This window comes from Cyanistes caeruleus, chromosome 1, assembly GCF_971803275.1.
Source record: "Cyanistes caeruleus chromosome 1, bCyaCae1.hap1.1, whole genome shotgun sequence".
NCBI classification, from domain to species: Eukaryota; Metazoa; Chordata; class Aves; order Passeriformes; family Paridae; genus Cyanistes; species Cyanistes caeruleus.
In genome coordinates, this window is record NC_141701.1 from 22,873,185 (window position 1) to 22,945,273 (window position 72,089).

The 72,089-nt window shown below is 38.1% G+C and overlaps 1 protein-coding gene and 2 long non-coding RNA genes across 4 annotated transcripts; 2 read left to right on the top strand and 1 right to left on the bottom strand.

Moving 5' to 3' along the window:
* Positions 1-2,858: 2,858 nt before the first annotated feature.
* On the bottom strand, positions 2,859-35,380 carry MTDH (metadherin). 2 transcript variants are annotated; one of them, XM_086881962.1, is made up of 13 exons: positions 34,791-35,380; positions 28,869-28,973; positions 24,720-24,801; positions 24,133-24,312; positions 22,635-22,703; positions 19,927-20,178; positions 17,218-17,304; positions 15,316-15,414; positions 13,115-13,239; positions 12,443-12,562; positions 9,976-10,095; positions 7,183-7,339; positions 2,859-5,687 (listed from the first exon to the last, which is right to left on the bottom strand). In XM_086881962.1, exons 1-13 carry the CDS (start codon positions 35,193-35,195, stop codon positions 5,617-5,619), a joined length of 1,872 nt encoding a protein of 623 aa, XP_086738088.1. In that variant the 5' UTR covers positions 35,196-35,380; the 3' UTR covers positions 2,859-5,616. The 2 variants fall into 2 exon arrangements, with proteins under 2 accessions (XP_086738088.1, XP_086738095.1); XM_086881969.1 differs by lacking the exon at positions 9,976-10,095.
* Positions 35,381-35,737: 357 nt separating this feature from the next.
* On the top strand, positions 35,738-43,366 carry LOC111924521 (uncharacterized). The gene is made up of 3 exons (XR_002861685.2): positions 35,738-36,749; positions 37,352-37,486; positions 38,519-43,366. It is a non-coding gene; the product is annotated as an uncharacterized LOC111924521 (long non-coding RNA).
* Positions 43,367-56,064: 12,698 nt separating this feature from the next.
* Positions 56,065-57,700, top strand: LOC147655373 (uncharacterized). Its single transcript, XR_015284791.1, has 2 exons — positions 56,065-56,274; positions 56,400-57,700. It is a non-coding gene; the product is annotated as an uncharacterized LOC147655373 (long non-coding RNA).
* Positions 57,701-72,089: the final 14,389 nt, after the last annotated feature.

Sequence of the window (72,089 nt, forward strand, 5' to 3'; positions counted from 1 at the left end):
CATCAGATTCTTGTTAGCCACTCTCCAGCCTATCCAAGTCTTCCTGCAGGGTGGCTCTTGCTTCCAAAGTGTACTTGATCCCATCTTCCCGATCACTGTATGAGAATATTTAACAGTGCTGGGCCCAACATCAGTCCCTGGTGGGGGCCCACTTGTGCCATGCTGCCCATTTGAAAAGGAGCCATTTACCAGCACCCTCTGGGTGCTGCCTCTCAGCCTTTCCCACATGGAGCACTCATCCACACCGCAGCCCATCTGTTTCTCCAGAGGGAGGCTGTGGGAAAACCGACTGAAGGCCTTGGAGAAATCCAGGACTCAATGTCCACCACCCACCCCACATCAACCAAGCAGCTTACTTTGTCACACAGGGTGACCATGTTTGTCAAGCTCAATTTGTCCTTAATCAATCTATGTTGGCTTTTCCCAATCCTGTGCCTCATCTGACTTGTGATAGCTACCCAAAGGATTTCTTCCAAAATTTTCCCAGGGACTGAAGCAAGACTGATGGGCATAAAATTCCCTAAAATTCCTAAAATCCTCCTTTAAGCCTTTCTTGTGGGTGGGGGTATATTAGCCTTTTTCAGTCTTCTGCCATTCCCTGAAGTCCACAACTTCCCAAAGATGATGGAGAGCAGGCTTGCAATGTCAGCTCCTGTAATAGCTCACCCCCCACTCTTCCTTCACCGACACTGCTGGATCTGTGTTTCCAGCAGCCTGATTTTTGGTCCCAAGGCCAGGGGCCCACCAATGCTGGTGCAGAGAGAGGTGAAGGAAGTGTTGAGAGCCTCTGCCTTTTCAGCATTACCAGTGACTAATTCTCTTGTTTATCAACAGGACAGTATTTGCCTTCTGTTTCTGCTTGCGGCCGCTGTACCCAAAGAATCCTTTCTTGTATTTTTTGACATCTTGGCCAAATTCAAATGGAGTTGAGCTTTTTCTTTTCTAACTGCATCTTTGCACCCCCTGGCAATGTCCACATAGTTCTCAGGGGGTATTTATCCACATTTCCATCTCTGATATGCTTTGCTTTTGAGTAGGCTCAGAATCTCGCAGTTAAGCCAAAGGGGACTCTTGCTCCTCCTACATCCCTTATCTTTGAAGGGGATGAACTGTTTCTGTGCTTTCAGAAGAGCATTCTGGAAAAAGTCCCAGCACTCATTAGCTTCTTTACCCTCCAGGGAAGCTTTTCCTGGAATCTGTCCCTTCTTGAAAAAAATTAACAGTGCAGTGATTTCAGACATGGCTGCAGGTATTTTCCATTCACTAGCTGCTGCTGTGAACAGGTAGAAAAGTGACGTTACAGATCTTTCACAGCACCTTTGAAGACTTCTGAGAGCAGAAGCAAAGCTTGCACATGGCCTTAGATGCATGCCCAGCCACTCAGCCCCTCAGCAGCAGAGGGACAGCATTTGATACAGCTCCTACTCTTTTGGCTAACTGGCTACAGCTCAGAAAGGCACTGGTCTCCCAGGTCCCATGCCTCTTCAAAAGACACATTAAGGCCTGGCTGCATGAGAGAGCAAGTCGAGTTCCAGAATCACATCAGAGAGGAATTCTCTCCCATCCGGAGCTTTGTTTGCAGACATAGCTCAAGGCATGGCTTTATTTGTTAGCCGCATAGGTAAGGTTGGCCAAGGAAAAACATGATAAACAAACTGGCAGCCTTTGTCAGAACCTCAGTAACAACATATTTGATTTATACTTTATACACCAGGTATTTGAAATAAGGAATCACTTTAAAGTGGAAATACTTAGTACAGGACTTGCTATCTGTGAGGAAACAGGGAACACCTCATAACTAGTCAGTTTTCAGTTCATTGTAGCAATCTGTTTCTGAGTGATCCATGACTTACACTCTGCCATGGGCTGAATTAAAAACACTGAGCCAAGTTAAGGGATCACCTAATGCTACAAATAAGACAGAAAATGTGTTTGTTTATAGCTGCAGATGTTCTTAAGCACATTTTTTAGAGTATTGTATGAATTCCTGAAGCCCTGAGTTTCATGTTAGGAGTTTTAAATGCACTTTTCAGAATACACCAACATTAAAGACATCACAGTTTCAGTTGAAAAAACAATTTTCAGTGAACCAGAAACCTTCAGCTCGGTACAAACAGAAATTAAAAAAGCAGAAGTTCAATAATTTCCTCAACTGAAGGGCCCCACTACGGAAAACAGAATTTAGTAATTCAACCAAGTTTCAGCAGGAACAACCCATGAATCATTAATAACATGATACAAAACACAGGCAACAACAATTGCCAGCCCCCACCCATGAAGAAACAGAAATCATCCCATCTTGCTCCAAACATCCACCCAAACTAACAGCAGTTCTGTTAGTCCTGCAGCAAGCAAAATCCATCATCTTGCTGCATTACTTTCAAGTTCAGAATGATCAGTCACGCCGCCCTTCCTGCTCTTCCCCACCCCCCAGTTCATTTGGCTGATGCTCTTTGTTCTTAAATGAAGTAATTTACTCAGAATTTTAACAGTATTTTTAGCAGCGTATTTTAAGAAGCAATTAAAATTTTCAGGATTTTTTTCCTTCCAGTTACAGCAGAACAATGAAGAAATCTTTTAGTACTGGCCTGAAAAACCAGAACTGCTCATTTTTATTCACTGGTCACCAGCAGGAGACTCATGGGTACAAGTGTCTGAGACCTGAAATTTTTAACAGCTGAAATCTTGATTGGCAACCTAGTTGAGTTAAAGGCACAACAACCAATAGATGAAAGTCTGCTTAAACCATGTACTCTGATGGCTGCACTTTTCAAAAGCCTTATTCATGGCTAGGAACGATTAATAGGGCAGTTTCAAATGAGATACAATTCAGTTACAACACAACAGTACTAGCAATATTTCTATAAATTTTGAAATGCTTTTAATATGTACATTCTTTCTTAGTAAATATTAAAGTAGTGCTCTTCACTTGCACTTTTTTTTAGACTTCTAAAAGGGCATCAGAAATACAGTTTTCACCCCCCTCCAAACTAATGCACAGTTACCTTTGTAACAAGCACATATGAATTCTGTACACCTTTCCCTCCCCACAAAAGAAATAAAAATATGCCATGACTATCCAATTACACATCATCACAAGTTTAAATTACACATACAAATAATTCCAGAGTATTTAGAAAAAAACAACATATTGGATTTATGAAACCATTCCATGCATTCAACAACAGAAACAATAAACCCAAAGAAAAAAGAAAAAAAATGATTAAGCTTCTTTAAAATTATGTTTTTTGTTCTATCCAAGTACCAAAGTCTGGATTCAGTGTATCATTAAGACTAACCACTGCTTGAATCATAGAAACATGACAGTACATAGATAACCAAGTTTCTATTTATAGACAATACGATATAGTTACTACCTCTTAAATGAATGTCAAAATAAAGCAAGTTTTGCTTTCTAAGACATTGAAACTGCACATTAAGAAAACAGTAAGAGGTGCTGCTAAATAGGTAATGTCATTTTGAAAGGAAGGCTATGTATTTATATGACCCTGCTTAGCAGTAGCAGTTAGCAGGGTTCCTATGTTTTAGCTAGTATGAGTTTTTCCAGAATGACAAGCTATTCGACTAACTCAGAAATATCACCAATTTTATTTTCAAGAGGAAAAAAAATAATTTATGCAGTGAAAGTCCTTGGGGGCAGCCTCTTTCATGACATAAAATCTTTGTATTTTCTATAAAAGAGGCTCATAGCATAACACAGACTGGAAACAGATTTCAGACACACATTAAAAACCTGAATTCAAAGGGTATTTTTAAACCTTTACTATGAAGACAAGTAAAATTATAATATTGTTTACGTGCAAAGGACTCCGCATGACTTCGTAATATCCTATTTTTCATGTTTACCTTAAGATACTCTTTGAAAAGCTGTACTTCAGTTCTAAATTTATGTGAATCATGACAAATACCACTCTTAAACATTACTCCCTCCCAGTAAATAAATCAATACTGTCAATATGCTTAATTTAACAGGTCAATTTAGAGTGTGATGTTCCTGATATACAGGAATTAACACCTGTGCACGTTAGTATCCTTTTATTAGGAAAGCTCCCCATTAGCAGGTGCATTTTCAGTACAATTAAACCCAGCTTGCTGCATTATCTGCTCTTGCCTTGCAATACTGTCTAACTGCAGTTGAGTACAGTAAGAGCACACAACTGTTGATCAGTACCATGTGTTACAGCTGTTAACAATTCTGTTTGTGCCACAAAACCAGAAGTCAATCATTTGAAAAGAATCCTGACTCTTTAACTGAACTTACCCGGTGATGTTAAATACCATCCTTAGCAAACCAATTTTTGTAAAGGCTATTTACAGTGTACATGGCTGAGCCTGTACCTTACAGACACAAACACATCTCCAGTTCAATACCCCGTCATTACAGTGCCTGAAAATGACAACACATCTTCAATGCCATTTTAATTAACAGTTTCAAGTGGGAAATGGTCTTTATTTTACAACTGCTTTACTTGCATAATTTTTTATTTTTTTAATATAAAAACACTAACTCCTGTCCAGAAGTCTAGACACATTCTACATCCTACAGGTTAAGGCAGTAAAAAAATGTGTTCCTGATAACTGTTTTTGTCAATTAAAGCTGTCTGAAGCTACGCCAGTTCTCCAACAGATCTTTGAAATCCAAATAATTTGTGAGTGAAAAATTCACTTTGCTTTGTTCAGAGTTTTAGTAATATAAACAAGGGAATTGGGTACAGTAAGCCAACAAGTGTTAGAAGAAGGGAAAGTTTGATTTCAGTTCATTTCATGAGTTTAGAAGTTGAAAGAATACAGTTTTTAGATGGGATCCTGAATCAACCAAGAAGTGCAGGGAATGAGAAAGAAAACCAATTTTATGCACATTACTGCATTCTTAAAAATATACTGTTATCTTCAATAATTCAAGTAAGGTAATAGACATTATAAAAAATAATTTCATGAACCATACTCAAGTTTCAAATCACATTCTCAAACTTTTAACCCAAAGCAGTTTTATTGTGTTAACTTCATATAATAAACCATGAAGGTCTGACTGTACAAATGGTTAATGATTTGCACTTGTGATTCCTGCAATAGCTAGCAGATTTGCTAACCAACTTACTGTAAAGATATGGCAGATTATGTATTTAATCAAAGCACTTTGATTTAGGCATGAAACAAATTCATATGGTTGACATTCTGTGCTTCTAATGCACCACTCATAAGAGAGGCAAGAAACACCCACTATTGTACAGACAATAATTTTTACAGAAAACCCTTCCTTGAAATTAATCTTTTATCCGCAGCTGTAGATGAGAGTATAATCTGTTGTAAACAGGGCACTGTGTTGTAAAACCAGTTTTTTTTTAATTAAGATCTCTCTCCAAAAGTTGGAAAAACAGATTCTTCAGAATGTCTTTCAAATGTAGCATGTTCTGTTTGCTATATCATAAAGTTACTTTCATTTGATTCCTTTTTAAAGATGTTTGTGTTCACAGCAGTTCTGTTTTTAAAAATTGTTTGAAATCTATATAAAATTCTGTACATGTTCACAAATTATTGCATAAACAGCATAATCTTCATGACAATATTCAGCAACACATGTCCATCTCAGGAAATTCACGTTTCCCTTCTTGCTTTTTTCTTCTTTTTAACTTGTTTGGGAGATTCCCAGCTTTCTTCAGACTTTGCTAAAAAACAAAACATAATTATAGTGTTAGGACTGAGAACATTTACACAGATTTGGCTTCTAAAACCCTGGATAATACACACTGTGATATTGCAAAGTCATTGAAATCAATCAACTAGTTTTATTCATCCACTTCAAATGTAAAGAATTTAATTTGAAATATATCTAAACAATGCTTGCCAATTTCATCCTACATTTTTACCCCACAAATACTTAGAGTGATACACATCAAAGGTAATTCATTTTGCAAATACAGTATTTTACAGTAGAGTAATTGTTATTTTCTGGCCTACTAGAAATAATGTACATGTACACAACTGACATTAAATGCTAACTTTTACCAGATTACACTGCTCTTAACTACTACATATGTGACATGTCAGAAGAATATTTTTAAAAGTACTGCACTATGTAAAGATGTGTTTACATGGAATCCATAATTCAATACAGAAGCACTATGTTCTTAATAAAACAGATTGCCTTAAAACATGCTGGCTGCCAAAAGCAGTAAAAAATGTTAAGTGTTGTACACACCGAACCTAAGAGATGTTCTTTCAATTGCTGAGGAATGAATCTATCACAAAAGATTTCACATTTTAGAACCAGAACAAAAAGTTCTAAGTTGATACACTGACTTGAAATATTCCACTGTTTCATGTATTCAAAATGAAGAAGCCAATTAATGCAGCTGAATGAGATTTTGTAACTATAAAGTTACCATGCTTCCTCTGCAGTCATTAAAAACTCATTTAGTACTTCAACACTAAGCCAGTAACTAACTATGGATTGTCAGTGTTTATTTTTTATTAAAAAGTCTGAATAAAAACAACCTTTTTTTTTTTCAAGCAATACCTCTCACATCCTCACTTCCCTTCTAGATTTCCGGTTTTATTGTGTGAGAACTTTTGTCAAGTGCTCAAATGCTTGTGAGTACACTTTTGTCAAGTAAAACAGAGGGTACATTTGATGTTTCTGGGCACAGCATACTTTCAAAAAACAATATACCTGCAGCAGTTAAGCCTGATCTGTTTGCTGTTTGAGTATAAAAAAACCCAAAAACCATCCAATACCTTTCTAATCCCAAACAAGCAATTGTTTCCCTCTATGATTACATGGAAACATATGGAAAAAGATGCTAATGAGCTAAATTGACAAATCAAAATATCTCAGTAGGCTAAAAATTTAATTATTTGTATTTTTTCCCAAGTTTCTGGTAGCTAAAAATTCTGTCAACTGCAATGTCAGTAACCATCTTTTCTTCACTGAAGACTTGCATGCAGTCCTTTCAAACAGTGTTGGCAGAACTCCTCAGTCACAGCACAGAGCTCCAGTCCTGACATTCATGAGTATATCCAAATGTCTGTTAAGGACTGGACAAGCCCAACAGACATTTTCAGTCATCCAAGTGTATGAAGCCTATTTTTCCTCACAATGAAAATAAATATATCAAGGTGCTTTTAACTTCAGACAAATTAACTGCACTGAGAGATACTTACTCTGCGGAGGAGGCACACTGTTTTGCTTAATATTGGGACTAGAAGCATCTGTCTCTTGCAGCATCTGTGGCACTTGGGAAGCGATCTTGTCAGAATTGCTCTCTGATACAATTACAGATGGCTCAGTAGAAACAGCAAGTGAAGGAGCCTCCTCAGACTGTTTGAGACAAAAATACGTTTCCAAAAGTTTTTTAAGTAATACGAAAGTAAAAACTCTTATATAGTATTATTTTGGCAGTATACTTAGCAGCTGCTGAGAAGATGACATTGAAAAATTAAGGCAGTATTAAAATCCTTAATTTTAAATTGAGTTCTGTAATACTATGACTGCCATCTAGTGCCAAAAATTTTAATTGCATACAAGCAAAGATAAATGACATTAATTCTTAAAATACAGCACATGCAAAGAAAGGAAGACTAATCTCTTAAGTCACTAAGACCCTAAAAAGATTCTAGAATATTCAACAGAGATGTAAAACAGTGACACATATTCATTTGGTTGCAAGGTAAACAGGCAAGATAAATAGGACCAAACAGGTAACTGAAACCCCAAACAAATCAAACAAAAAGCATCTCCAGTCATTCCTATAAACTGCTCAAAACACTCTGTATGCTTATAGAATAACAAATATTGGCAAGAGTAGTCAGCAAGTATTTCAGTGGAACTTACTGCAGAAATAACTGCAGAGTAAAAGGTACTAGTAGCATTTTTATTATCTAGATTTTGAAGGCTTCCCGCTACAGAGACAAAATGTAACTGTTTCCCAGTGTGTAACACTTATTGTAGTTAAAATTGTCTCAGACAAGCAATAAACCCCAAACTATAAGATGGTATTAAGAAATCATAGGTGTAGTTGTGTGACAACAGCCAAGAACTATGAAAACCAGATAGTGAAGTCTACATCCCTGGACACAGATGTACAGATCCTACATCACAGTCACCAGTTTGTAGTGATTTCATCACTATAATGTAAGCATCTCAAAAATTAAGTCAGAACATTCATGAGAGCAAAGAAGATACAAAATTTCTTAATTGTATCATACTAAGCAAGAAATTAAACAGCTTTAACTGAACAAACACAACACATGAATTTAAAATAGCACTTCTGCAACCTTTCATGAGTAGTTTGATGTGCAAACACATCAACAGAAGCAAGTTTTTTTTAATATCCATTATTGCAGTATCTCTCTCAATCAACTGAAAAATTAGTAATCTCAAATATTTTTTATGCATCAACCATGCTGATAAAATGAAGTCCTATCCTACAGGAATTCCAAGCTTAGCCAATTGTTGTCTTATAGTTAGCACTCATCAGCTACATAAATAGATGAACTTAAACTGCAATTTCTAAAATAAAAGCAGGACATAAAGTTTCTAGTGCAAGGTAATCAATTCAGGTAACTACTGGTATTACAGTTTTGTTACAACAGTGACACTTGACCAGCAGGTAAAGCAACTCAACCAAGATTTTAATAGCTCAGCTTGTATTTTGGCAGTGTTGACAGCTTGTGAGAAAAAGAAAAGAACTGCAGATATTTTTCAAATCAATTTAGATTTCTGAACAGCAGAAGCTGTAGTCTTTCAGGACGCACTATTACGCCTTCTTCTAGAAGTCAGAAACCTGCCACCTTGATGTCACAATCCAAGTTTTCTGTCTACACATTTTCAGCTCAAGCCTCTTAAATAAAACAAACACACTTCCAGGAATAAAGCCACTTGCATACACAGGCAGATATCTTTTCAAGCACAGCTTAAAAAAGCCACCACAAAACCTAACAATACACTAGTCAGACAGAACAGGCAGCTGTTGCCAACCTTGATTAAAGGTTGAGCAGATCTAAAATAATCAGCTGTAGTAAATAACTATAGTAAGGCTCTACTTTGATGTATTTAGAGTGAGCCTTAAGTATGTCTGAATGTGCTTCTCAAGACATTCTCAACCAAAAAAATACTTCTGTACTTTTTATTTTGTGACTTGCGGCCTCTTCTGTAAGATTTCATTCTAATGGTTTCACTTAAGATCTCATTAGTTTTATGAAACTAATGCTTAGCAAAAATTAAAAACTCAGTATTCTGACATAAACTCTCTGGTACCAAACTGCTGTGTCACTAGTGTTGTTCACTCTTTATGGAAATAAAAACCAAAAAAATCAAAGCCACGAAAAATACTAAATATTTTACCTAGATAAATAGATTAAATATTTTTCCTAGAATGTGATGCTTCATAGGGTAGCAGTATCTAAGAAAGCTGCTATTTGGAGTAACACTGAAAGAGAATTTGTATTCTCTAGAGTATGTTTCAACTGTGAGCTGAAGAAAACAGTCTGTGAATTGGTTTGATTAAAACCTTTTCTTATTGTCATTAAGCTCAGTACAGCTATCAAAATCAATTTTAGACTGCATTTAAGTCAATATATTAACTTAGTAACACTTCATTCTGTTGCAACTTAACGGTAGAATATGCCACTAGTCTTGTGCTCAGACCTATTAATTCTTAGGTTTCTACATTTCTAAGTTTTAAACCATTGCTTGACTATTCAAACAAGAAAGTAACATGCCAGTAAAGAAAGTGACTACTGATTTGGAAGATACTCCTTTTCAGAGTAGACATAATTTTTAAAACTCATAACTGACCTTTACCTAAAATTCAACTGTTCAATTACCTTTATATTCATAAACATACAGCCTGAAACAGTATTCTTGCTGTAACCTTATCTATACAAATTAGTGTGTCAAATGACTTGAGCACTTCCAAATCAAATTGTAACATAAACCAAATTTTGCATCCCTACCTTAGCTGGTTCACTAGTACTTATGGTCTTCAAAGAAAAAGCTCTTTCCTGCTGTGCTTGAACTTTTGAGGTATCCGCCTGAAACTGCTCTCCAGCTTCTCTATCCAGTTCTTCAGCATCCTACAAAAAGGGGAGTGGGAGGGGAAAAAAGAAGAGTCTGTGTTTGCAGTCAAGTTCTGACTCTTCTCCCCTTTGAATGAGTTTTGTCACCATAATCAGCTTCTGTAACTCAGAAAACCTATCAAAAAGAATAACTGACGTAGTGGGCTCATACTAGCCTATGCTAACACTCAAAATGTATAAACACAAAAATATCCATAGAAGGCAATAAAGCCCAGAAAGGAGGACACTTCATGCAATTCACTAACAAAAATCTCAATCTCAGAATGAACTGCACTTCACACTCCCTTTAAATTATAAGAATGTGAAATTAAAATGAGTTTACTCAAAACACTTTGCAAAAGTATTGTAATGGCACTTGACTGCTCCCTGTTCTGTTCTTTGTTAGAAGTTTTAAAATGTAAGCTGTATTGTTTTTCTATCCTCATATACACTTTAATATTTTTGCAACCCAGTTTAGTTTGCCATAATGCCTGAAGTAAACCTCAGTACAGAAATCAAAAATATATGCAAAGGATCCAAGAATCTCAACCTTTACTCCTTAGACAATCTAAAGTGGAAAGTTCTCATTTTAAATGTGGAATTAGAGTAGTTACACTTGTTAGTGGCACTAGAAGAATCCTGTGGTTGTGAAGAGGTCTCCGAGTTTAAACTAGAAACACTGTTCCTTATTTCCTTATGAAAATGCAGTCAGATAGCCTAAGTCTGTTGATTGCTTACAGGAAGGAACACATACTGACTTACTCCAAGATCTTCAGTTAGCTTCTACTGCCTTTACAAACACTGAAGTCAACAAATGAGCGTGAACATTTAAGTATAATCAGTGAAAAAGATGAAAATGTATAAATGAACATGTTCAATTTTCAGAAGATAAATATACAAATTTTAAATGAGTTTGAAGTAGGACTAGCAAGTTAAATTACTTAACTGTTATAACAAGGGTAGCTTCTGTGATGTATTAGCAGTTCAGTCTGCTCCTATCAAGCAAAATTCCCAATTCCACATAAAAATTTAATACAGATAAGTTCTTATTTGTAAACTGAAGTAACAAAACTGGAATGGTTGGAGAACATTGAGTTGAGTAACAGATCTGATTATGTTAATATAGAAAGTAGAACTTGACATATATAATTTAAAAGACAGCTCACAAGCAATGGAAAAAAAATCAGAATGCCTTCGCTGATCTCGAGATTCATGTAGGACACTCACGAACGCCTGTTAACCATAACCTACTAATCTTAACTTATACTTAGAGCCATAGCAGAGACCAGATTTCAATAAAAAAAAACAACCCTGCAGGCCTAGCACTCCCAGACTGAATTTGCCTCAAAAGAAATGGAAAGGGGAATCAACACAAGCTCCACCTCCACATAGACAACTTGAAAATAAAATTTCATGTAACAGGAATTTAATGTTTCAGAACTTTTAGTAAACTGAATATGTGATAACCATAAAAGCAAATCCAAAGCAAGTATGACTGAAGTTTTTGCTTTCCCTCCCTAATTCATCTAGTCAGAGTCCTCTGAACATTGGTCATTTTGTAAAGAATGTAATCTATGAATGGCTGTCACAATAAACACAAGCAGGATGCAATCTGATCATGAGCTATTAAAAGCTTTCTCCCATTAGGAAAGTACTTGTTTCATCTAATCAAACATGATTCAATTGCCATGTGTAGTGCAATCTGCTTTTGCTAATTTTACACATCTGTTTCAATGCAATTCTTCAAAAGCTATTTAAGTAACACAGAAAACTCCAACCACCCTCAGTTTGAAAATATTCTTTCCCTCATTGAAATCTGACTCACAGAGTAGCTCCACCAACTGAGTTTGAAGCATTGACAATTATCTCACATAAATCAGATTAAAACAATACTTCAGAAAACAATTATATTCTCACACAATTGTACCTGAAGACAGCTTAACAGAAAATTTCAATTTCTTTTCATCCTCCTAACTAGCAATATTTACCAAAGCAGCTCCTTCAAAAGACATGAGGAAAAAGCTGCTCATGCACAGGACAATTTTACCTGGAAGCATCCCTACAGTATAAAATTCAGACTGGATAGAAAATAAGTAATTCAGGATAAATACTTTCCATATATTTTGTGGTTTTCTAAAATTCAGCAAAACCAAAAATTATCCCAAGTTCAACTTGTGAATACAACCACTTAAGGAAATATTAGTAAAATCAGGATTACTTTAACTCTTGAGAAACAATTTAAGACAACCCAATCCCATAAAGAAACTAATTTTCCAAAAGTATTTTTTATTCAAGATGCTAATATCCAAAGATAAGGCAATTTTGTGAATTCCATGTAATTGCCTTTAAACCATCCAGATTTTACCTGTGCAGGAGAGTTAGCTTCTTCACCCTGCTTCTTCTTTTTCTTCTTCTTTTTCTTGGATTTGCCACTTGCAGAACTCTGAAGAATTGGCTCCGCTTTTTCTCTTTCATTATCTGAGATCTTCATACGGGAACAGAAGGTATTTAGCATTTAAAATGACAATGAAACATACCTTCTATAGACTAAACATAAATTGATAGCTATAAGAAATTGTATATACTATTGGAAATGAACACAGTCTTATCTGTTCAATTCATTCTAAAAAGACCACATTCTTTACATACTATCTGGTAATACAGGTAGAAGAATTGGGAATGGAAAAGGCAAGAGAGCACCAGGCACTAGTGGCATGGAAGTGCTATTTTTCATACTGAGAATTAATTATTGGCAAGATTTATAAAAGCAGATCTAAACCTTCCCAGTATATGCTGATAATGTAGTCCTTATAATTATGACAAGACAGAAAGGTTTAACATGGAGCTAAGTGATTTCTCTCTTCTCAATAACATTCAGTGTTTTCCTTCTCTGTGTACAGAGCAAACACAGTTGTGCTACTCTTATCAGTGTAACCATGATGAGAGATTACCTTTATAATTACCCTTCAAGTTACTTTAAGAAATGGCAGTGGTAAGGACAAAGTCTTTGAGCTCAGGAGAAAATACCACCTTTTACCTTCTGAGTATCAGATCTCTCTTCACGCTGAGGAACAGAAGCAATTTTTTCTTCATCTACCCAGTTTCCCCACTCTTCTGCTGGTGCATTCCAATCGGAGCTTGGATCAGCTGAAGAAAGTCCATCTACAAAGATTAAAAGGTTTTTTCAGGAATATTGCCTTACTCCACAGGTGCTCATTTCCAGTTTAAAAATGAAAGAACTCCTAGACATATATATTATACACTTCTTGATATCAATATATGAATAGCAATTTCCTGTATTTCTGAAAAAAAGGTAGACTTTTATCAATGAGTGGAGCACTTTTTAAAGTAATGACAGTGATTTTACAGAGCCTAATCACAGCAGCAGCTAGCTAGATGCAGTTGCTTCAAGGTATTTTTCTAAACTATGTGAAGAGGAACAAATTTATGAGTTGTTCTCTATCTTAAGCTGCTCTCTGTATTTTCTTTCTAGCTTGTGAAAAAACTAGGATGAACTGTAACACTGATCAATCTTACCTTAGTAAGATTCCTTTACAACTGATATATCTGAAACTGTAAATCTTACTGAATCAAAAGTCTTAACATTGACGTTTTTAATAATGTTCTTTTCTAATACTCTTAAGTCCATACTTTATTTTGTTATTATTCATTTATGATGGAATGATAAGTTTAAAGGGTCAGTGACATAAAAATTAAAAATATCTGAAGGGAAGAACGAAGACTTAGACCGTCTACTTAGTAGAAAGTTGCAGTGAGCCAATTTTAAAACAGAACACGTAGAAGATTTCATTTTCATTTCTCATTTATATTAACATCAAAAATATCTCTCTCTACCAGTCTATTAAAGAACAGGCAAATTTGATATGTAAACTATAGTGGGAGTCAATTTAAACAACTGAAAATAAAATCAAAATAAAAAGCAGTAATAAATCCAATTAAATTTACTGGCAAACATTATGAAGCCAAAAATACACTAAGAGATCTTAAGATTAAATAGAATACTTAGAATAGTTAGAAACTTTACTAATAAAAATATTATCTTAATGACACCTACTTCAGATGCTAAAATTTATTGATTTGGAAAAAAAATATTACTCAACATCTTTCAGTTTATGTACTGCCCTCTCAGTAAAAAACTTTGCTTAAGAAAAGAAATCTGTTCTTAGAAATAATAAAAATTGGTAGTATTTGTACATACAGTTAATTTTCTTCAGTTTAATTTTCCTGATCCTGACAAAGCAGTAGGTTGTATCTGTGTATCAGTTGTATCTGTGTATCACTGGCCTAAACTTGCATTTGCCCACTTCTGTTTGTGTACTCTTAGTTGACAACTATGTTGAAATCCTATTAACCGAAGCTTCAGCAATAAACATTCTATGCTCAGATACGTGACTCAATTATGGTTTTGATAAAATATAAAACAGATGACTTTCAAATGATTAACTGAAATGTGCTCTCCTTATCCTGAAACTAGATAAAAGACAAAAGCTAAGTTTCAAAATTATCTCGCAACAGAGCAATCATGTCAACAGTGGTGGAGTCAAGGACTACATCAGTCTATTCCAGATAGATGAGAGAAGGTAACATGCAAAGCTGCTTTTGTCAACTTCTGGAACAATTGCTCAGGTCAATTTCTGATGAGGTGCAATATGCTTTTTCATAAATAGAGAGGAGAAAGTGGGGAGTAAACACCAAATTTACTACAGCTCCCAAGTAATTTCCGTTATTTCTAGCCCATAGAAATATATGCTTCCTATATATGTGTAAGAACTTCCTAATGTTTGCTAAATGAGAAAGCATGTAAGATTAAATATGAGACTCTGATGTCACCTTAACTTTCCAGTAAGGTACAAAGATGCAGAAACAAACTGACTCAAACTCTATCCTACTAATTACATATTTTGCAGACTTGCAGTAGATTTTTCTCATCACTTGCAGGAAGACTGTTTTATTACAAAGATTTTTCTACCTTAAAATGCATGAGCTCTTTCACTTCTGAGTTTGAATATCCAAATATTTTCCTAAAAATTACCCATTTTCTATCAGAATTTACCAAAATACTTCTAATTCCTTCTAACTATCCATTAGCTTACAAAAGTCAAACATTTCAGGTTTTTCCTCAGATACCCACCACAGTCCAATGCCAGTAGCTAATATAAATAACTACACTTTAAGAGTAATTGACATTTTGTTAATGAACATTTTAGAGGAACATACTTAACCCAGACCATTCGTCATCAACAGGGGGTTGAGCATGACTTAAATCCCACTGAAAATCAGAAGTACCAGCCTGAGAAACTGATTCACTGTTGGAACCTGAAAGGGAACAAATAAAGTTGTACTTGTAAGTTAGCAAGCTCCCTGAAGTTTTCGTGGGGAAAGAAGTCCAACCAAAGTAGGAAAGGAAGGCAAAAGGCTCAAAGAAAAACATCAGATTTAAGAAGACAGGAAAACTAGTAGGCCCTTGTGCATAAGGTATATTCAGAAAACAAGGAAGCTGAAGAAAGAAGATGAAATAAAGTCATGAGAAGAACACAAAAAGAGATAAGGGTGAATAAAAGAAGTCTCCTCAAACTGAAAAACACAATGATATTTTAAGGGTAATAAAATTGTTACCCTATATCAATAAGATCTCTTACAGGGAGAAGCTTAAAAGAAAAGATCATTAAGAAGAAACTTCATTAAATACATTGAACATCAAACAAATTATGTATTACTAATAATCCAATTCTCATTTAAAGAAAAGGTTTCAAGAACATAAACGCAGCAGGACAAACAACAGTAAGACAAATTCCAGTCATGATAACAGCTTTTACACATCTAACATAACTGTTTTCAGGAAAATAAACAACAAATGAAACCATTTCATAAAAAAAAGTAAAACAAACAAAAACTAATTTTAAGATTTATATAAATTAATATTTTACTGTATGATGAAACTTCTGAAATTCAGTTTAAATAGAACCTGGGTCTCTATTTTACATAGACCTCTACAGAAGATACCTCAGATGACAGAAACATGAACATCTCATTTCTGTTGTGGTCACTTTATATTACAACATGGCTGGCTAAGGTGCATCAAAGAAAACTAATATACTTCACTATTTCATAATTCTCTTGAAGTGGAAATGGTGGTATTGCAAATGAATCTCAGCTCAGTGTGCCATCCTACTTTATTTAATAAACTCTCGTAAGTTTTAGCTTAGAGACTGAACTTGGAGTAAGGTGGCTGCTTGGGATTTTTTTTTGTTTTTTTTAATTAAAACCCTCTGTACAATTAAGGTGCTGGACACTAAGTTCAACAGTTGAAAGCCTGTAAACTGCAATACAAGTAAATATAGCTGAAGTGCATAAGCACTTGGCCAGTTACTTCTGAAAGAAACTACCATGCCAACCTCATGGCAAGAGCAGAAAACCTGACATATGATCCCTTTATTGTATAATAAATCATTGTGGGACTTAAGTTAGTTGTTTAACACGCAAGATTTATTATGAAGACAGATTTGTACTCTATCGCACACAACCCCTCAAAAAAAAAAGAAAAAGAGCTTCAGCATTTCTATCTGTCATACAGAGAAAAGACTCAAGACTTCATATCCTGCCTCTGGAACATTTTTTCAAAGTAGTGATTCAGCTCCTTGATGGGGAAAAAACTCAATTATCAAATAACAAACCTCAGAAGACTGGGGTAAATGGGCTTTCCTAGAAAGAAGTCTTCAGATCTCTAAATTCAGACATCGCAACACTCAGCAATCTCATATGCCCATTATTTAGACTTAACACAGTCTAAATAGATTTATACAGATAAATAAGAAGTCACAGAATCAGAGAATGATTTGGGTTAGAATATACCTTAAAGTTCACCTCATTCCAACCCCTTCTAGTTCCAACCTTCTAACTAATATTCTGTGATTGATCTAGCTTTTGATTATGCACTTGAAACAGTTACTTTACTGCAAAATTTCAGCATAACAAAATAGCTTTTGAAGAGTCTTCCACCTCTTTGCAGTACTATTTTCAAAGAAAAATGAGAAAATGCATATTAGTAACACTTGGCAAACTCTATTCCACCTGGTGGAGTAGAAGACAGTGGAAAAATCTTTGGAAAGGCACACATACCAGAAACTCCAGGAGTTAATCCAAATGAAGAGAAAGAAGTAGTATTCTGTTCAGAGGTATTAATCCTTGTATCCACATTCCAAGCAGCTGTGGGGGAAGGGGAGAAAAAAAAAAAAAAGTGTCACACACTGTTGGCAATGTTGAAAATTCAGCTATTTAATTATGAAACAGATCAGAAAAGCACTGGCTAGTGCAGCCATAACATTTCATACAACTGAGGGCAGTACTAAGTGCTGATAGAGATGAGACTTTATGAACACACAGTTTGAAACAATTTTCAAACTTTGTAAGACCATCTTCCCTTTACAGCCTTTTCTATATAAAAGCTTCTCACAAGAGAAGTCAACTGTTTTTCGAGCCCCATACAATTATTCCTCCCATTACTACAATCATTAAGTTTTGAAAAGTACATGTAGATGGAACACAGCTAGGAGTATATTATATATATGTTAAAGAATGGAATAAAATTCAGAACAATTTTTGACAAATAGGAGATACTGCTTAAAAATGAAGACATACTAGACTGTTATATGTAAGGCAGAAAATAAGCAGAAATAGCCAATAGAAACTAGTGGATTTTACTTAGAATTACATTTACTTAACTGGGGAAAAAGGGGCTAAAAACTGAACAGGTATTCCAGGTGTTGTCCAAAAAGCAGACGATTGCTACCTCCCAATTCACTGACTCCTGTGTTAATGCATCCCAGCATACTGTTGGTGTCCTTTGCTGCTGGGGTCTACGGTTGGATCACATCCAACTTGGTGCCCACTAAGACCTTTTATCCACAAAGCTGCAATCCAGGCAGTCAATATCCAGCCAGGGCTGCTTCCAACCCAGATTCAGCACCTGACATTTATCCTCACTGAATTCCTCAGGTTCCTGTGGGCAAATTACTCCCATCAGGTTTAGGTTCTTCTGGATGGGATCCCTGACCTGGATTGTTTGAACTGATTCCTGCCCCCACATTTAAGCTTGACATAATCTGGAAACTGGATTTGAATGACACGGTTGCCTCCTCCAGATCACTTTAAAGATGATAAACAGTTCAGTTCTAAGTACAGCCCTGTGACATTCCCTTTGTCATCAGCCTCCAGGGAAAGTAGGACTTACTGACCATTACCTTGGGCCTGACCAGTTTTTCACCTGTTCTAGTTTGTATACAACACTGTGAGCAATAGTATTGAAAGCATTAATCATCATGAAAGACTTTCACTGCTCTCCATGAAATTATTCTTTTTACCAGAAGCAAATCAGCTTGGTAGACATGATGTATCCTCAGTAATAAAACCAACAAAAACAGCACTACAAACTGCCTATTAGAATACACAGCAGAACACATCTAGCAGAACATGAAAAAAGCCCTTTACTTCTACTTGGCAGTGGTAAAGCTTCCAAGGGTATATCAGATCTAGCCTCGGTAACTATTTCAAAATATGCCAGAGAAATAAAAGAAGGTCTAGACTTCTTCTAGCAGATTATGGCTGGGGTAAGGTTGTGTTTTGGATTTATGCTGAAAACAGGGTTTGTAATACAGGGATGTTGCTGAGCAGAGCTCACAGAAGAGTCAAGGTCTTTCCCACTTCTTGTATCAATGACAGTAAGGCAGCTGGGGTTTGTCTTCCCAACAAGACGTTGAAGAGACACAGCCCAGACAGGTGACCACAACTGGCCAAAGGAATATTCCCTACTATGTGTCATCATGCTCAGTATGTAAGTCAGAGGAAGCAGGAGGGAAGAGAGGGACATTTGGAGTTATGGTGTTTGTCTTCACAAGTCACCATTACACATGATGGAGCCCTGCTCTCCTGAAGATGACTGAACATTCACCAGCCTGTGGGAAGTAGAGAATTATTTTTTTGCTTTGATTGCATGCACTGGTTTTGCCTTCCCTATTAAACTGTCCTTATGTCAACCCACTGGTCTGCCAGCTTTTCTCCTTCCGATTGTCTCTCTCATTCTGCTGGTGGGAGAGTGAGTGAGCAGTTGGATGGAACTTGGCTGCTGGCTGGGGTTAAGACGCGACAAGACTGAAGTAACACTGCTGACTACAAGGGAACACTGCCTTCCAGAAGAGATGAGGATTAGTTAGACTGAACAGTGGGAAGGGCCAGGTTACAGCACTTACTAATAAGCTGATGATTGCTGCCCAGAGAGAAATCGAGAAATCTCTTCTCCGTTATTACTATGGACAGCACAAGTAAAAAAGGCAGAAAATTGTACTGAGCACTAAAAATCAGTTTCTAATGAGAAAAACAGTGCAACACTAAGTGTCACAGAGTTGAACAATGTTTATGCCTAGGGCCTAAAAAAACACCTGCCAAAACCACAGACAGTTGATTTGATTATGTTGGACCAACAGAATAGATTTACAGCCTGGGTTTTAAGACATTATTTAAAAGAAATTATGCTTTAAAATGGCTTAGTGATCATCTTCAGAACTTTATGAAAATGATATATAACACTGCATTCCTTCACAGAAATAATTTTATGTCAGATAAACTCAAAACAGCCCAGTTTAACTGTACACAGAGGCATAGATGCTAAGCCATCAGAACTTACAGTAAATGGAAATTGCTCAGTTTGCATTTCACTATACCATGTCAAGATTTTTTTAATATATAAACATAATAGGATTTCAGAGATCCACTACTAAAGAATACATTTATGTAAAAATGCTTATGTGAGGCAAGTTCTTGGAAATAGCTTACCAATAGGAGTGAACAAAGAACGCTCTTTCCAGGGCCTGCCCACCAGGCTTACACCCCAGTCCTTTCCATTTCCATTAGCATCTCCAGTGTCTTGGCCCCAAGCCAATGTCTCAGTCTTCCTCTTCCCAGCTGCAGTTGAAGGAACAGATGTCCATTTCTCCTCCCCTACACCAATCTGTGAGGAGATTTTTACAGACTTCTCATTCCAGCTTCCTCCATTTACTGTATGGCTTTCACTCAATCCTGAAGAAACTTAAATATAACAATAATAAAAGGATTATTTAAAATAAGAACTGGATGAAGAACTAAAATATCACTTATATGCACATTCACTTAATAAAAAACCCCTGAATGAACAGCAGCTTTGCTACACCAGCGTGATACAGAGAGGGCTGCTGCTCTGTCTCAGCTGATTTTCCAGTTCAGATGATACGCACCATCTGTCTACTAACTTGAAGAGGGAGGAAAAAACAGCACCAACTGCATTCTATTTCCTCATCCCTTTCTTCACAGGGTTGATGTATTGGTGAACTGGTGCCTCTAGATTAGCAGAAGGGTGGGGAGGGTACTTTCAACACTGGCAGCTAATTTCTCTTAGAGAGTATGGGGATGACTTGTGGAAAAGCCCATGCACTAAACTGAGAATATTTTCTGTTTCATAACTGCATGCAGCAGCTCTCCAAGCAGGATGTAGATGAAATTACCAAGTATTAGAAAATACTTCCCAAACACTACACAGGATTTACAAAGAGCACAGATATCAAACTGAACATATTGTCCCTCACAGTAAGAGATAAAAATCATAGTAACACTCAATTTGTAAGTAAGGTATTTCATGTTACACTAAAGTAAAAGACCACAACCCTGCAAGAGTCTCTGTTACATGTTACCCTGATGAGAAATTACTAGCTGCTGCAAGTTTAACATATACTTTGAGAAGTCAGACAATAGAAGTTTTTTAAATTTATGTCCCTCTAAAATATAAGGGCTAGTGTACCCAGCCTCACTGCCAATATATCACAAACCTTTCTCAAACTGCTTTGTATTTCAAATCCCCTTTCTCTTTTTAAATATGCAGTGGAAAAAAACAGAAAAACTTTTCTTCTACAAGCAGTTAAGAAATATTTGCATATTAGAAGTGTAACAATTAAAAGTAAGCCAAACCCTCACACACAAGTCAGTGTCATATGACAACAAAAAATACAGACCAAACATTTCATTTTTCAAATGAACTTGTAACTCAGGCAGCATGAACATGCCCAATTCAAGCTGGCCTCACTGACATATAATTAATTAGGTGAGATATGCCTAGATTTTCTCAGACAAATCAATTCCAAACACAGACAGCCCTAAGGTCACCACTGCTGTACAAAAAACATTGCCCTTTCTCTACAGCACAAGCATTGCTCCTGTCAGTCAATGTCCTCCTAGCCTAATATGAAGTCTTAGGGAAAGGCAACAAAAGGAGAGACAGAAACCAAACTGCAGCTGGTAGAAAAACCTTTTTGCAACTTTGAAAAAAGGCAGCTGAGGTCCTGAAGCAGGAGCTTGATTATTCTCTGTTTATTATACTACTGTCTTGTCAAAAACTTGAACTTCTAAATGACCAGCCAGTTTTCAATGAATCACAGAAAACTTAAGATTAAAAAGCATCTCTCAAAGTCACCTAGTCCCACCTTCTGTTCAATGCACATCTAACTTCAAAGTTATACTATGTTATTGAAGTTCTGGAAACCATAAAGGCTGATTGCCCAGAGATGCTTTGAACTATCTCATGAAGAGATTTGTTTGTCATGACCTGTCAATTTCCCCTTACTGAAACTAGATTATTGCCTCCTGTCTTCCCATTATTTCTGAAGAATACAGCTCCCTCCTTCTCTGCAACATTTGAGAGTGAAGCTCTCAAAAACAAGCAGAAAGGGATTTACTTTCTGGATGTGTATGCTTTTAATAACTCATTTCCTGACTTGCTTATTTACACTTCTACTTCTGATTAAAGCAACACACCTAATGTTGTAAGTAACAACCACCTTGATTTCATTATGTCAAACTAATTCACTTCAAGTATTATTCTAACAGTATCTGCTGTTAGAAAACTGCTAAGATTCACTAGTCAAATATTTTAAGCTATGTGTATGACATAGGTCAAGTATATTCTTTTTATAAACACGTATTTATATGTGAGGACTTTCAAAACTAATAAATTCATGCATCTCAAAGGAGAATGTAAAGCACTGAATAAATTGCATATTCAACCTGAAACAAGTGTAAATAATCAGGACTTGTAATTCTTTGCAGAGAGCCCTTGGAGCTCTTTGCAGTTATCTGTACCAGGGTTTTCTTACAGCAAATAATTAATTAACACAAATGAGTAAGTCTGAAGAGCTAGCATAAAGAATTTTAAGCTCTGCTGAAAATAATAATATATATAATAAATAATTATGCTCTGTACATAATTTTTTTTAGAATAGGTAATCTGTCTGAAAATTTGAAATACTGAATTGTATTTCTACAGGTAACACAGACTGTTTTCAACTTCTTCAGAAATAACTGGAATTTAGAACTATAACATTTGCATAGCCAAAAGAGCCAGGTGTACAGTAAAGTTCCATGTCAGTAACTCAAAATCCTGCACTGACAGTTGCTGTTTTCACTTCTTAAAATACTTCTCTAGTTACTTATGATGTCCAATAACGAAAACTTTTTACCTTGTGGAACTGATGACTCCCCCTTTGCAGGTTTAGAACTGTTAATCTGTGCATTCAAAAGTACATCACCTGATTAAGAAGTAAGAGGAAACAAAGTGAGATGAAACTTTTCTAACAGCAAGATGTACAAAGCTTCTAACAATCCACTACTAATGCTTTAAGAAAAGACTATATTAGTACCTCATAGTAAATTAAGACAACTCCACAACACTCAAGGATGAAATTAAAATGCTCTATTTTTTATTGTTTGTGTTTATGTTGCAGACAGAATGCACTCTAAGTGACTTAGAACCTATATATCAAGTAACTGCAGATTTCAAAGAACTTTAGCTACTTTTCCAATGAACGAAGAGCATAAATCTAAAAGATTCATTAAAGGTTGTCATTAACAAGCAAAGAGTGGATCTAAGTATTTCAGACCTGTAACTATTTCTAACTTCTACCTTACCATGAAAACACTAGATACAGCTGAATTCTTTTTGGATTAATTTTGTACAAGGTGACACACAAGATACAAAAAAAATTACGATACATAAAGGATTCTGACTGGAGAGGTTACAGTAGTTATAACTAGCACCAGGGCATAGAGAGAGCTGAACTACCATTTCTTGAAGCACTGTGTAAATGGACGGGAAAAAAAAGGGCAACAGGAAACAACTGATCTAGTCCTCAGGGCAACAATTATGCACTCAGTCAAGGTGAAAATGAGTGTCAATGAAACAGGAGGATGAGGAATAAAATTTCAATAAATGGTTCCAAGATACCAGACAGTTGTCAGACTCAGTCTTTTTGCCACTTTGCTAGACCATCAAGTTTCATTTAATTAAAGCACCTATTTCTCAGTTTTACCCAAATATGAATTCCTGTGCCTACACACACTTTAAACCAGCCCATGCAATCCTTCTGTTCTCCAACAGCAGCAGCAGCCATATCTACTGAATCTTCAGCTACAGCAATTACTACCAAATCTCAGCCACATATGCCTTACCATTATGAAGAGCTTTAGTACAGGATTTTAATAAATCTACATTGGAAAAAAATGCCTACATGTTAAGCAGTGAACGATATTTTAAGAGAATTTCAGGGGCATAACCTTCTCACAAGGAAGTACTCAAAAAGTTAAGGAGTTGGTGCTGTCTGCAGCAGTGCTGAGGATGCCTTTGAAGTTTCTAGAAACAAAGGGCAGAGTCACAGAGCACAAGTGAAAGAACAGGGAGAGGCCTATGTAGCTGTGCAGCAACTGACAATGCACCAGTGTGGATGGAGTCCAGTGTCTTACCACTTGGTCCAAAACACTCTCCTGAGCTTCCCCAAAATTATGGCTAGAAAAGGGGGAGTTTTGCAGAATGAGAAAGTACTTTTACACAGCTTGAAATAATTTCTTCAGGAGTTTCACCTCCAAATACACCTAACATACATGCAAAACAGAATCACTAGTTAAGCATTCAAGTAAATTTATCTTTCTAGGACACATTCACAGACCTACCAAGCATCATACCTTTATTTTTTCTGAGACCAACTGGAAGTGATGATGTAGGCATCAGCTGTTCAATGGATACAGTAACTGTGTTTTCTACACCCTGGAGATTTGATTCTCCTGAGCCACCATCATTCAGCACTTTGTCTCGCTTACGCTGCTGACGCTTCTCTCTGTTACTGATTTTTGTTTCCCAAGCTCCTAAATGAAAATATCACTAAGTCAGAGAGGAAGGAAAGATTTTAAGTTTGTATCACATCAAAGAGAAATCTGAGGGCAGTTTAACCAGTCAGCTTCAACCTTAGTTTGAAAACACTAACAAATGGCCAAAGGTAAGTTTTTCTGTGATAATACGTGGCTTCACAGAGCAAAACATGAGTAACATAAGCACCCTACTATCCATAATTTCTCAGTTTTTATAAGATTACTTTAAAAAAAAAACAGTTGAAGTTAGTAAATACTGTTGTTTCAAATATCAAACTTCCAGATATAATATGTGACTAGGGAGTTGTGAGTTTCTTATGTTTCTTCATGAACCAAACACAAGTAAATCTTAAGCAGCATTTAAACCATAATGTTTGCATTTTGTGTATATTTGTGTTCAGTACCTTCATCAACTTCCTTTCCATCCTGACGAGATGAATCCTGAACCGTTTTGGAATCTCCCTTTGATTTCTTTTTTTTCTTTGACTAGAATAAAAATAAAAATTATCTTAATGATTACCTACTGATCACCTGGCATAGTGATTCAGAATTCCCTCCCCTGCCCTCCCCACAAAATAAAGGAATAAATTTAAAACAGATTATCCACAACAACCCTCTGTAAAATACTTATGCAGCACAGAAATGGCAGGTGGGGGGAATGTTACTTATGCTGCAGAGTAGTCTACAAAGCCAGGTAGAAGAAGCTAGGTTGGCAGCATCACAGTCACAGAGGAGAAATGTGCTGTTTAGCAGGCAGATACTACTCTGTTAAAATTTGTTTTGTGAAGAAGTATAAACTTTAGTTTATAAAGTAGTTTTGGTGCAACAGGTAGCAATATAGAGTGTTGAAAAGATAGTATTGAGAAAAAAAACCCCAAATATTGGGGGAAAGTATATTGCAGAAAGCCTCGGAGCAAACTGACTTGACTACTTTCATAGAAAGAAAACACAGTACTGAAAAGCTTTTCAACCTAGTGAAGAAAGACCAGATAAACATGAATGAAAAACAACAAGACTTTTAAAAGAAATATGAATACCCACTCAAATGTTATAAGGGGAACTATTCACTTATTCACTGTCTCAGAAATATTCTAAGAATGCTGGATGCCTTTCTGGCATTACATCTGACAGAGTCAGACTAGTAATTGTTAGCTGCACACCCAAGTTCCTCACTGTTTAGTTTTCTAGTCCTAAATGTCAAAAAAGTGTCTAATAATCTCGCTAGGATTCAGAATTGGTAACACCTAAATTATTACCACAGTTGCTGCAGACATTCTATGGGCCCCCACAATGGCATGCAGTTCATATGCCTTAGACTTACCATGCCCCAAAAGTAATCTGTAGCTTCAATACAAGTGCTGAGAGCAGTATAGCTTATTAGTGCAGCAGAGATGATAAAAAATTCACTGCTTATATGCAATGCTGCATCACCACACCTTTAACATTTAGGTAACTGATCTGAACAGTTAACTCATGGTTTAATGTACAAGGGGACCCAAACTACAGATGCAGCCAAACTGAATTCTCATTTGCTCAGCAGACTACCCACACACCAGCTAACTAATTTCTGAAAAGCCTCCAAAAGAGAAGGGCTGGTTTCAAAAGCAACCTGAAAAGAATTGGCTCTAAAAACATGAACAAGTCAAATTATTTTCTAGGGCAACTTCTAAGGAAATAATTAAAAAGGAAAGTGAAAATTAGCATTAAAATTAGTTACAAATTGCCTCTTCAAGCTCAACCATAGAAAGATTAGTAAGTTTGTACCTTTGTCTTCCATTTGCAGTTACACTGAGACTAGAACTTGAGATCTTAAAGAGTTTCCATCTGCAAAGCCATAACTACCCAACTGTCCTCTGGCACTAAGAGAACACCTGAAATTACTTCAGAAGTCTCCCAGACAACAGTTCAAGATGATTTCCAAATTTTAACTTCAGTTTCCTTAAATAACTAGCTCCTATGAAGTACTGCCATCAAATTTTACACTTTTCAGGAAAACATCAAAGTTTAACAGCCAAAAAAGAAGTTTGTGATTAACAAATACTGTTTTTAAAAAGATCAAGAACGCAAATCCTGAAAATGTGTTTTACTTTCCTAAACTGTGTTACCCTATTCTGAAAAACCAGAACCATTATTTTTTTATCCAAATAACCCACCACCTGCTAAACTTTGTACTGTACCAGTTGCTATCTCAGTACCAAACTGACAAGAGATGCTAAAGCTGGAGCAAGCCAGCCGGTCATTTTGCAGAAGTCCATGCATTCAGAATGTCACCTTCTGCAACACACAAAGATGCCAGTGTTGGCTCTGCCAACAGCCAAAGAGCACATGAGGAACACTGCAAGCCTGCCAAAATTTTTTAAGTCTTTTAGATGCATTGTGCTCCATGCAAGAACAATAGAAAAATAAACCTTTCTTCTTGATCCCTAGTTGAGGAATTATTTCTAATATTCAAGACAATGCAGCTATGTGCTTGCAAACAGAATGGATGATGACACTTTAACTTCCCACAGTCTCATCCACACAGTCACTTCTTAAGTAACAGTCTCTTACACTAAACATTAAAAAAACCCCTATACTATGGCAAGTTACTAATTGCAGAATCATAAGCCCTGTGAACAGCCAGAGTCCAGACATTACCCAAAGCTTTCCCTCCCACAAAGCAGAAAAACATACAGGAAATTCACAACCCTGAAGCAGCCAAGAAATACAGAAACACAAAAAATGTGTGATTTTCACTGAAAGCATATAATGAAGCATAAAAAATAACCACATCCTTCAGGCCATAGATTATATGTATTCATATATGTACACACATACACATACAACTTCAATCACAGCCATTGTCTTATACCATTCATCCCAAAGATGGTGCCCAAAGACACACAGGACCCGTTACAACCTGAGTAGGTTTATAATGTTACAAATGTTACAGATGCACTGAGAAGCCTTACTAAATAATTAGAAGCCTGTACAGATACTGTAGTTCTTAAGGTTGTTCTTAAGTATACTTCTAATTGAAGAGTAACTATTTACCCCTGACCCAATCATTTTTTGCCCAGGGTCCCCCAAAATGATATGAAAACACAATTTGAATAATCATCCACATCCCTGCAGTGGTATTCGTTTCCTAGAGCTGCAGCTTCAGCTTCACATTTTAAAATTCAGACCATTCTGCTTGCAATTTTAAGGTGAAGTTGAGTTTAGGATTTAAACACATTATCTACTTGAAAACCTGCAGATAGAGTTATTCATTCAGGTTAAAACTGTGTTACGTTCTTGGGAGAAAAAAACCCAAGAAAGTCAATCTGACATGCAAAACATGGGGAAGAGAAAGAGCCACACAGCATGGAACTTTAAGGCAAACAATTTTACAGAGAAGTCACTCAATTTGCCAATGGCAAAAACACTTAAAGTCCTACAGCAAACTAAAAGGATACAAAATACTAACTGCAAAAGAAGTTACTGGAGGGTAGTCAAGTATATTTATTAAAGCTTGAATGAGCTAAAGAAATGACAACAATCATGGAATGGCTTGGGTTAGAAGGGACCTTAAGGATTATCTAGTTACAACCCCAGCCATGGACAGGGACAACTTTCAACAGACCAGGTTACTCAAAACCCCATCCAGCCTAAGCTTGAACACTTCCAGGGATGAGGCATCCCCAACCTCCCTGGGCAACCTGTTCCAGTTTCTCACCACCCTCACAGCAAAGTGTTTCTGACTACTTATATGTAATCTTTTATTTTTCCTCAGTATAGCTACAGCAAAAGCATTTTATTGAAGAAAGTAAGTCAGAAAACAAGGACAGTAGGAAAACTTCATGCACAGTGTTAGCTAAAGAGCCAAATGAAAAAATTATCGAAAGTCCCAAGCATATCCATGTTGCCCATAAATGACAGCATATATGATAAAACAAGATTAGTCCTCCTTAGTGTTATTCAAAAAATAACACTGCCAGTAATACAGTTACCTTTTAGATTAGACATTGCAGATTCATGTTTAAAAAGATATTTTTAATGTAGCTGTTTAATTTGCATAACAAAAAGTTCACACCAGACTTCAAAGCTGACACTTATCATCAAAAATCAAGAACTCTAATTACTAATAGATACATCTGGCAAAAGAAATAATCAGGCACATGGTCTTAATCCTTTGAATAGTGGTTGCCCAATTGGTAGACCATTTACAAGGCACTAAACAATACTATCATTATGCTGAATCCCCATAGAAGCCATCAAGATGAAACAAACTTTATTTCTGTAAGCTTAACACTGTGTCACATGATGAACAGAGATATCAGTGTTTAGTGGGGAGCTGGGAGTGGGGCTTCCTTGACAAACATTCTGTGATAAGACAAGTTCTGATGTCTCAGAAGTTAAGAAAATACTACTTTAGCTCTTTCCAACTTCAAATTAGATTAGTACTCTAAACAGTAAGAAATCTGCCTCTTCATTCATATAAGTAACAAGATTTCAACCCAAAAACAGAGTTATTAGATACTGAAATAATATACATCAAACTTCAACATTGTTGCTTTGTATCCATAACTAACCTTTTCATTCTTCTTTTCTGTGTCCACAGGCTGCTTTATGTTGTCCTTACGGACAGTTTGTATTACTTCATCTTCAGATACATCAAGGAAAGACCGTCCATTAGGCTGTGTAAACAGTGAGCATAAATAATAAAAAAATTAGAGAAAGCAGATGTAGTAAAGATCAAATTACATTACTACTGAAATGCAATTACTTGTTAACGGAAAAATGCTTGTAAGACTACTGAATAGAGCAGACCAAATTGTGGATTGGTGTTCAAAGTATCTACTGCAATACTGTATTTACCAAACACAGAAATGAAAAAGTAAAGAGGTCTTCTCATTTCATCTCACTCCTATACAATCCAGGAATTTTATAACAAAAGGTAAATTTCTGAAATTTACCAGCTTTTAAAAAATTACCTGTAGCTGTTCTGAAAACCGATTCAGAACAGCTACAGTTGTACATGCCATAAATTATCTAATTAAATTAAAACAATTACCACTTTGTAGCAGTTCAGCAAGAGGACTAATTTTTAAAAATAATTTTTACATTGACCAAACATCTGCAACTTCTATGCATATCCCTCCCAGCTCACTTCCTTCACAAGTTAAACTTCATAGTAGAGCAGAAATTAGAAATCAAACATGAAGCATGACTAAGCACGATACCCCATTGTTCTTTTCAGACAGACTTGATTACAGGCGTTACATTAGTCTATCATGTCCCCCTCACAGAATTAAGGAAAGAAAATGAGCATGTATTATTCAACATATAAAATTAAAACTCTGGACAATCATTACATGAGTAATGATACCTTTGACAGCAAAGGCATACACCTTAGCCTACATATTCCCCATACAGAAATGTAGTAATTTAAGAGTCATTTACTTCTAACAAAAAGCTGTGACTGAAGTAACTCTGCTTAATTGCAGAAAAGATGAAAATATGCATGTATTATACTACTGTGAGCCATTAATTTCACTGGGTGAAAAACAATTGTTAAGAATAGTAATTTACAGAGTCCACCCAAATGTCACTGGTTCACGTTCAGAATGACTCAGATAAATTAATGACTGAAAACTAAATAAGCATAAACAGCTACTTCAAAGTTGCTTTAATTCCTCCAATTCTTTCAAAATAAATTTCAAGCTCTGTTACCATTAGTTATTCCTTTGTTACTAAAAACCCAAAAGTTACTTTAACTCTGCATCACAAACCTAATTGCTTTCAAGTGAAACAAAAGCCATATCACAACTTAGTGTGGCCTATTCCTTCAAATATTTGATCTGATCCTCAATTTAACTGTTACAGGCACTTAAGCCTTGCCACATTGTATTATGCTTACAAACCACCCTCCGCATGATTTCACCAGTGCATAACATAGTACTGCTTACTGTAGTTAGCAAGCATGCCAAGTTCTTCAAAGTAACTATAAATAGAAATTGAAAGATCAGGTCACCTAACCCCTCTTCTCCTGCAACAACCAGCTTTGAACTGGACTTCTCATATCTAATATACAGTATATTTCCCTCAGCATTCTGAAAATGAAGTGTATTTTACGAGTCTGTGTCTAGGAACTCTTATCTAAAGGTTCTTCTCAACAAAGTCCAAATTATTGGTATATTCCACAGGGATAGCAAAGAACTGGTATTTAATCTTGAAAACAACTCAGTTCTTGTGCCTCTCTTTGGTTTCTCCAAAGCCTATCTAGCAGTAAAGTTAGAAAACATATTTGATGCATCTAGTATTGGATGTGTATCAAAAAAGTTCGCAGCCAACTAACTTTTTAAATTCTGTACCTTGCTTTGCTTCTTAGCTATTACATATATACCTTAAATTGAAAACTACATTCTTAACCCCTCCCAACTATTCAAGAAACAGAAGTTTTAATATTTAGTTTAAAAAAAACTTCAGCTGTTTCTCTGAACTAATAAACTAGTTCATGTCCATTAAAAAGCCTCTGGAAAAATTCATCCACATGACTGTTCAAAATGCTGTCTGATCATCTGATCATGTAAGCAATAACATTTAGAAATACATTTGAAAACTTGCAATTTGATACATTCCAGGAGAAATACATTCCTTAATTTTAATACCCTTCTTTTCAGTGTAAGCTTTCCATATTTATTTTCTGCCCATAGATGAATCATTGAATTTCATCCAAAATCCACGTGACCATTTTTGGATATATCAAAGAAAGCAACAGAAAGAAAAAAAAAAAATCTACAGTATTCAGAAATGTTTCATTTTAAAAAGACAACCACAGCCCAAAGTTTCTAACTTTATGGGTAATATATTAAACAACCACTGACAAAATGAATTAATTCAAAATTGTGCAATTTATTATTTGCCATCTTTTTTACCCTCATCTTAAAGCTGCCAGGCATGACGCAACAAGGCAGAAGTAATGCTGTCAGTAGCAGTACTGATTACTGAATGCTTTTCTTGCCTGAGGACCTTAAAATCCCAATACTTAAATAAATCTTTTTTCACACACATATGAGGGTGTTAAGATATACCAAACGTAGAAAATGTTTTGCTTAGACTGTCAAAACGAAAAGTACTCCTTAAACATGGTAGTGCAAAGGATAATTCAGTTTCATGCTTCAAACAGTACTAATGAAATTGTTATCACTCAATCTTACAACACTATATTAGCCAAAGTCCTCAGTTACATATTATAAAGATATCTCTGCTTAGAATATCTTTGGCCAATGAAAAACTCTGTTTCCCAATGTTTTCTGTAAGCTTCTCTTTAGAAAGAAACTAAACAATTTTCTCTATGAGGCCTGAAGAATCCTACAGCTATATTTTGCTATTTGACCACACACGTACACAAACCAACATGAGTACCAGCTAAAAGTATAAAGTCTTTACACAATCTAAGTGCAAATAAGCACTAAACAGTCATAGCCCAGAAAGTTCTTTCATTCAGACCAAATATGAAACCTCCTCAAATGAATGCACACATACTTTTACTAGAGTGTGTAGCATTTATTCTCCAGGTGCATGACAAACAATAGGAAGGACATAGTCAATTTGGTATTTTCCACATCTACAAATAGATGGAGTGAATGGCTTCCGAAAGTGGCAGCAGAGCACAGAAGATGGCTACTCTCAAGTTTCTGTGGTGTTTGGCAGATTGCACAGAAACCATATAAGAACAGCTTCACCTTTTCCTGCTGAAGTAGGAGAGAGAGGCACAGTCATTATTCATAAGGGGAAGGAATAAAAATTAAATATGAAGTTTTATGGACAGTAAAAAAATTTCTTAATGGAGCCAAAGAGCTCTGCCTCTTCCAGGAGTTAAAATAAAAACTAAAAAAAACCCCCAAAAAATGCAGCTTCCGGTTTACTGCACAGAATCTGATGTAAAGGCACCATGATACCTTCTTCCAAGCAGTCTGAGAAAGCCAGAACTGGCTCTATAAACTTTAATGATAATGAATGCTAAATATGTCTGCTTACAACAAGTAAATAAACAGAATTTCATAGGTACTACTGCATTCAGTCAATGCAGTGCCACTCCAAGAAACCTTTTTTACTAGGAACATGAGGTAAGTTGTACCCTTGCAATATAACACTCTTCCTCAGAAAAGCTACAGTTAAGAACATTTCTGATCCTGACAAGTGTTACACATCACCTGCCATACAGTGAGCTCAGTAATTCTGTATTAAAGTAACCCTACAGCTTTTAATTAGACATCTGTAGTGTGTTCTTAAAGCCACAGACCAGTTGCTCTAAGCTTTCTGAAATGCCCACAATGGAAATCTAGACCCTGGCATAGCAAGCTCTGTAGTAAATCTACTCGTAATAGGCTTACTCTTTTCCCCTTCCAGCCCTCTGTATTAGCATCACATCACACAAACCACGCAATGAAAATGACCAGGCAGCAATCAGTAAGAACTTTTGTTGCAGCTTTTAAGTTTCCAATGTTATTTTGAGAGTTTTTCACATTAAAGTCAGAAAACACTGGGACATGCTAATATTGGTCTCTCTAAACTTACCTTGGAAAATGAGCACAAGGTAGGTCTATTAAACTTTGTCACTGGTATAAACTTATTTGTACTACAGTTAAAGATTCAGTTTGTGCATTTCCTTTTGGATGAAGGTAGGATTTTTTTCACCTCATCATGGAAATAAAGAATACACAGCACTATAAAAATAATTTTTAAAATCTTAATGATACAGGATGACAGCTTAAAAACAATTTTGCTCTTTTGATTACAAAAATATTTGCTCTTACATTGCCTTAACTTTATTCTATGCCTATGTAAACCAAGCTCAATAGAGTACAATTATTTATATACACCAAAAGTGTGTGTTTTTATATAAAATTACTAAAGTTTGCTTTTATGAAGCCCTATACTACAAAGCATTGTCAAGTCAACAGTGATATCTACCTAGTCACTCTGTCTTCTGTAAGGAGACATTTTTTAATGTCTTAGGCGGTGACTTGCAAGAGTTTATGATTTGCTTTCTTACTGGAGTTTCAACTAAATAAATCAAGCAAAATCGATTTAATTTCTAGGATTAGTCTTTGTTGTCAAGAAAGCATAACATATTTATTTAACACTGAAGTATCTGCTTATCCAGATGGCAAAAAAATTACATCTTTAGCATGCTTTCTCCAAAATGGAGAACCTAACCACACTGGAAAGATTCTGAATCACGTTTCCTCTTCTTGGTTCTCAGCATTCAGTCTCTTGTAACTTCCAGAAACAACTTCAACAGTTCAATGTTCAAATACAGGTTGGTGGCACATGCAGACTTTTTTTGTTCTGTTTAAGATGTTCTAGCCTTACATTTTCATTAAAAAGTTTCCCAAACTTCTCAAATCTTAAAGCTGCCACAGACTCAAATGAAGAAACAAACCCATTGTCTCTCTCTTGTCATTAGGGAAACGATTCAGATTTTATAGAGCAAGATATTATTATATGACACAGTTGTAATAGGCAGGGGACATCTGTTACACTTTCATTCCTATAATCCATTTGGACATAAATAGGATTACAAACAACCTAACAATATAAAAGCTACAGAAGCAATCCCTTCAAGCCCCAAAACTGTGACAACTGTAAGCTTTGAAAGGACAGTTGACAATTTCTGCATTCCACTAATTTTCTCTTAAGTGGATGCATACTGTCAAAGATAGAAGGTTCCCACACCACATACTGAGGATTTAAAAAAAATATAAATTACAGGAATGATCTCTTTTTAAGGGTCTGCTAAGACACAGATTTCCTTATTAAAGGAGATGATCCTTACTGTAACAACAAAATCAGACAGATTCCTATTGAGGCACGCTCACATTAACATTGACACTAACATGTTCTATTGAAAATACAAAGCAAAAAGCTTACTCAGGTTTGAATCATCATAGCATTTATACGGCTTAGAATGCTGCTTCCAACAGTCTTTACCTGCCTAGACTACAACTCCTCTCTCGAAATTCTAAGCCATGCTAAAGTCTCCACCACTCGTTACTAACCCTATTACTTAGCGAGTAATAAGAGTAATAGTAGCTTTCAAGTAATTTTTGTTTACAATAAAATGCTTCCAAAAAGCCAGCTTTTTCCTCATCATCCAGGACTATTAACGTTTAGTTTACTTGTGGCAGCGCTGCTCCTCCAGGTTTTCAAAAAGCAACCAAACAACCCAGACGACTGAAGACGGCTCCAGAGAAATCAGGACCCCCCCATCCCTTCCCTCCAGAGGCAAATATCGCACGGCGGCTCGGGGGGACCTCTATGGCACCCAGATCCTTCCCACCGGCGACAGGCCTGGGGAGCTGCAGCCGCGCTCGGGGCCGCTCGCCAGACGCGACCCCCCTCGCCTCCCCACTGGGACCCGGCCGGGTGCCAGCGCCCGCCCAGTCCCGCCGCTGTCACTACGCCTTTCACCCTCGCTGTCCTCCCGGCTCTCACACCCCTCTCACCCGCGCCGCTTTCTCCGGCAGCTTCTTCCTGGTTCGCTTCTTCTGTTCGTCGCCTTTGAGGTTCAGCTGCCCGGGGCCCGGGCCCGCCGCCTTACCCTGGCCCCCGCCGGCCGTCAGGCCCGCGCCGACGGCCTCGTCACCCTTCCTCACGGCCGCGCTCCGCGCCGGCTTCTTGCGGAGGCCGCCCCCGCAGGCCGCGGCCAGCAGCAGCCCCAGCAGCACGAACCCCAGCGCGGCCGGGACCGCCAGGGCGAGCCAGGTGGGCAGCGCCTGCGGGTCGAGGCCCAGTTCGAGGCCCAGTTCGGCACGCAGCAGCCCGAGCCCGCCCGACAAGGCGTCCCGCACCCGGGCCGCCGCCTCCTCAGCCCACCGGGCCGCCACCTCCTGCCAGCTTCCCGCAGCCATCGCGGTCCCCGGCCTCGTAGAGGCCCGAACCGGACGGGGCGGCGAGGGCGCGCTCAGGCCGAGCGCATCGCGGCCTCGGGAGAGCCGCGCCGGCCCGCCCGAGCCGGAGGCACCGGGAGTGGTGGGATGGACGGGACAGGACGGGACGGGACGGAGCCTCCGCGGGACGCGGCCGCCTCAGCCTCGGGGCTGCCCGGGTCTCCTCCTCTTCCTCCTCCCCGCCCTCCGCCTCGCGCACGACGTCACCGCCCCGCCGCGCGCCCGCCGCAGCGCGCCGCCATCAGCGCGGGGCGGGGGCGGCACCTCCCGCCTCCTCCGCCTCCTTCCCTGCCGCGCCCGGCCCGGCCCGGCCCAGCCAAGGGCGGTGCCGGCAGGGGAGGTGGCGGGCTCGACGTGGCAGGCGGCGAACGGAGAGGGAGCGGCGGGAGCGGCCGAGGGGTTGGAAACGACCTCTGAGATCGTCAAATCCAATTTATGACCGAACACCAGCCTGCCGACTAGACCTTGGCACTAAGTGCCACGTCCTGTCTTTCCTTAAACAGCTCCGGGGTGCGCAGACCATTCCAATGTCTGACCACCTTTTCTGTGAAGAAATTCCTTCTGATGTCGAAAGTGAAGCTTCCCCGGCAGAGCTCGAGATGATGCCCTCTCGTCCTGTCACTGGTTTCCTAGGAGAAACTCCTAGGTTCTTCCTAGGAAATGAGGCCGCCCCTGCCACCTGGCTACACCCTATTTTCAGGTAGTTTTACAGAGCGATAAAGTCACCCCTGGGTCTCATTTTTTTATGAGCTAAACACCCCCGGTTCCCTCAGCTGCTTCTCACAGGACTTGTGCTCCAGCCTCTTCCCCAGCTCCCTTGCTTTTCTCTGGACATGCTCCAGCACCTCAATGTCTTGTAGTGAGAAGCCCAGAAATGGATGAAGGATTTGAGGTGCAGCCTTACCAGTGCTGACTGCAGGGTGAGTCACTTTTGTGGTCCTGCTGACCAAGCTATTTCTGATACAGGCCAGGATGCCATTGGCCTTCTTGGCCACCTGGGCACACATTGGCTCATGTTCAGTTGCTGTCAGCCAGCACTCCCAGCTCCTTTTCTGCCTGGAAGCTTTCCAGGCACTGTACCCTAAGCCTGGGCCACTGGGGTTGCTGTGACCCAAGTGCAGGACCCAGTACTCGGTCTCACTGAACCTCTTAAAATTGGCCTCAGCCCATCGATCCGGCCTGTCCAGATCCCTCTGCAGAGCCTTCTTATTATCCAGCAGATCAACTCTCCCACAAAACTTGCTGTCAACTGCAAACTTGCTGAGGGTCAACTTGATCCCCTTGTCGAGGTCATTGATAAAGATGTTAAACAGAAGTGGACGCAGTACTGATCCCCGAGTAGCGCCACTAGTGACCAGCTGCCAGCTGGATTGGTTCCATCCACCACCACTCTCTGGGCCCGACATCAAGCCAGTATTTCATCCAGCAAACAGTACACTCACCCAAATCATCAGCAGCCAGCTTCTCCAGGAGAATGCTGTGGGAGACAGTGTCAAAGGCTTTACTAGAGACCAGGTAGGCAACATCCACTGCCTTTCTTTCCCTCATCCACTACTTGCGTCACCTTGTCATAAAAGGACATCAGTCATAAAGGATGCTTTAGTGTAGACTATTTTCATTTTTCAGAAAATATTAACTGTTGTTGCAACTGGTTGCAACATTTCAGCCACCCTAACATCCCAAATTAAGTATTCTAGAAGTATTTTAAGAAGTATAAGATGTTTCACTATATAGGAAGAGGTGACAGAACAGTGATCAGATAGTTATAGTTTTAATAGTTTTAGGCTCAGAATAAATAAATTAATTAATCATAAATAAATAAATAATGTATCAATAGAGAATATATTAAATCAATATTATGATTTATTTGAATAAATGAATACATTTATATGAATAAATAAATCAATAAAAATATGCCTAACAAATTTGAAAGCATCGTTCAGCTACAGGACATTTTGTGTTTTGTGTGTACATACATACATACATACATACATACACATATATTAAACCTTGGCCACAGAACAGTAAATATTGTTAATTTTAAAGAAAGCACCTCAAGAACCTGGTGGGGCTAAATTCCACAATCCAAGCGATTGACACGGTGGTTTTCACTGCAGCGCCGGGGCACCACCAAGTGGCAGCATCGTGAGGAGCCGAGCCCTCGTCGGAAAAACATTTCTGTCTTAAGAAAGAACAAAGGGAGCAGATCCGCACCTGGAAATAGCCAATTTTAGTTTGATTCGGCTGATAAAGTAAGTTAATCTGAAAGGAATAAATATATTTTTATTCTGAACCAATGAGATAGAGCCATAAATAGGCATACTGATGTAGCAAATTGAAATATTTTGAAGAAAGATTGTGTGACTCATTAAAACACAGTTGGGAACAAATATACTACTCTGACTGTACTCATCAAATAAAGCAAATGCTTTCTTTGGAACTAATTTTGACACATATTAGCCTAGTATTAATCTTCAACTGTATTAATAGATCTGATCAAAGTTACCCCAAGGGCTCTTCCAGCAGTGCTAATATAAAGCATCATCTTTCTCATGCCATTCTCCCAAAGATCACATCATAAGATTACACATTACACATGACACATTAAAAAAGAGAAAATAATGGCAAAACCAAAAAGAATGGAGACAAAGCTTAAACTTATTTTTTAAAATGACAGCTCTGTTGACTGTGCAAACATTCCTTGTTTTACCACAGCAGCCATTAGACATACCTTACACAATACCTTTCCACCATATTTAAAACTCCATACCTGCTGGTTGTCATGGCATGAAGAAAACCTAACTATTGCTTTGCAGTCTCAAAATACCTGTTTCAAAAGGTTTTTATAATTATCTTGAATGATATTGAAGCCATGTCTCTTGCAGCTATAGAGATTCTTTAGACTAGAAGTCGGATGGATACGGCAGAAACAGATAAAGCCTCTGATCAGTTAAATAAGCAGAATCCCAACAAAACACATTCAAGGTTGTTGTGACAGGAAACTGAAAAAATCTTGAACAATAAGCAATTTTGCTGTCTTATATGGATCATATAAGACATATCTGAGCCATATCACATATCTGAGACATATCACATATCTGAGTTGCTTTAAGGTGAACTCAGTACATAATTCCATGAAAATACTAAATTATATACTCATTATTTTTCTGGAAGGAGGGAGCAACAACAACAAAAACATCCCTGATCCAAGAATCACCATCCTTGGTAATGTTAACAAGTAGTTGGAAAAGGGATGAGTTTTCACTGAGAAATTTCTCATCTAGGTCATGCCTGGGTGCCTTGAGCCAAGACTCAGCCCAGGCTGAGGAATGGGCTTAGAGTTAAATGTTGCATTAGGAGAATGAAGGTCATCATGCCTAGAGATGCACTTGGTGTGGAGCTACCAAGAACTGCCATAAAGAGGTAGGACATGAAAAGAATTCTTTCATCAGGCCATGGCTGGGTATGTTGGAGAAGGCTCAGCTGATGTCTGGGATTAGGGTTAATGTTAACATTACATACCTGGTTGGGAGAGAGATAAAACCTGGGGCTATAGTTGGTGTGGGGCAGAAAGGGAGCAGCCAGAGTAAGGCTGCAAAAATACCTTTTCCCTGAAATCTTCTTAATCTGGGTGCTGGTTCAGGATCTGTAACTAAGGTTCAACCCATCCTTTGCATTCATACTAAGTCAGACTTTTAACAAGGCAAAGCCTAGAACTCCATTTTGATAAAACAATTTGCTGTAGGAATTCTCTCAGGATAACTTGTTCATCACGGCTATGGCTTGGGGTCTTTGGCTGGTCTCTGCAGATACCAGGTGTTGGAGTTGTGGTTACAGTTAGGCTTAGGGACAGTAAGCAGGCCAAGTTTGAATCCCCATTTGGAGTGGGGCAGGAAAGAATTATTCTGAGAAGTTTCTCATCTGGTTGATGGTTAGGGGCTTTGGGCTGTCTCAGTTTGAATCTATGATTAGGGATCTGCTAATGTTCAGCTTTGGGAAAAGAGAGAAAGCCTAGCAGTTCATTTGGCCAGGGATTGAAAAAGGATTGCAAAAGGAAGTGACGGGGGCAAAAATAATTGTTCCCCAAGGACACATTCACCTGGGCTATGGCTTGAGAATCTTGAGCTAGACCTCCCTTGACACCTAGGTTTGGGATAAGAGTTGGAAGAGACACAAAGAGTAGAAGCTCCAGTTTACTCCATTTAAGCCTGGAAAAAGACCTCCAAAGGAAAGAGTAGAATATCAGAAGAATTCTCTCGTGAAGTCCTGTGCTGTTGTCTTGGTGTAGAGACAAGTTTAGGAGAAAAACACTCTGGAATGAGTGTTTCCTCTAAAAAACAGGAGTTCCAACAATCATTGTCTGCCAATAAGAAATGAAACTAGTGGATGAAAGTGAAAAAAAAACCCAGGCATTTATTGATAATCAGAGTGCCCATATGGAGCAGTAAAAAAGTAAATAAATGCTAGATATTGCATTGTCAGAACTTAGAACATTGTCCCCTCCATCCCCATGCACACGCACACACTGGAACAAAAATCCAAAATGCCAGGGAAAGAAAAAAACAACAGCAGTTTGCCACTTGGTGGGGGCAAAATGGCATGATTTTTTAGGGGAAAAAAAACCAACCAGAAAAACTCCCAGTAGTTTCAAAGAGCAGTTTGGGCAAACAGATGTGAAACCTGGTGAGTCTCTGACATCGGTCCCCTCTTCACAGCAGATGAGGCAATTGAGCTTTCTCTTGTTGACCCAGCTTTTTCCAAGACATGGGGCCAAAATGGAGAGGCCCTTTGTCTTTCCTGCCAGTTTCTTGGATCTCAGACCAACACCAAACCACTCTCAGTTGACTTTGAAGAGCTGCTGAAGAACTGCTGCTGCAGCCTCTCCAAGGTCAGGGAAAGAAACAAAAAAACCCTTCTGCCTTGGCTAACAAAAAACCTCATGCTAGCCAAGCAAAAACCCAGACCACATGCCACGAGGTGAGGCTTTGGAAAAGCCCACCGAAGAGCTCCAAGGCTCCCTTCTCCTCCCAGACCTTAAAGGTACAGCAACCATTTTTAGGCATGAAGAAAGCTGTAAAGGAATAGACTAATCATCAGAAAATCACCCCAAGACAACTATGCTTAAATTTACATGAGGAAACGTTTTATCTGAATCATAGCTAGGAATTCAAGGACTCATCCAACACAGTGTCTGGGGTAGTTGGGGAGAAGTCCACATGAACACATAAATTTGGGACTGGGAGAGAGACAAAGCACAGAGCTTAGTTAGGAGAGAAGCTTGAAGAAGGTTGCTGAAGGAAGGTGCGTGTTGCAAAAAGTTATTGTCCCCTGAGAGTTTGTTTACCTGGGACATGGCTGGTGGACCTGGGCTAGCACTCAATTGTCTTCTTGGAGTGGTCAAAACAAGACTTTGAGCAGTTACAGTTTTTCTGATGCAATGCTTCTGGAAGGATTTCTTTCGTAAGGGAAAAGGAAGAGTTCAGTTTTATGTAGCTGAACCCATGTTCTGCTCTGACCTTCAAAGTTCACCTAATTTTATATTTTTTTTTTTTTCTGTTGGCATGATCAGCTTTTTGAGCTGAGACAGAATCCTAAATCAAAATTCACTATTAAGGAGTAATGTGTATTTCAAAGTCTTTCTCAATTTTGCAATATTTTCCATATTAGTTCACATTCTTGTGCATAACCATGTAATTCAAATACATTCTGATAAAAATACTAAACTTTATTCTCTGTATGATGCATAAGTCTGTTCTCATTAAACCTTTGACATAAGTAGTGTTTAGTCATCAAAGCTAATTTGTTGTTATGACTGATAGAGCTCAATGCCTAGGGAGGTGAAGAACACTTTGGCAGACTATTCACGTTCAAATTTCTATCAGCCCTGAACACAGAGAAAAATAAATATTCAAAGATTTTCTACCCATCTGAGAAAAAACTCCTTGATTAATGGAAAGCAAACACTAAATTATAGGCCTATTAGCTCATATATTTGGTTGTGTGAAATTGTATTATGTGTACATTAAATGTCTCCAGTAATATGTGTGTTTGGAGAGTTTGCACAGCTTTTTTTTTTTCATAGGCAGAACAGTTTTCCTAATACACCATTTTAATCAAGAAGTGGTTGCTGTTCATAGAAGTGGCACTAAGTTAACTTTAAGCCTTGTGGTTAATTTATTAGCAATACAATTACAGAATCCAGGCATGCAGGCTCATTTACACATTTAACCTGTAGCACTGCAGTCTGTATTGCTCACTGTCCTGTGCTGTCAGTACCTGACCTAGCAAAGGTCAGAAAACTGCAGGGATGTCAATGTAGACCTATTCAAGTTATTTTGGTTGTTCATGTATGTCCCATGATAAATAATTTTGTTACAGGCTTGGACTGTTTTCTGTAATTCTGTCCCAGAGGTAGGTGAAAATATTCCAAAATACCAATCAGCTCAGGGAAATGACAAAGGAAAATCACAAAGAAAAATGTCTCTCTTTCAGTGACCTTTCCATGCAGCACACTTTAGGCACTTAAAGGAAGCCTAATCTCATCCTGTTCTCCCTGATGGCTCATGTAGCAGGGTGCTGGGAAGCTTGGGCACCCTTGGCTGTGATGTCTACCACAGAAAAGATCTGTTCTTGGCAGCTATAATCTTGGAAACCCAGAAAACCAAACAGCTTTCCTGAGGTAGAATATCATGTGTTTTCCATCCATTCCTTTAGTCAATAAAAAGCTATATAGTCCCATGGGAGGAGGAAAAAAACCCACCAGTCAATCATGAAACTATGAATAATACATAGAACATATGTGAATTCAGTCTGAAACATCAATCCTAGAGATGGTATTTCCTAATTTTTGGGTACTTGGTTTAGCATTCTTAATTGTTCTTAATTGAAAAATTTACATACAAATTAGAATTTTTAGAAAATAAAATAGAAAAAAAGTTTTCCTGGTTTTAAATCTACTTCAGAGGAACATTATTCCCATACAGAGTAAAAACTTCAGCCTCATTTGAAACTAATTGAAACCCGACTCTCTGAAGGACTGCAGTGTCTATAGTGTATGTGTCTATGGTGCTCGATAAAACAATGCCAGGGATTGTTTCAGTTCCTGGCCATGGGGTGGCACACTCTGGCTCACACACACACTGCTTTAACTGATGAACTGTGGCCATACTGAATAGGTTGTGCCTCTGGGTTTCATTCGGGTACCATGTGATGTTCCTATGACCCTGAGAGATAACTGCTATTTTTTGGTAGGTTTTTTTCCTTAGGTCAAGCTGTCAGACACAATGTCAGAGCTGTGTTGCATCTTGCCAGAGAGAAGTTTTTATAGAATGTGATTGAGGGTTGCATGCTTTGCTGTGTACTGTAAGGATCTGTGAAGATGTTTCAACACATGGAGGTTTGTAGGTCTGAGAAAGCCAAACTACATCAACAGTGCTTAATGTAAAATATCCTGGGTATGCTGCCTGAGTTTTGGTTGGTAAGTTAGCTGGTGTGGTCCAAACCAAGCTCAGGATGCAAATTTCCTCCTTGACATTGGCCAAGCTCAGCCTGAAAGTCTAAAGTAGAGCATGAAATACCACTTGGATTTCTATGGAATGTGTGCATTAGCTGCCAGACCAGTGCTTTTTGGTAGTCATGTAGTTGTTACTCATTCTGTATATTGTTTTGATCTAACCCAGAGCACTACTATGCAAAACACTCACATTTAGAAATACAGAGTAAATTAAATTGGAGTGGCCCATGTATTCCCATTGCATGCAAGAAGTAGGGCTAATTCTGAAGTTCAGAATTAATTCTGAAGTTTGATCAGGGTGCTCAAGCTTGCCCAATCAGGTTTTGAAATACTCCAAAAATGGAGATTCTTCAGGTTCTCTAGTTTCACGTGCCAGTAATTGGCCACACTTTTGTGAAAAGTATTAGCTTCATCTCCATCTGGAATGTCCTGTGATGTGGCTTGCAGCCTCTTGTGGTTTTGCTGTGCCCTGAGAAGAGCCTATGGCTGTTTTCTCTACAACTCTTCTTTAGTTAGCTGAAGATAGTAATTAATTTTCTCTTAGCCTTTTTTTTTCCAGGCTAACCAAAACTGAATCTTCTTCTAAGGCATATGCTCCAGTCCTGTAAGTATGGAAAAATATTGAGAAAAAATTGACTTTTACACTGAGAAAATGTATTTTAGAGCCTGAAATCAGTATATAAACAAACAAACAAAAAAGCAAATTAAAAGAAAGCTTGGAACTAAACAGATACTTGGGGTTGAAAAACTAAACCTAGACAAAAGCAAGAATTCCTTTCTGAAAAGTCAAAACCAATTCTGGTCAAAGAAAATGCGAAGCATGCTTCCCCCCCACCCATTTCTTTTAGAATGATGTCTTTTGCTTAGTCTTTTTCTTGTTTTAGCTATTTTTAAAAGGAGAGAATATTCTTTTGAAACAAAAATCTTTAGTTTCAAGCTTTTGGCATGTCTGAACACAAATATTATATTGCAAAGTTGAACTGTTTCAGTCTATATGAAATTTCCATCCTGTCCTCCAACTAAAACTTCTAGTCATCATTTTGACTCAAATTTATAAACACTTCCCTTTAGTTCCATTTTACCATATTCACTATTAATACATTTTTTTCTGTGTTAAGCTTTAAGAAACATTTTATAGCTTCCAAAAGGTGAACAAGCATGTTTCATTTAAAAAAAAATGAAGACCTAAAAAGGCACAGGTGTTGAATTCCACATATTTTTCAAGGCATTTGCATGATCATGACCCAGTGGGATCACTGGCAATCACTGATGACTCTACACTGAATTTCTGAGCAGCATCCCGACTTTCTGCCTGCAGCTGTGCTGTCTCTGTGCCATCAGAACATCTTACCAGACTATGGCCTTTGACCTTAAGAAAATTCTGCATGTCCCCTTTCCTTCATTTTTTCCATTCTATTTGTGGAGTCCATATAAAGTAAAAAAAAAAAAAAAAAAAAAAAAAAAAAAAAAAAAGCAGTCCTCTAACATAATAATTTCTATGATAATTAGGTTTATTATGTGTTATTTGTGCAGACTATTCAACAATTGCTTCTCCTTTTTTACTGTGTGTAAAATAGTCATTCTGTTTCCTGTATTAAAATCATACTCTCAAATCCTCTCATGAAGTGTAGGATATTCTTTCAGGAATTCCACTCAAAAACAGTAAGAAAATATTCTCAGTACATCAGCAGCCTGTGTGCATTAGGGAAGAAATAACATTTCTTTGCAAGACAATGGTCTCCTATTAAAATCCAAGGTGATACAGTTACACAGGTGCCAAAGTGCCTCCTACAGTTACATTCAATTCCTAATTTTTCTTATTTCTAATTTTTTTAATGACCATTTTTCTCAAAGTTTTCTCTGATAAATCCTGAAATACTGCACTTCTTGCTGTATCATTTGAACAATAAAGGAGAGAGGAGATTTTTTAAAAGGCCAATAAATAGTTCATTTATTCTACAGGGCACAAGTAACATGCTGCATGCACCAGAGTGGATGTTAGGAGTTTTTCCTTTCTAGTTGGCCCTGCTTCTTTTACTGCCATTTCTGCAACCTCATCTATTTATCCTCTGACTTACCTTCCTCCTAGACCTTTCAGTTCCCTTTGAGTCTGCTATGTTTTTTATTCCAGAGTTATGCCTGCACTCTTGCCCTTTTCTAATTCCATAGTTCCTGTTATTAATTCCTGGCTACTTCTTGTTATAAAATATATAATGCTATATATAATGTATAACATAACAGAATAAAACCTAGTAAAACATAACATAACATAACATAACATAACATAACATAACATAACATAACATAACATAACATAACATAATTTAGAAGTTTGCTATCTTTACTAGAGTTACTTCATGAGTATGTTACATCTAGTTTTTATCCTACTGTGTTATCATAAATTGTCAGACTTGCTACAAAGGTTGCCTTAAGCTGGTGAAGAATTGCTGAGGTTGGTTGGGAAAAACATGAGCTGAGCCTTATCCAATGTAATCCTGCCATCCTGATCAGTACTGCAGCTGTGGGGCTTGGAACATCAGGAAAACAGGAGCTGAAACCTGAGTAACTGATTCCCAAGACACACACACTTCAAAAAATCGAAGGTAACATTATTAAAGTTTGTCTTATTTTTTTTATGCTTTTAGTCAGTATTATTTATTGTCTTTAGATAAAATTCACATCTTGAACATTAGGTGTTGCTGAAAACCCCTTGCCAGCACAGAAGTTAAAAAGGAACGAAAAATGGGCTACGATTTAACTACTTAAATGAATTTTGCATCATCTAAGTTCTTCAACTGCTTATTTTTTGTCTTTTTCATTGAGTTCCTGTGAGAATCCAAATAATATGTGTAGTGTACAAACAGAAAAAAAGGCAGTTTCTGTCCATGAGACTGAACCTTGGTAGACATCTCCTATCCCCTCTACTTGGTTCATGTTTTCCTTGGTCCCAGGAATGACATATAGAAATCTTGAATCCTGTGTACATGCAGTCAGTTCTCTACACAGGCACTTGGTACCCTCTTCCAGAAATATTTTTGTCATGCCCTTTCGTGCCACCCTCCCAACCTGAGCACTTTGGTGACTTTGAAAATTCAGCCTTGTTGTAACAAGTGGGAGGAGTTTAAAATGAAGATGAATTATCCAGAGACCAAGGAATTGAAATGCTTCCTCCTGGAGAGAGAGGCATAAAGATTTGCCAAAACCATGAAATGATACCAAGAAGAAAAATGTCACAAATGATCCCACTGAACTCAATATGGGTTTTTGTACTGGCATGTGACTGTGAATTTAAGCTCAAACATGCAGAAACTGGGCTACAGAGAGGCAGCAGCAAGTTCCAAGTGAGTCTGTAAAGGCTTTTTTTAAGCTCTGCCTCAATGTTGCCAGCTAAGAAATGGGGGGGAGGGAGAAATTTCGTTCATGGGGAATAAATATAGAACACCGCACATTTGAAGTGTACTCATGTGATTTGGATTCTGACACCAGCCCAGGAGAGTGAAATAATTTATTGATCCTACAAAAACAATTAAGAATAAAAAGAAGAAAAAAAAGTAAGAATATTTTCAAGATGTCATTATTTTTCTCTTTGGTTTTGCTCCTCCTGACACTAATTAGCTGCAGCACATAAGATAGAGCTGCTATTGCCCAGCACAGCTTTTTCTGGGTACTAGGCAGCAATACCACAGGACTCTGCACTCACATGAACCCAAGACAGGAACAGGCATGGGAACAGGCACAGAGAAAGAAGAAAGAAAATAGCTTAGAACTGAGAGGAGGTTTAAAAAACTCAGGTTTTGACCACTTAGGAAAATGATGCCCAGGAACCTTTGCCACCAGAGAGCAATGGAAGCCTTTAAGTACACACATCACCAACACAGTTTAAAAGACTCCCTTGTCTGTCACTGAATAACATGGGTTGTTCTTTCATATTTACTCTGAATCCAGTGTAAAGACAGTTGTGGTAAAAAAATCGGTTGTGGTAGTATGGCTCTCTTAAAAGTATACACGTGATACTCTGGATACAAATACTTAAAAGTATTTTAATATTTTAATATTTTAAATATTTGAGCTTTTTTCTTTTTTTGTTAGTTGGCAAAACATACACGTTACAGGACATTAGATATTTTATATGCAACTTTTAAGGGAGAAATGGATACCTATCTACTCTAAATCCTCTCATCCATAATGTTAACACATGAGTAAGTTTCCTTTAATCTGATGTGCATTTTTTCCTCTTACTCTTATGGAGATGGCTTTTTCACTACAGTCTTCAGTGGATAGAGACATTATGCAGTATGTCTGCATTACTTTCTCACCATTCCTCAGTTGCATGAGAAAATGACATCTCTCTGTTGCTGAAGTCACAAAATAACTGATATTCTAACCATGGTTATTAAAATCCAAAAATTATTAATTACTAATGGTCTATCATCAGAGTGCCCCTGAGACCAATGTGTTCTTAAAAAATTAGGAGTTAAACTGGGGGGGAATTCTTGAGATTTGGTTTCTCAACAATGTAAGTGTATGGTCAGGGACTGAATGGGATCTTCATATTACCCAGTGCAAGAAATCCAGCAACTTCCAGTCAGCTTGTGCTCACTGCCAGCTGCCCACAGCTCTGCCCACACATCTTTTCCTCTCCAGCCTGGGGTTCTCAGTGTGCTGGCTCTCCAAATGTGAGTTTCTGCTTTTCAGCTCTCTTCATACTAGAAGAAATATGAAAATACTTGAGGTTCATTTTTAAAGCAGCATGCAATAATGAGGATGGCACCTCTACATTGGTTTGAGATGGTAGATCACTGTCCCTTCCTTCATACCTCGCTCCCACTCTGTGAAGGAAAGGTAACCTAAGAGAAATGTATGCATACACACACATGCACAGCCTTCCTAAGGGCTGTGGATACACCTGGATATAGCCAAGGTAAAACCAGACTGTCTTTGATAGCTGGTAAGTTTACTGAATTAAATTCTTCATTCACTTCTGTTAAAAACACATTTTGGCCAGCAAAGAATCCGTTTCCTTTACTACACTAGTAGTAAATGCATCATCAGAGCAGATGAGTGAATAAAACAGGAGCAAAAGGTAATATGTAATGACATCACTTGGGGATACCCAGCCTTCAGCCCATGCCTTAGAAAGTCCACATATGTCCCATATTGACCAAGGAGTCTTGAAATAAATGATGGCTGAGAATACTCAGTCTGACAGACTTCTCAAGTCAGTACTAATCTCTGCTCCAACTAAATCCCAGCTCCACTCCCACCCTGTCTCCTTGACTGGCTCCCTTTCATTCCTCAGCTTATGTTTTCATACTTGTCTTACCCATACTTTTTCTTCTCTCCTAACTCTTTATCTATTCCTTCTTCCTCAGCTTCCTCATTCAGAATGATTTCCAATCTTCTCCTTTACATTTGTCATTTGCTCTTGGCTGCTTGTCCTAGCGACTTTTCCTAGACATTTCCCACTATTTCCAGCATATCTGATCACTAATTGAATCCATCTCCCTTTCACATCTCCTTCCTGCAAACCTATTAGTTCACTTTCACACTCCTCTAGATCTTCATCTCAATCCCACCTTGAACTAGGTCTACGGTAACCACACCAACCTTTTCTTTTCTCTTGATTTTTCCCATCCCAGTGCTCTCAGTACCTTGGGAACCCATCCCAGCTTTCCTCTCATGCCACACCTTCTGCACCTTCTGCACCGCACCACACCACACCACACCACACCACACCACACCACACCACACCACACCACACCACACCACACCACACCACCCACAATTACCATAGAATTTCTGTCCTGGCCAGCTGTCCTTTTTTTCTGTTCCATACCACCAGGACTCGGTGTTGGGACTGTTGAAAGTCCTTGGTCTCAAATCACAGGAACCAGCCAGCCGTGATATCTGCTTGCTTGGAGCCTGAAAGGTTGTGAAACTATTGTGCAGCCCAAGGCTGGAGTGGGTGGATGTACTGCAGTATCTACTGGAAACATGTTATGCAAAGGCTTCAAAGTTTATAACATGGACAGACTTTGATAAAATTTTGTGAGGATAGCAAGAAGTTTACCTTTAATAAATACGCAACCCACCTTGCAAAGAGGAAGTCCCTGTACTAAAGGATGAATGTACTATAGCTATTAAAAGAAAAGGCTGCCAGAATGTTTTAACACGGTCAAAACAGTATGTTTGGGGTTTCATTATTTTTTTTTTTCTTTCCCTTAAGTGTGTTTTCAGAAACAGCTGAAATCTTTTGACTGAAGTTTTCTACAAAATTGTCCAGAGGCAAACATCCAGCATGGAAAATTCCAGACTGAGCTATTCATGTATGGCAAAATTATATGCTGCTGCTAAGAGGGAAGTGGGTTCAGAAGTGATGGATAATTGTCATAATAGTACTATGAGTCCTACTACAGCACACTAATGTATTAACCAAGTAGTGTGCTGCTGCTATCAAAGAGTAGCAAAGGCAGTGTGCAATTTCTGTTAGCTCAGGTAATTATAGCATTTCACTCCATTCATTCACATCATGGAAATGTCAGTTTGAAGCCTAATGGAATACTTTCAAGGGCATTAAAAAGCACAGACAAATACCAGTGTTTTGTCAAAATCCTGAAGAGGTATATTGTGGAAGTTTATCTGTATGCAACACATATGTATGCAACAGTAGCCATCTATGTAATACCATTACAGGAACACTAGGTTTGATTCCTATTCTAAAGTGTTTTATCATTGTCATTTATCATTTATCATAACTTAAATGCTTTACTTCTCAAAAATAAGAAGACCAAGACCCTTTTCTATTCAAATATGGAGTATTGCTGTATTCTATGTTTCTGGCAAATAATTACAGAGTGGATAGAGGAAAATTGCATTTTTGAAATGCTTTGAATAGAAAACAGGGTTTAGTGGGGTTTGCTAACAACCCCATGCCCTCTCTTTTATTTTTATTTTTATTTTGTTCTGCAGTAGCAGAAATTGTGGGATACCATACTTAAAAGCTGATTAGGATTTTGATGAGGTCTCTAGTCCTGTTCAGTTAGATTGCTCTGGAAATAATTCCTTCTGTGACTCATTTCTCCACCAATAAATAGCATGTGAAGGTCTTTATTATACTGCAGATTGAATTTCAATTTCTCAACAACTTCTAGAATGCTGTTACTTCAATTTCTCTGTATTTGGCCACCTACCCAAATAATCCCAGGCTCATCAGTGCTAGAAAATATCATTCCAGCAGATGGCAGATATTGCTTATCCAATGTAATCCTGCCATCCTGATCAGTACTGCAGCTGTGGGGCTTGGAACATCAGGAAAACAGGAGCTGAAACCTGAGTAACTGATTCCCAAGACACACACACTTCAAAAAATCGAAGGTAACATTATTAAAGTTTGTCTTATTTTTTTATGCATTTAGTTAGTAAATAATCCCTAGAGTATGCTCTCTTTCATTATGGAATATTTTTTGAAAAAAGAATAAAATATTTGAGTGAAATAATGATTAGGGATCTAGCTGTTCAAAAATAGCAGAAACTTCTCATCTGAGCATGTGTTATGATGTTTGAGTACTAATATTCCTTCTAATGACTCACATGAATAGCCACTGATAATGCGAATTAATCAGTTGGAATTCTTTCAGTCTTGAAGTCATTTGGGCATTTTGTAGCAGGAGAAACTCATACAAATCTGGACAGTTTATAGTAGATTTAAAGCCATGGTATGCTTTACAGTAAATCTTGACATCTTCTCCATTTTTACTGCCATTCATTCTACTGTACTCATTAGTTCCCTCTATCCTTTATATAAATTCACAGAGTCAGAGAAGTTAAAGTTCACCTCATGGTGTAAGAAGCATAAAATAGACTAGCTGATGGAGAGCTCTAATTTCACTACAACATGCTCTATTCTGTTATTATTTTTCTGCTGTTTAAGAAAAATGGTCCAACTGGGGAAAGACAAGACAAAGGAAATCTTACTTATAAATGATATGAAATTTGATTTCCATTCTTATTTTAATTTGATACTTTCTGAATCAAAGCTCTCAAGCTCCCACACTGGAGATGCTATACCAACTAGGATTTTATTCATTAGCTGTTCAGCTGAAAAGATCAAAACTGTTTTCCTTGGTACCTTAAAAATGTTCTGCAAAGGAAACTAGTGAGTTTTGTAATCCCCCTTTTTTTTTCTTGTCAATTGGGATTTGGCCTTCTTTTTCCCTAGCTGACTGGGTCATTTTGTTTGTATGATACTTTAGGAAGCCATTTCTTTCCAGTATTTTATTTTAAAATTTCCTCTGTCCTGTTTCTATCATATCTTCTGTGAAACACGTTAGACAATGATCAGATTCTCTCAGGACAGGGATCCTCTTCACTCTTAATGTGAAATATTACCTAGTTACTTAATATGGTTCTGTGAATATATATTTAAACGCTTTATGAAATCTCAAAGTAAACAGGTCTTCAATTTCTTTATTATGATAATAAGTCCCTTGGCAAAAGATAGATAAAGCCAGCTGATGCTTTGTTGATGTTATTACTACTGATGGCATAAATATGTTGGTAGGAGTTTTACCTGCATCTAATTTTGAAGATGTTCCATAGATCAGAAGGATCAAAAAGAGATTCTAAGACCATTTTTCCATTGGTTATCTAGTGTAAGCTTGAGTGACATGATGCTTATTTATGCTGAAGCCTGTTTAATATGAGTAAGAGTTTCAGAATTTGTTTGTGAATTATGAATTTCCTAAGAAGAGTATGCCAAATGTCAGGTATTGAAAGTGTCCACTAGCAAGTCTAGCCTCCTGCTTTGTAACTAACAGGGATAACTATATCTGAGACAGAATATGTCACTTTTTGAAAAGTCAAGCTTTCATGCCAGTGTGAAATACAGCATGAGTTGTTTGGTAGCACCTACATCAGTATGTAACATTGAACTGTTAGATTTCAAACATGAATAAGAAGAATTTACTATTTAGAATTTAGAATGTAATAATTCTAAATTATCTGTGCAGTCAGATGGGGAACCTAAGTGTCAGCAAATGTGCTTTAGGTCTTGCATAGTATAATTTTTTGCATGATAAAGTTTCTATCACATATAGGACGCAGGTATCTCTTGATCATAAGTAGTTGTCTCAGGAGCATCTAAATATATGTATAAAATATTACTCTTTATTCCTCTAAGCGTACTGTGCTGTCATGTCATTGTCCTGATAAGGATCAGGAGATTAGACTGGGTTTTAATTTGGTTTGTTAAGAAATAACCATTGTGTGCTGTCCCTTTCATGGATATGGAAAGAGAGAAAGGCAAAAAAGAGAAAAAAATATAAAGGCCGATTGACTAGAAACTTCTGCTTGTCTTTCCTTATGGCCTGTTCATTGCTGTGGGTGCTTCGAGGCTGACACATAAATGTTTTTATGCAACAAGTGCAACAATCCTCTCCTGAGAATCTTGACTTTAGGAAGCATTTTTCTTCCTTTTTAAATCAAAACATAAAACCTTATGTGATATAAATATTGGTGTATCTGTCACATTTATCATTTCACATCTAAGCTTCTATATAGACTAAACCATGAAGGAAAATAGCAGGAAAATAACAGTAAGAGGAACTATTGAGGTTTAAATGTGATTTAGTGCTGCTGGCAGTTTCACTGTGGGATTATAATCAGCATAACTTAACATAAAGTTGTTTATACTATCTGATATATAAAATTGGAACTTAATCATGTCATGGACCATTTATTTAGGCATGAGATCTCCAAAGCATGAATCTCCTATATCCCCACATTGCTGGAACTTTACAATATTTCCCAGAAGCAAGGAAGGATAGAGAAAGAAGAGAAGGATATTTGTGGAAGTTCTCACAACTCAACATATATTATGAACAATCCCATTTGAAACCAGACAAGTGCTTGCAGAAAGAATGCCACTCTTGTTAGAATACCTGAGGGTGCAAAGAGATGGGGTCAATTTTCTCAGCCATGCTACAAAGCACTTACATCATCAGTCACCCACGTTTCTTTCATTGGAAGCTCTCAAAGGAAATAGGTACCTCAGAACTTTATCAGTAACTTCACTTCTCTCACTGCTGAGGATAACAGCATGTTATTAATCAATAGAGCTGTGACTACAACCGTGCAGCACTCAGAAGTGAACAGAACAGAAAGCTACTTAAAGAACAGAGAGGGATACTTTTCATTGTCTATGGTTGGGTTTTTTAATAAATCAAAATTGAGCAATTGGAACAAAACTATGAGAATGAATTTGTACTACAACTGCTATAATTGAAATAAAAGCTTAAATTAGCCTTAAGTATAAATGGAGAGCATGAAAACAGACTTGTAAAACTTGCTGAGTTTTATTGCATGTGCAATTTTTGTGAAAGCATTTCATAGCGAGGTTTCTTGTAACACTACTTTTCCTTCAGCTATCTGCTCTGCTGTGGCTGCCTTTTTGCTCTGTGCCCCTTAAGGTTCCCCTTTATCTTTTCTAAATTATTTGCAAGGAACTATGCTTCTCTTTTACACTCTTTTTCAAGGACAATCTCAGATGTGAAATCTGTGGAACATCTGGGAATGATACAAATCTGTGGAACCATGGAACTGCATGAAACACTAATTTTCTCCAGCAATTTTCCCCAAATTATCCATACCTTTACAAAGTGTTTCTTCTTAATATTTAATCTTGTTTGAATCTTTTAGACTCTAGCTGCTTATAGTTATTACATAAATATTTGCTTCTATTATTTAATGTTTTTCCTCTCCCACTTATTATTTGGTCTTCTCCCAAATTGTGTTTTACATCTCTTAGGGCAGGGGGAGCATTTAACTGTTTCTGCAGGGCTTGCTACAATCAGATTCATAAGTTTCTGTAGCTATATATACATGACTCAAGACTTCTTGAGGGTCTAGACCCAAAACATTTACACCTGGTGAGTCATGCTGAAGGTTTCTGTGTATCCTGGTGATGTGGCAGAGGCTCAGCACCTCTGAAATACCCCTTGCTCTTTCAGAGGGAATGGGACCAGACTCCAGTTTTTCAGAAACCAGCAGAGGAGAATTCAAATAGCTAGGTGTTATTTTAGCTCCCCAACCTAGTTTGTTATGGCACTGAAGAGTGTCAGTGCAGTGCCACCCTAGGAGAAAGCACAAAAACACAGTTTGAGGTATTTGTGAGGTATTTGAGAAGGCTTTTCCTTCCCAGTTTGGCATCAGCTGGCCACATGTGCTGAATCAGTAGTGACAGCATGGTTGGTTGCCCTCCATGTGAGTCCATCTGTCCAGCAAACAGGGATTCCAACTCTCCAGCCTTCCCATGAAGCTGCACAACATGAATGCTTCCTCTCAGTGTGTATTTTCTCAGATGAAACAAAGCTTGGCAAAAAAAGGTACAAACTGCATTCCTTTGCATCTGCTGTATGTAAATATGATAAAAGAATCTCTTTCTCTTAATGTCAGTCTTCGCCATGGGACAAGAGTCATCTAAAACTGGCATTTGAGATCTCCTCCTGGATGGGAAAGATATATGAGTAGCTGTAGATGATGGGGCAATGGCAGCTAATACTTGAAATTATGACTGACTGTTCTGGCTGAAATGCTAGCAATTATGGTTATATTTTCAGCCTTCCAACAGTAAAGTTTATGGAAATGGGCATCTCCTAAAATCCCTGATGGGAAAAAATCCCTGAGGGAAATATAGGTTCCCTAAAGTGAGCTGAGAAAACAATTTCTGCATGAATAATCACAGGAAGCTGCCCAGATCTGTTGAAACTCTATTTGCTGCTACTCAAGCCACTTCTGTGCCACCAGGATCTGCTAAAACCTTGTTAAGCCCCAGCTGTCTGAAGCCAGTGCTGGAACTGCTGTCCTCCCATGGTCTCTGATCCACAGCAGCCTATCTCCCCTCTTTGGAGCCAGGTGCCACACTCCTGACAATGTTTGACAGTGTTTGATTCCCTGTTTATATTACTGAAGGAATACACAGAGCTACATTTGGTATCCTGTACTTCTGTATTAATGGCCACAAATCTCTACATCCATACTTTTACTGCCTCATTGTCCTAACCTTAACCTAATGATACTGATTATCTCATTTGTTACCAAGTGCCTTCTGTCTGCAACAACACTCCTGTGTTGTTTATCATCTTGCTATCTCTCTCTGCCTTCCACTTTCTTGATCTCTGTACTCCAGTGTCTGCTTATATAATTGAGAAGGATGGAAGAAAAAAAATTAAGATATTTGTTGTTATGCAAACTCTAAACTAAAAATAATATTAACTGCATCATTGCAAGAAAAACATTAACACTGTAAACTGTTAAAAAAATGAAAATATTTAAATGCTTAACATTGAGCCTAACTTTATTTCAGCTTTGGATTGTAGGTTTTCTGTAAGGGGTTTTCAGCATTCATACTGCAAACAAAGAAAAGTCAACACCAGCAGGACTAGCAAAAATTGCATTACAGTCCACATCAATTCTACTTTGTACTCTATTTTGTAATCTCTAACATTTTTATCTTTCATATTTTCTTTTCCCTAAATTCACTTATTTGATCTGCAAGCACTTAAACTTTTCATGGTTTTCCATATGTGAGACATTCCACAGGATCTGATGATCTTAAATACAGTGTGTTCAAGAGGCCCTGGTCCTTTTGAGCTGCTACACACACATACTTAGCATGGGGTATTGCAAGAGATCCCCGTGATTGGTGAAAAGTGAATACTTTTACAGGATCATGGCCCTAAAAATGGCAAAGCTTCAAAATAGGGCACAAGTACTACATTTGTTTTGAAAATGCTATGGTGTTGTGCAGCTAAATAGACATGATCTGTGATAGTGGTCATAGCATTGCTATTCATGAAGTAATCACCATCATGTTTTCCCTATAAAGCTATATTTAACCAATATCCTTCATTAAATTATGTCTTTGTTTCTGGTTATTTATTTGAAAAACTTTTCCCACTAAAGGAGCATTCAGTGCCTTGCAATGTGGCAGTGAATTTGGACAACAGACTAAAGGGTGGAATTGATATGGAGAAATTGTCAGAAAAACCCAGTGCTACCTACATAAACATGCTGCTACATAAAGGCACGGGTTGTCTTTGTTCTGCAAGTTATGAGCTCATATGTCAACATGGGAAAACAGATGTTTAGATGAAAAAAATAAGCAAAAGGCAGAATGAGGAACATGTCCAAGTTCCTTTGGCTTTTGTTCAGGTGTTCCATGGACAGAGCTAATGGGAATCATGTGGAGTGGCTGATTATCATTGGAATCAGATGGTATTTTTTGTAACTGTATAAAAGGAAAGAAATTTTACTCTGTATACTCACAGCTTTGGTTTACTGAGCTAAGTTAAAATAGTCTTTCACTGCTTATTATGAGAAGGATAGAAGTTTATTGTCACAGTGTATTTAATCCTCTTCTGTGTGAGAAAAAAACTTGTATCATGATGTTAGAAGATCACCAGAGCTCTTCTGTTCCTGCCTGTGACTATTTAGTTGAAAGTCCTGACTCTTTTGACCTTTGCTCCTCAGGTACTTGTCATCTGTGTAAAATGACAGCACTTTTTGCACATTTTAATACAGACATAAGATTCTGCTCAATGTGCAATACTCTGGAAAATCATTTCCTATAGTGTCCATTTGTTAATGTCTTCCAGGCCCAGTTCTTAGTCCTGACTGAAGTGCTGCCATGCTCATTTACTTCAAGAGATATGTTCATCTTCTGCCTTCATTTCCTCCTTATGATGCTGTGGCCAGTTACTTCATGGCCTGTGATGTGGTTTATCATGTCATTGGCTAGGAAATCCATGTATTCATAAAGAATAATTTTTTAGGGCCCTTCCCTTCCCTTCCCTTCCCTTCCCTTCCCTTCCCTTCCCTTCCCTTCCCTTCCCTTCCCTTCCCTTCCCTTCCCTTCCCTTCCCTTCCCTTCCCTTCCCTTCCCTTCCCTTCCCTTCCCTTCCCTTCCCTTCCCTTCCCTTCCCTTCCCTTCCCTTCCCTTCCCTTCCCTTCCCTTCCCTTCCCTTCCCTTCCCTTCCCTTCCCTTCCCTTCCCTTCCCATGAAATGCCCTCTCTGTTCCAATAGGTAGATACCAAATAATTTTTTTTTTTTCTATTTCTCTGTTTCAAAGAGCAAACAGACCTTCCTATCACAGGGAATAATTTTCATTATGACTTTGGGATCCCGGTTTTTTCAGTTGCCATAGAGTCATGAATCCTGATCCTCCTACACCTCTCCCATACAAGCACTTCGAGATGCTATGTCAGGGCACAGTGTACCATGGAACATTCTGGTATAAAATTATATTAAAGCAATCAGTTATATCACAGTCTTTAAACTGAGAGTTTCATGCAGCAAACCTTGCTAAGTTTTTTGAAAGATAAGAATCTGCAGCCTACAAGGGACTGCTGAGTGCTTGTGAAATCTGCAAGTTTACACTGAGAAATGGCTTAGGTATATTTATAAAAAATAATTGTTGGGTAATCTGATCTAAAGCCTCCCTTGCTTGTCAGATTGCCAAAAGATAAGTTTACTTTAACATTATTTCACTTTATTAATTTCATTATTATATGAAATTCATCATCTTTCCCTGAGATAATTCATACTGACCTTAAAATGAAATGGAAACAAATGGTGCCAGAAGTAAGAGTCACCAAGGGAAGGATGATACATGGCTGTCATCCATTTACACAGAGAAACAATATTAAGGATTTGGTTGTCAGCTGCACTAAGGCAGGGCTCAGCCCAGCTGGGACTGTGGGGGAGCATTGCTTTTGTTCCTGGGAAAAAATGGCCCCCAGATTAGGGACTTAATATCTATTAGACCAGCTTTGCACTTCCCCAAACTACCAAGTTCCTTTCTTGGCCTTTGGGGATCAAATGCTCCTGCTCAAAATGATTTCAGGAGGAGAGAATAGTTTCTCAATTTTTTACCTGAAGTTTGTCAGATTTTCATTCTCCTGCTCCTCTTTGTTCAACCAACTGTGGTAACTTCCTAGCTTCTGATATTTCTAATTTCTAGATACTTAGTTTAAAAACATCCATTTCCCTTTTGCCATCACCTTCTGACCCCAGTTGTCCTCAGCTTCTGGTAGTTATTAGTGTCATGATGGCATAATCTCCATGGGACCTGGAGCAGAAGACCAGAAGCCAGCAAAGACATACTTGGTCTAAAGTGAGTCTAACAACATCTGATTTCTCACCAACCACACCCAAAATGTCTTTAGGCCCATCTCCACGTGTTCTTTTTATTTCTCTGACTGCCCACAGCTTCCTAGAGTGGTTGACTTCAGACAGTATTGTGATTCAGAACTTGTTTGCTTGAGCATTTGATGCTTGCCAGTCAGCACTCAGAACAAGTAGCCCAATACTGCCCTGCAGAAAGCAGCTGAAGCCACATTTGGAAGCATGGCAGCATTAAAAATCCGGTTTTTAAAAGTCAGTGATTGACAGTCTGGACAGATTTGGGATGTGTGCTCAAGGGAAGTTTCCTTCTGGTTCAAATTTAGAGTATAGTTGCTTCAGGGTAGTGGGAATGGCAGAACTATTAGAGACCAAAGTCGCAAGAAATCTTTGATTCACCTTCCTACCAGGGACTAAAGACTGGCCAACAGGGTGCTCCATCCTGCCAGGAAAGAGACTCTTCTTCTGCTACTGCCTGAGAAAATCCAGCACACAAAACTGTGCATAGAGGATGGGATTAGTTCTCAAGCGCTTAAAAGATGTAAAGCTACTCAAATGCCAGTGTTAAAGGATTTATATTCCCAGATGGCAGAGAATGAGCTCATAAAGTGCTAGTCATCACCTAAGGATGAAATCCATCTAATCTTAAGAAGAGAAAGTATAGAGCTTCAGTGGGTGAAACTTCTAAGATTAAGCCTTTGCCCTCATACTTGAAGGGCAGCTGTGTACTCACTGCACAGTCATAGCATGTGCTTACATAGAAAATCTATTCATGTGATAAGGCTATAGGATTAGGAAGGAAACTGTGGATTTCTCTACCCTATCTCACTGTTTTTCTGCTCCTCTTTCTCTCTAAACCAGAGTTATACGACTTCTGCTACCCTTGGAGACTCTTTGGCCACAGGATAAATGTGGGTTGTGTTTTAACCTAAATTATGTCATATAATGAGCTACTAAGAGCTGGTTTTAATAAAGGAATTAAATAAAATGAGACTGTTGACAGACAACATGATGAACATTCTCAAATTCCTTCTACAATATTGATTTTGTTCCAGTTTCCCATTAAAAACATTTGCTTGTTGTATACATAAACTATTTCTGCAACAGCTGAAGTCATCCAGTGAGCCGCACACAATCCAAATGTAAGTTCCAGGCCTCTGTTTTCAGCAAGACAATCATGTTGGATAGGAACCCTGGTGATGTCAGAGATTTAATATTTCAAAGCAAGAGCAGCATACAAACATAAAACTGAAAGAACTTTGGAGAGATTCTGTGTAGTAATACCACCAAAGTAGTCAGCCTTGCACGGGAAAGTGAAGCAGTCAATGATTACCCTCTCCTGGCAACAAATTATTGACACCAGGATTATACATCACCTATAAGTATAAATATAAAGAACTACTTAGTCCAAAGGTAGGCATCCTGTCAGATGGAGGAGTTCTTTAAAGGACCAGTAAGAAAGGATAAGCACAAAGTGGTTTTTCCTTGGTGGAGAAGGTTATTTTTTTCTCCAAGCTTTGGCAGTCAAGATTTGAATCAACTCCAATGTAAATGGCAAAGGCACCTGAGGGAGTCTGTCTTATAAGTGGGATATTGCTAAAGGAGCATGTGGACATTCTTTTTAGGGAATATTTAAATTTGAATACTGAGATTTGGGGGACAAAACCAGAGAAAATACAAACTGATTTCATCTTTCAAGGCTGGGTTTTAAAATAAAGAAGTAGTTATTTTCAAAGTATATAGTAATGGAATTCTGATTGATAATAAAATTGGAATAATATTCTGATATTGGAATGTAAATATGAGAAAGGCATTTGTGAATAAACCAATTTGTAGCTAGGACTTATTAATACGGTAATTTGTGTGGTGGTCTACTTGTATTATATACCTTAGAGCTGAAATAGAGTATTATTTCCCAAACATGAGAATTCAAGATGTATCTTAAGGAAATTTGAAACAGGGTAATAGAGAGCTGCAAATAAAATTAACGTTTCTACATAATCACATCCAAAGATAATGTAGAGATTTCAAGGAAGATAGATTCAAGGAGACCATTTCATTATTTTATAAATGTTAATTGAATTAACACTTATATTTGCTTAGAAATCAAAATGAAAAACATTGACTTAAGATAAAAGATAAAATTACCCCTCTGAGATTACTTTTTTCTTAAGAGACTATATTAAGACTAGAAATAAAAACATCTTTGACAAGTTAATGAAAAAAACCTGACAAAGACAGTTCCTGAGGCACAGGAACATGAAGAGCTGACATGCTAAAGGACCACTGTGGTATTTATAGTATCAACAGTACTTTAATCTGAGAGATTCACTAATATTGAAATTTAATAAAAAATAATAATATAACTTTTTTTTTTTTTTACCACAAAAAATTGTTTCTCCCTTCAAGAAAATATTTCAGTACCCTAATCAAATGATAGAGTTAATTTAAAGGTATTAAGATTTGGAAAGCAAGTATTGGGCCTCACCCTTCTTTATCAAGAGAAGTTTTTTTTAATCAAGAGAAGTTTTTTTCAAAAGAAGTTAAGAGCCCCCCATATTACACAGTCTAAAGAAATTGAGGTGCTTATGTTTCTCATGTATCATTGATGAAATATTTCTAGAGAAACAGCAGCCACTCATTTAATGCATTTTGCAACATCCTATAAGCCAACTTTGTTTCATGCAAATCTACTGGGATTCCACTAAGAATGGAGCTTGTTTTGGTGTTTTCTACTTTTTCTGTTGGCTGCAGAGCTGCAGGTATCAGCCACCAAACCCTGCAGAACAGATCCTTTTGTAGCGCATGAACTATGGGGCCAATCCAACAATCAGTGCACATGAAGTTCTCCCACAGCTGATACTGGACAACAGACCTGAGTAAGGAGTGGACCACTATGTTATTGCACAGCTAAACCTCTCCCATCTACATAAAAGGAATTTTAGATTTAAATCATCTTGGGAAGAAAAAAACTCAACCTAGGAAGAGCAGAAAAAGAAAATAAGGAACTATTGCTGGAAAAGAGGAATTGTATGTTCCTAAGATACCAAACAAACTATTCTATCTACACAGCACAGAACAAAGCCATGAAGAGGTACTTTTTTGGGTACTGAGAGCAAGAGAGACGTGTTGATGTGGCATTATACTGTGTCAATTTGTTAATACAACAATTGTGCCTCTGGCTCCAGGCTCTGTCACTGCTATTGCCACTGCCCATGGCATCACACTCCATAGACCAGAGGAGAGACCTGAGAGTGTGTAAATACAACCAGCAGAATGCTGGCCAGATCTTCATGACCATAGGCTGGTGCTTACAAAAATACCCTGAAGCAAACTTCAGGTTCCATTTCAGCAAGGTTGGAGGCCAATGTTTTGCCTTGCCTCAAGAGGTGTCTCAGACACACACTTGCAAACCCTCTGCAGCTATATACAGGAAAAAAAAAAAAGCAAAATGAAGAGAAGATCAGCATAGTGAGCTGATGAAAACAAACCCAAGAGAATTGCAGCTTCACATTTTGGGTTTACTTTGAGCCCTATGTATTTTATATTGGTTTCATACGTCAGTTAGATGAGGGTTAGGGGATTCTTACTGGAAGTCTTGAATATCTTGTGTTACAGCTCTGGAAAAATTCCTTGGCCGTTTGCCACTCTTTCCAGTACAATGTTACAGTGTGAGAAATGGATTCAATAACAGTGGCTAGCAATCCAGAGATGTGAACCACAGCGGGTGTGGGACTTAAGCATCACGATCACTATGCTGTCCTACATGTCAATACCTGTTTTCAGGAGGAAGGAAGTGGCCATCTGGCTAAAAGGTGCACCATTCTGTTTTTTTATGGCCTCACTGCTCCTGGAAGAAATTCATCGTTTCTGACCCCTTAAGTGCTGGAGCATGGTAAAAGGTACACAGATACTCCAGGGTAGCATCAACTTGTGACCACAAACTTCAGCATGTGAGGAGAAGGACACAACTCACACAGTTTTCTGCTGCTGAAGAGGTCCCACTCACTCTATAAGGTGAATTTGCCTAATGCTCTCCCTAACCATCACTGGCAATGTCTGCCATCCCGAGTCTGATCTCCTATGTATGCTTCTGGTTTTGTTTAGGCTCTTACTTAAGCTGGCTTGTGGAAGCATGTGTCTATGTAGAGGTCTGTCAGCCCATACATGCTCTGCTGTTCTTCTGGGTGCCAGTGCAATATACTCAGGGTCTTCTGCTTCATCCTGGACTGCAAAAGAACCAGATCATCAGGACAATACCCAAGCAAATCAAAACTGTCAAGCAGCATTTTCTCAGCACCGTGAGACAGACCTGCTCTGTGCAGCTGCAGTGGTAAAACAACCATGAGGAAACAGAAAAGCAAAGGTTCTCAGCTGGCCTTCATTCCATGCTTCTGAGCCTCTGCAAACACAAACTTGAAAGGCTTGTTTAAAGCCATTTGCTGCTAAAAATCAAGTTGCTGTTTTAAGAAACTGGGATCAATTTATTGAACTCTTATGTACTTTCTGTGCAGGATATGATCAAGGGTTTTTTTTTTCATCTCTCACCTACATTTTCTTACTGGGAAGGCCATTTTAATTATTCTGCTTCATTCAATGTCACGTGAACTAGCTGTTACCAGCTTCACAGTGTGCAGCCCTGGGGAACAGAACTAGAACAACATTTATTTTATTCAGAAAGAAACTGTCTGCTGAGGCTACTTTAAAAAAAAATAGTCTCTGAAGTTGTGAAAGCAAAAGGTCAACATCTAATTTATGGGGGCTTGTGATCTATGTAGAAACCTGTCTCTGTTCCATGGTCTTTTATATTAGGCCAAATTTGATGCAGTTACATGGACTCTGCAAAAACAGTCTAGTGATTTGTTGTTGTTGAGATGTTAACTATAGAACAATTCCTTGTGACTTTGATGTGAACAAGCAAATATTTCAGCCAGCATAACAAATGTCTGTGTAAGGCTGATCTGCTCTGGGTTGTGCTTCTGCATGTTATGGGATGTGATTACTATAAAATTGCAGGACCACTGAGAACCAACTCACTGTAATCTAGGGGTAATAAGAGTGGTCTTAGAGCCTTATAGCAAAGGTAAAAAGGTATTCCATGATTCGCTGATGGATTCCTCCCATTCCATTGTAGATGCAGACTACTTATGCCAGAGCATAGCAATCATCTCTCCCTTTTACATGGGTTGTCTACATAGTTATCTACCTCTATGGACTACACATGCCAGGGGTAGAGTGGCAGGCTCCCTGCCATGTGAAGCCCTAGGGACATTCAGGATGGCAGTGTGTATCTCATATACCTGCTTTTGTGGGTGCTGCTGAGTGTGTTACAATCTGAAGCCAGTTTGGGCTGAGCAGCCTGGGCACAGTGAGCTGTGCTGGACTGGCAATGCCCAGAGCCACCCAGGTGGCTCTTCCCCAGTCTTCCCCTCATGACAGGTTCCAGTGCAGCTTTTCTTCTCAGAGACAGCACTGGACCCTGGCTGGCTTCCTGCATTCCCATGGCACTGCATCCAGCATCCTGGCAGTTCAGGAAAGGAGTCTAGATGAGCAGAATTTCTTGTATTTTCTAAGGTTTCTGCCCAGCCCCTCATCATTGAGCATGAACTAGAAGTGGAGGCCTTTCTCAGATGTCTCCCTGATTAACCCTTTGGTTTCTGGGCACTTTCATAATCTGTAGCCAATCTTCATCTTCTGAAATGTCAAAGCATCTTGATTGTGCTAATTGCTAAGCACCTGTGCCAGCTATACCTTGAACTACAATGAGAACAGAGTAAGTAATCATGCAAAAGAACCCTAGCCCTGATGGGGGCATCTCTAGTAGCTCAACCAAGCCGTTAAAATCCTTCAAGAGCACTATTCTAAGAAATCTAGACTATGTGTGTGTGTATGTGTGCACCCATGCTGGTGGCACTGTCTGTGCAAAGAAGAGCTGCTGTCTCCATGCCATGCTCTGTGTGTGAGGCTTTGATGGACATGCACGGACCAAAAGAACAGTGAGCCTGTAGATGTGGCATTTATGGCCTAGGAAGTAGTGTTGTGAGTTTCTGCCATAAACCAATAGAACTTACTTCTTCATTGTCTTTTGTTTTTTGGTCTTCACAACAGAAATTAGTATTTCTCCTTCTTTCACAGGAATATGAAAAAACTATGATAATAACACTGACTCACATACCCTTATTCTGTAGAGGAGATGAAAGATTTGTATAATTTGGAAGAAGCCTGGACTGAACATCAGCTCAGGATAGCTCCCCAACCTATGTTGAAAATTAAGCACCAAAGGAATCCAAAAATGCAAATGCATATGCATCATAGAAGTTATAGAGGGGTTATATGTTTGTCCAGAAGCAAACAAATGCTTCTGAAAAAAGCCACAAGAGGTGATGTCATATAGAGGGGGCTGAGGTCTAGTTCTCCAGTTTAACTGTGCTTGGAGAAGCACTTGTGCTTGGAGAAGACATAGAAGGTGAATTAGCTATGTTGCTACACAAAATTTGACTTTCTAGATCTAGAGATGTACTTTTAAGTTAGAAAATGTCAAGGCTACATTTACAAGTTGAACATATTTAAGTCACCATTTCTCAACGTTCATGCCCATGGCTCTTCCCTGTAAGCAGTGCCAGCTTTATTCACTAGCTGGCTCACCAAGAGTGGTACTGCTATGGCTGGTTGGTTGCTCCTTTCCATTGCCACAGCCTCTTTTCCTGGCAGACATTTTGCTACAGAAGTCTGAATTTACCCTGGAAGAAACTGGCAAAAAACTTGCATGAATTTAAATTTGTATACTTTCAGTTGCAGTGAACCAACCAACAACAAATTGAAAGCACTTTCACATAAACTGTAGCAATATCAGCTGCTAACATTCCAGAGCCCTTCACTTCTGGAGTCAAAGGTGTCAACTTATATTGCTAATTAGCTTTCTATTGTTATAATTTTCCTAACTTAAATACTCTGCTTGAAAACATTTTTCATACCTGTTCTTGTTGCCATAGCATCCATCATTGCACAGTTCAGCTGCTCTTTTGCCCCTGTTTCATTAACAACTAAGACTATAATTTCTTCAGAAAAAAAATTGTTTTTTGACAAAACAGAATTCATATTAAATTGGCCCTAATAAAGTCTCAAATAAATTCCTTATCTGCTAGCATACTGAAAATACCTAATTCCTGGCACAGCACATACATTGTGGAGTTCACTCTTCATTAAAAAGCACAAGCAACCACAGTACCAGGATGTGGGTAGTCTTAAAGACTAATGTGTACATTTGTGCAGATACAGTCTTCTGGGAACCAGCTTGTTTTAATCACAAAGAACCCTTCAAGTAAATTTAATGAGGAGTTGGTTGAGGAATTTATTCTGAAACTTTAAACTATGTGTAAATTCCTGAGGATCAAATTAAGTTGAAGGTAAATAATGTTCAGAATGGTGTTTCAGTCAAGACTGCCTAAAAGCTGGAGTCACAAAGATCCTGCTTAGAGAACATTTATTTTCCAGCTACAGGCTTCCTTAAGGAGCCCAGACAGATGCCATATGTTGATGATAAAACAACATCTTTCAGAATGTGACATTTGGAGCCTGCTCAAAAGATCAGTAATTTTTGTCTTTTCTAAGGTTGTCACCTTTAAAATAAATGCCAAACAGTTATGGACTGGAAGAAGAGTAATTGCCAATAGTTATAGGTGTCATCATTGGTGAAACATCCATAAGCAGATGTTTTGCTTTGTATGTGGGGAAATTCAGGATAAAAGAAGCACTGTGACAAGGACAGCTGTGTCAAGGGTGCTTTAAAAGATCATTGTACTGAGCTCTTCTTTCAGTGAGAGAATGCTTAGTCTACATTTGTAAAAAAATGGTGCACTTGAAGATATTTTGTTTAATGTTTTACCTTTTGAATCATATTATTTATTTGAAGTTCTGAAGTACACATACACACACATGCACGTGAACACAATACCCTCTGTTTCCCTCTCTCATTTTCATGGAATAGAAGCATAAAATGGTTTTGGTTAGGAGGAACCTCTAAAGGTAATGTAGTACAACCCCCTGTAATTAGTAGGGACATCTTCAACTAGATCAGTGGCCTTGAATGTCGACAGGGATGGGGCATCTACCACCTGCCTGAGCAACTCGTGCCAGTGTCTCACCACCCTTCGTGTAAAAAATTTATTCTATATATCTAGTCTGAATCTAACCTCTTTTATTTTAACACCATTACCCTTTATCCTATTGCCACAGGCCCCATTAAAAAGCTTGTCCCCACCTCTCTTATAAGTATTGAAGGCCTCAATGAATTTTCCCTGTGTTTTCTCTTCTATGAGACGAACAGCCCCAACCCTCTCAGCCTGTCCTCATGGAAAATTTTTTCTGCAAGTGGTTGATCATTCACTGAATGGTGTTAGCAATATACATTGCCTGTGCTTGCTATCTGGACACTGTCATTTAATGCATAATTCTTAAATGAAGAAGTGTCTCCTAATCACATCAGATATGCAGATGGAATAAAGTAAACATCTAAAGCTTAAGTAAGATGACATCATAAGGTGGAGCTTGACCATGTAAGTGCTTGCTGGTGTATCTCACAAATCCGCAATTTCAGATTTCTCCAATATTAATGGGGAATAAATGAGATCTTATTTCACCTTCCTGAGCAGCATTTTTGGGTGGAAAATCTCAGAGAAACAGACAAAATGAAGAAACAGATACATTCAAAAGATAGCACTTATGCATATCCTTAATGTGTTTTACTTTGGTGTATACTGAGACTATGCCTATATGGTTTGAAAATATATGGGGCTTGTATGGTCTGAGACCTTGTCTTGTCTCTTGTCAGTATTCATACAGTGTTCAAAAAGTTCCCAAGCATGTTGAAAGACAAAAAAGGGAAGGTTCCTCCAAGCTGCTGAAAGTGTTTCCTTGCATCCTGGATATGCACCTGAATGACTCATAGTAGTCCCACAGAACTTGTAAGCAAACCTGCCGAGGGAGAAAGGAGTTCAGAGTAGGGGTAATGGATGCCCCATCCCATCATCCCAGAGGTGCTGGCAGATGGGACAGGAAGAAATATGGAAGGAGAAAAAGTTGGCTTCAGCAAATGGTCACATTGTGGTTCTGCAAATAATCTGAATATGTTTTTCCTTTATTTAGGCCAGAATCTTGAAAACTCTTGCATGGGGAAGCAACTTTATACACATGAATTATCCCATTCAATTCAAGACACAAGCTCATTACCAAATGATAAATATGACATGCCTATAAGATTACTGCCGTACACTGAGAGTGTGCTCGTTTCTGGTTTGTATGTCACTACACACGCTGCTGATTGTTAACAAATATCCATGATGGAGAAACATGAGGTAAATCACACCATTTAATTTAGGAGGGTGGAGTAATGCAGGAGGCACTGTTCTAATAGGAAGGAGAGCCTTGCAAACTGTACAGCTAAAAGGAATAATGAGGCAGGACTGGCTTGAAAAAATAGCAGAAAAGTGTGGGATTTAGAGGGTAACAAATGTTTGAGCTACATGAAAGTCTTTTCTTATGGAAGTTTCTGACAAGAACCTCAGTACTGGAATGTTAACAAGATGAGTATCATGGTGCTGAGAACTTGATAGTAAAAAACACCTAAAAGGAAAATAATATAAAGTGCAACAGAAATACTTATTCAGAAAGAGAGTTTAGAGAATATACTACATTTTCAGAAAAGACAGGCAGATCAGATAATCAGATCTGGTTATAAAATGCAGAGAAGTTACCCCACAGAGAGCTTGGAAATTTTTGTGAAAAAAAACCACTCTGGATAAGAAGACTCAGAGCTGAATGTTACTGCTTTTTCAACAGAAAAAAAATATGGTGCTGCTTATTTTTTTTTAAAGAAAAAGGTTCTACGCCCAAACATTTTAACTTAGTTGTAGTACCCTTTTCTTGTAGGAAGAATATTTAATCTGCTTAAAGGGCAGCTGAAGCCATTGGGAAGTGCAGGTGATAACTATGTCAGAAAAACCACATCCTGATTGGCATACTACATGATTGCTAGAAGTTTTAATTGACAAAAAAGGACTGCAGAGCAGGGACTGGTGATCATGAGGTTTCTGTTGCCATTTGGCCTCCTACTGGAAGAGTGGGGGAAATGGAAATCCTGATGGCTGCCTTACAAGAATAACCTCCCAAGCACTGACACCCCTCATCCCACCAGGATCACTAACCTAGCACACAGTAACTCTCCCTTGTATTTATTCCCACCTGATGAGCAATAGGGCCAGCTATGAAAACCTGGCTTACAGAGCTTGCTTTGCAGTAAGACAGCTGTGATGGTGCTATCTCCAGCTACCTATACCACCTGCATGAATCTCCAGCCTGGGTAATAGTTGCTGGATTGCTACCACTGCTACTCTGACACATTCAGTAAAATAAAAAAAAATGAATGTCAGTTTGTTGACATCATATTTATTACACATCATCTTGTAAACAAGTGGAGTTCATCTGCTACTTCACTGAGAGCTGACCTTTTCTTGCATCAGAGATGTCCCTAAGAGATGGCACAGTAGGAGAGTTCATGGCTGAGCCCCCATAGCATCTCTAGGCAAAGTATCCCCATTCATCAGTCTGAATTCATAGTCTCAATTCTTACCAGGAATAGTTTTAAAACCTTACAGGCTCTCTTTCCATGAGCATTTTGCTGTCACACAGTGTTGTCAGAATTAGCTATTTCAAAGAAGTGCAATGTTCAGAAAGTGTAAGTATTTCAGTCTTCACGGTAATTTGTCTGTACTAGAATTGTATTTGTGATGGTGGTTTTGTAACATGGAATCCTGTTTAATACAATTTGAATGGGGACCAACTGAAACAGTGAATACTTTGAGCAAAAACAGTTGTAAAAACTCTCACCTTTTTTAAAGCATTAGAATAATGATAATTTTCCTTTTACTGTAGGACTTTCTAAAATACTTTCTTTGCTTGTGTTTCCTGGCAGGCAGAAGTCCATGTCCCCATAGCAGCATTAGCCATGCTTGGGGTTTAAGGAGGAGCCACAGTTCTTCTGTGAGGTCCTCAGAATCAGACTATTCCCTCCCCCTTTTACTGCAGCACTGGAGAAATCCCAAACAGCCCAACACAGAGTCAGCATTGAGGGACCTTCCAGACCCAAAGGTTGTGAAGATCACATTTGTTTGTGGACTACATCCTGGACATGGGTGTAAAAGGCCTCCATGGACCCACCCCTTGAGGGTGATTTTTTATGTAGGGAGCCTCCACAAAGCTATACACCACCTACCTGCCACAGGAAGGTCTGCTTAATGTTCAGATATTTGCATAATGAATAACTCCTGAATGTGAATGAAGACAATTAACTCTATGGCTACAATGCAGGGGACTTTCTAATGTTGACTTAAGCTATGTTGGAAGCAGAATGAATATTCTGCAGTAACCCTACAAGGTAGGAGATATAAAACAATTGATTCACAGCATTTTCTGAATGTTCTGATACCTTCTAAATGAGCTCCATCAAGACTTAGACACAGAGAACAGTTAATTGTGGTTGTCAAGACATTGCAAATGATCCTTCCTATGGCTGTTTTAATTAAAACACCTGCTTTCTAGTTTGTCATGTCGATATTGCACCTGTTTATTCTGTGCAAATACAAAGTAATGGTTATGAAAAAACCTTTTCCTTCCCTGAGCCGTTCCAAGTCAGCAAGATTAAATTGGAAAACTGTATCTCAACTTTCTGAGGCTGCATATCTGTTCATTAGCATGTACATGCCTAGAATATTCAAATTCTGTTTCAAGATGTGCATCTTTGCAGCTAGCTAAGAAAAGATTTCCTATTGTTAAGCAGTTCTTCGATACCATCAGATTCTATCAAACCTATCTCTGATTTTAAAAGGAAACAGATTGGAGAGGGTTAGTTCCTCTTTCAATTTTCAAACATCAGCTTTGCTATTTAGTCTATAATAACACTGTTCTAATACATAACGTAATATTTACTTGCCTTCTAGACAGAATTTATTTCACAGCATGTTTTGAGCTATGTTTCTGTGATGCAGAGAAATTATTTTTCTTGGCTGAGCACCAGTTTATTTTCTTTCAATATTGCTTTCTAGAAGCACCTCTGAGGGACTTTTCCTGACTGCCTTGCAAGCTCTGCGATAAGCAGTACCAGAGGGCTTTCCTATTTTGTTGATTAGGGGCAACTTTTGGGTTTTGTGCTAGTCTGCAGTTAGAGATACCCTTAAGTCATGGAGCATCCCTCAGCATCTCTTTCCTGTATAACAATCACCAGTTTCTGCCTTCCCACAGTGTGGCTTTCGGCAGTGCATCCTGGCAGAAAGCAGTGTCGGTACAACCTCCTTCCTCAGAATTTCTCTGGGTATGGGCTAGGGAGTCTTTGTATCCATACTTCTTTGGCTCCACTGCCTTCTGGGAGATGCATTTCTTCCACTCATCTCGCTTTGAGCAGTAGACAAGTATGGATGCTAGTTTTAGAGCAGGCTGCAGGCCCCATGGCCTCTCAGTCCTGCCTGAGAACTAGCCTGGGAAATTCATAGGAGGATTTCAAAACAGTCCTCAGAGACAGAAAACAACTGCCAGGTGCTGTTTGTCTGTCCTCTTGCTTTCCTTGCAGGAGAAAGTCAGGAGGTGGTGTACAGCACTGACCAATGATGGTGATGTAGCAGTTAACTAACCAATAAGAGTTTCCTTTCTGTACTTTCCACGGAACGAGTCTATAAGACAAGCCTAGAGTAATAAACTAAGGAATTCTCCTGATCTGACTCCCCTGAGAGTCCATCTCGTTCTTTTCACCGTTCCTAATAGAGCGACAGACAAGCTCAATAGTACAGCAAAGATGACACATACAAGCTAGACTTTAGATTGGAAATAGAGGTCAGAGGTGCAGAAAACGATGTAATTTATTTGTACTACTAAATACTCTGTACTCATAATCTCTTACCTAGGTTTCTGAGATTTTGGCCTGCTAATGAGTATAGAGTTGAGAGCAGCATCTTTGTACCCTTAGTGATACCCTTGATTTGAAATGTAAGCCTTGCCTGGTATCCTGTCCACCAGGACCGGGCCATGTCTTCCTAGGAAGCCTCACCACCTTCTGAATCCTGTTTTCTTTACTGCCCTCATTCTTGATGCTTTTCATTTGGAATTCAGATATAAATGTTCCTGATGATTTCAGGCAGAGACACTGGGAAATATAAAACTCCTTTTCTCTTGTTTATCCTGATGACAGGTGGATCTTTTGAGATTGTTCTCTCCTCCTGAAGGCAGACACAAAACCTTCTTTGTAGTACTACTGGAAGCTCACAATCCTTTGGAAGTAATGCACTCTCACTAAATATAAAATAATTGATTGTAAACACATTCTACAAAATATCTGGTATGTAACAAGTTTAGACTGCATTCAAAGAAATTAATGTAGACATCAAATTTGGGAAATAGTTACTTTTTTTGGAGATACCTATGCATGCAAATCTCTGTCTACATTTTTAATTGAATTTCTGTGACTTGAGTTTCTTTAACTTTGGGCTGGGCAGATTTTGAACAATAAATACTTATTTTATTCTCACCTTCAAATGTCTGTTGCTAACAGAGAGTGGACAGATATTTAGCCAATCTGTGAGTACACCAAGCTTGGGTGGAGAGCCACTAATCTACAGATTTGTAATAAGTCATGAGAGTATGGATTTATTGGCCTAAACTTGGTTGTACATCTTTAGTCTTTGACCTGCAGTGTGAGTTGCAGTTCTCTGTAACAGGTGTCACAGCTCCTTATCTCAGTGAAAAATGAAGTGGAGGTCTCAAACAGCCTCAACTCCAACAGCCTTATCAGGCTATTTTGAGGATCTGAGAAAAACCTAGCAGAACTATCCACTGCATCACATTCAGAAAAGATAGGAAGTATATGAATGTATTTAAATACTCATGAAAATGTGGACACATAATGGCAGTAGGCTTGACTGTATAGACAGAACCTCTCAGTCAGGGAGCATCATTTTATCTCTGAAAAAGTGTGTAACTCACCATTACACAAGTATTTCAAACACCTGTCTATTCATCTATCATTTTTGGATGCATTTTAGATTTTTTTTTTTAAACTTATTTTGTTTGTTCTGAAGCAGTATGAAATGGGTTTTCTATGCCCACAGTTGTTAAATTAGGA

Bases quoted from the DNA above. Each gene is read 5' to 3' on its own strand.
- MTDH (XM_086881962.1), bottom strand. From the start codon at position 35,195: ATGGCTGCGGGAAGCTGGCAGGAGGTGGCGGCCCGGTGGGCTGAGGAG. The intron at 28,974-34,790 runs GTGAGAGGGGTG...CTGTTTACACAG, and splicing joins TGCCGGAGAAAGCGGCGCGG to CCTAATGGACGGTCTTTCCT. The intron at 15,415-17,217 runs GTATGTGTGCCT...GTTCCCTTTCAG, and splicing joins ATTAACTCCTGGAGTTTCTG to GTTCCAACAGTGAATCAGTT.